Raw genomic sequence first — 56,503 nt, 5'->3', positions numbered from 1 at the left:
TGCTGACGTGGTTGAGGGAGGTTTGTGTGTGTGTGTGTGTGTGTACACGTATATACACATGTATATACAGTTCTTCTCAGAGTCTTTTAAACTGAACCTATCAAGGCTGTCCGTGCAGGTGACTGAGAACAATAAGGAGACGGGAGTGATGTAAATAATCCCCACGACATCCTGGAGGAAGGGGCAGCATAATCTCACTCCTGTAACCGCTTTTTTTGGCCGGTGTGTCCGGCGCAGGCAAGGCTGAGCGGTCACCAGCCCGCCCTTGGCCGCTCGTCCCTCGCCGGCCTCCCTGGGGCACAGCGCTGCAGGCCGCACCGCGTCCAGGGAAAATCACGGGCCTTCCCCTGCGATGAGAAGGCTTGTCTCTTCGCGGTGGCGGTGCAGAGAAATGTGCTGAAGTGATAAGAGACGGATGGGCAGAGACGGAGGCCTGAATTGCGGTGGAGGGTGGCCAGGACCGGTGCAGCGTGAGGGCGTGTGCATCCACCCCAGCCGTTCGGCGCCTCCAGGGCCGCAGGCAAAACATTCCTTGTTTCCACTCAACCTCTGAAATGTGATTTGACACATACCCCAGAAAACTGGCCGTCTGGCTCACACACAGAGGCAGTTAGATATCACTTCCAGTAAGCAATCTTCCCTCAAACCCCATCTGCACAGGAGCAGTGTCTAGCAGCCCCTGTCACGGTTTGTAATTCTGCTTCTGTACCCTAATGAAAAGACAGATTGTTCTCCAAAGAGCATTAAGAAAATATAGAAATATTTAAGTGTGTTGACAATGTTAGAATTATTGTACTGGCTTTTGTGGGAAATTGTTTAGCATGTTTTCAGCAAATAACACACTGCACATTGTTCATGGATATGTCAGAGCCTAATCAGATCTGTGTCTGTGTGGTAGATGTGTTTAGCCACCAGTCTTAAGTTCCCTCACTAATTATGAGTTGGTATTTTACTCAAGATCAGGTGGTCTGTGTAAGCCACAGTTCCTGATCTTATTTACAGCATGAATAATAGTATGAACACATGCTTCAAAATACTAATTTGGCTATGTTTGCTTTCCCTGAGCACTTAGCTGAGCAATGGTAGTGATGATTGCAGGCACCGTGGATTTTAGAGACTCCTGGAAGTGAATCCTGAATTAGAAACCTTTATTTTGATTTTAATGAGGTATGGTCAATACAATTCCGTCTTTGGGGATGTTTATCTCTGGAAGTACCTTCCTTATCAAGAAAGTAAAAGGCAAGCCAAATCAACAGCATCAAGGGAAAGCTTTGATACCCATCTCCTGACTTTTTACGCTCTGTATTTCATAGGCTTCACAAATATTACTTCTGATTTACACTCCTTTGTACAAGAAGTAGGGCCAAGGATGTAGTTGCCCAGCAAGAGAAAGTTATCCCATGAGAAACATTCATTGCAGGAGTTGACTTAAAACACACGTCCTTGGATTTCTACACATCATGGACAATTTATTAGGCTGAAAACAGAACACTGATGTCAAGGTTTACAGCATAAGTTTAGTTTAAAACTAACGCTGTCCTTTTTCAATCTACCCTCTAGCTGAAAATTTAGGCTATTATGAATGTGCCTATCAGTGATAGACCCAGAAACTGCTCATGTATACCCAAATGTTAACAAAGTTGCTTTTCTGAATGCTGTGGAAAGGCTAAGATAGGTCTTACGTATCAGGCAGTCACTGGGAAGTAGCTGATACTAATTTACTCCACAGCAGTTGTTTTCTTGTGCCCAAATTCCAAAAGTCAGGCCAAGGCCAAGCAGTCAAATTTTCAGGCTGGAGAAGCTGAAAAGCAATTAGAAATGCAGTATCCTTATTTGTAGTGGTGTTCCTCCCGTAACACATGTTCCATTGAAAGAAAAATGTATTTTCATAACTATTTCCAAACTTCAATTTTATCTTGCAGATAATGCCATCTTTGCACACAAAATGGCTCAGAAGGTAACTTTTTGTTTCAGTCCAGGGCACTTCACAAAATAAAGGAAACACAGCTATAGAGTGCTGCTTTTAGTGTGTAATTAGCTTTCTGACACTCCTAGCTGGATTATTTCAGTGTTACCAATTCCTAGCTATGTCCTTCTTCCAAATCTCAAAATGGTATCTAAGCCACCGCCCCAAAAAAACACAAGCCAATCCAGCTTTGAGCCTAAGGTTAGAAGTCAAAATGAACAATGTAGAATGTTGCCAAAATATCAAGACTTCTAAAATAAAACTAGAAACTTCCAGGTTGTTTTTTTTTTTTTTTTTAATATTTCAAACCACGTATTTTGGTCTCTAAAGAAAAAAAAACCCATAAACATTATTTTATAATGCATATAACTCTTGGTTATGATTTCCAATGCAAAAGCTGATCTCCCAACGCAGAGAAAACCTACATGACAGGAGTGCACCAGGTACTTGTGTTCCAGATAAGTTCTTTAAAAAAGAAAATACAGCATCTTAAGAAAGGGATTTCAGAACAAAAGATCTGAAGTTCCGACTGAGCTAGAAATGAACTATTTTAGCAGGATATTAAACAAACCTCAATAAGCTGGTCTTGAAAGGAAGTAGCTGGAGAGTCACATGTTTAAATTTCTTGATTGCAAGCTATTAGGTACAGGGGAAAACGTAAACATCCTCTTCCTCCTATACAGTCCTCATTCCAGCACCATTTGCCCACTCTCCCCACAAGATAAAGCCATAATCCCATGTGGAGAATGAGCCCTTGTAAGACAAGGCACTTAACTGAAGTTTGTTTGTAGCACCAGGTGTTTGCCTGGCCACCTCAACTTTGGAATATGACTGCCCACAGTAAGCATGTTTGCCAATGACCTGGATTCAATTTTTGATGTACTGACAGGAATATAGAAGTGTACTCTTAAGTATCAGAGAAAAGTTCTGAATTTTTATGTGTGGGTAATGAACTCCTTTGCTGTAAATAGAAATTTGTGTTTCTGGGTGTCTCAATCCATATAAAAGATGCGGAAATCTGGTACTTCTGTTGGGCTACCATCCGGTTTTCCTTTTGTAGTTAGCCATCAGTTTCACATACGTAATGGAATTTTGCCCCTGAATTTCGTACCAAAGCAAGCAGAAGAAAAAAAAAATTACGTATACAAAATAAATTTTCTGTAGAAAAACACATCATGTGAACAAATACATTAGGTAAAATTTGTTGGGTTCTTATTTGCCAAGATTAACAGGCTCTTCTTCTTATAAAAAATGTAACTTCCATCTGAATCCTTTATACATAGTAAGAAAAGTGTATATGCTCACAAAAATTAATACAAAGCATGACCTGCAGGAGGGTTGTCTTAGGTGAACATTCTGTTTTGACAAGCATTCATTCGCTCAAATGTTGGTTAACTTTGGGGAAAAGCTTTGAGGCACTTTGGTCATCACTTCACAAACTCCTTCCGCTGATACGCCTTCACCGCAGCAACGTGCTGGCAGACAATCCTGATCTTCTCGGGTTCATTTCTTTCCTAAAAGATAATCAAAAGAGATTTTTTGTGACAGAGATAAAGTGATATCAACCTGACCTATCAAAGGACTGTGGGACAGAAGTGGCTAGAGAAGCCCTGCAGAGGCAGCCAGCTGCATCTGAGCATGTTGGCTTGGTTCACCTATAGCCCAAGGGACTGCTAGGCTGCAGTCCATCCCATCCTAAATAGTACACTGGGGAGATACTGCAGGTTTCCGCTAGCACAACTCATTTATCAACCCAGCCTATGAGAATTCAGAAACGTGAGAGGAATTGCTCCCTCAGAGTCTTCCCTACTGGCTATAGCAGGATCCTGAGTGACTAACTCAGATGTAACCTTCTGCAGATGCAGACTGTCCAGTGAGAACACCCGCTCCCTGCCCCACCTACGAAGGAGTACATAGTGATGTAGAAGCAATTAGCTGGTGAAACCACCATTCACAGCAACAAGGATAGAATGTCCTCTCCGCTTCTAGGAGGTCCCAGATAACTTAAAAGTTACAACAGTTTAAAGCACCGTACTCATGAAAAAACACCATAACATGTATTTTCCGACTCTCTTTCGCTACCTCATTCATTGCAACTTACCTGCCTGGTCCATCCACACACATCTTTTGAAAATTAAATGGAAGGGACATGTGAATTTGGAACCATTAAGAGCCTAGTATGGAAACGTGCTTATATTTTAGAGACAGGTTTCTCACGAAAGCTTGAGAAATGTTGCTACTTTTACTATTGAGGAAAACCAAATATTTAGTAACAGCTTGAAGTTCACAATTTCTCTCTGAAGAGGTTATCAGCAGGAAGAGAGCCATGTTCTTTAAAGGTCTACTTCCATTCAATGGGAAAGATGCTGTCTGACCTCAGCTTAACTAAAAGTCAGCAGGAATTTTTTTGTTTAGACTGAATAACAATAAAAGATGCCTGCCCAAGACCCTGGCTGTGACAGTACATTATGGAAAATGCATTAACATTCCAGCAGCGTTAATCATTTTAACAGGAAGACAGACAGACAGACACCAAGAGGGACCCTCCTTGTTGGAGCTCATGTGTTGGGAAAGCACTCCAAGCGTTCTCAAAAGACCGTTTTGAACAGTTGCCTTTTGCAGCACACCTACCAAGATACAAAGCATTTCAGATTAGCTGCAAACCCAGAATCTCTCACAGAAAATTCCCTCCCTTTTGTTACCAGGGGAGACGAGCCTAGTGCCCCTATCAGCCATGCCGTTACTGCCACAGCCACTGGCCAGTGGGCAGCTCCTCTGCTAGGACAACCTCAGAGCATCTAGAGTATTTTGCATGTGAGTCATCTACTTCATCCAGATGTCTAGAGAGCAGGAGAGAGCCTGGCCTTCTGCTTCCACCTCCTGCCTGTGCACTGACCCACTCAAAACTACGCCTAGGTCCTGACAGCACCGCTGGGAACAGGCACTCAGCACCGCCAGCACTCATCCAGCTCCTGACGTCCCTGAGGTGTCCACAAATACATTCATCAGTGTGCTTTACTGAAGCAGTGGTCATATAATATCAGCCCAACAGCTGAAGTGTTGACTTACAAATTGTTTCTCCATCTTGTGAGATCCCTGTGGCTCTTACATGTATGTAGAATCATAGAATCATTTAGGTTGGAAAAGACCTTTAAAATCATTGAGTCCAACTGTTAACCTAACACTGCCAAGTCCACTACTACACTATGTCCCTGAGTGCCACATCTACACATCTTTTAAATACCTCCAGACATGGTGACTCCACCACTTCCCTGGGCCGCCTGTTCCAATGCTTGACAACCCTTTTGGTGAAGAAATTTTTCCTAATATCCAATCCAAATCTCCCCTGGCGCAACTTGAGGCCACTTACTCTCGTCCTGTCGCTTGTTACTTGGGAAAAGAGACATGAAGATAAGCCTCCCACAGGCTCTTGTTTTCAAAAAAAATTTTGAAATGAAACTGATTTTTTCAGTATTTCCCAGGTAAAACCCAACATTTGAACACTTCTTCACTGAAAGCTCAGTATGACACCTACCCATATATACATACGTATATTAGATTTTTAAACAAATAATGAGACCAGGCCAGTAAAAAAGAACGTATGTAAATGTTACATAGCACTAAGGTTCTTAAAGTGCATGAACTTTAGAGAGAATATAGGAAAAGGATTTTAAATGAGGATAAATGTAGGGACTAATCTACATGTTTTTCACTATACCTCTTTGTTTGGAGCAAGGGAAGGGAGATCAGTCTCCAAGCAAATGTTCTCCTGTGGAATCTGATTAATTAACTTCTCTCACCAGTGCAGCCAGAAAAATAAACAAGACAGAATAGCCCATGAGAAGGTCAGTCTCACTACAGCAATCAATATAGCAACATGCAAATTAAGTACCAGCTCTGCCAGAATGGCATTCAGACTGTTTAAGCCTTTGGAGATAATCCTATATTTCCAATGAACTGCAAACACAGGCTGAACAGAGTATTTATGCCCTTTAAGACCTCACACAGTACCAATAGCTTATAGCTTTTAGAAACCTTGGGAGAGGAATGAAGAGGAAATAACTTGGGTCCTGAGAACACCTCTGCTTTGGATGCTTACTTCTCTCTGCTGGCTGCACGACCACCTTGGGCTCCTACAAGCCGTGCATGGGGGGAAAGCGATGCTGGATGCCAGAAAGCAGACTCACAAAGCTGCTGAAAAGACACGGGTCAGTTCCACACACTGGTGAAAGAACAGCACAGCCACAACCCAGCTGGCAGCTTGGGAGCACAGTGCTCAGACACATCCCAGCATCCCTTCTGCCAGCTTAAGTGAATGGATGGGGAGAGCTTATCATTGCCTCCTTTCACCTGGGCAGATTTAGCACTCTCGGTGACTCTCCGGTCAGCTCAGCTCTTCCCAGGGTTAAATGTCCGAGTACTGGAAGCAAAAGACTTTGTGCCTCTATCAGGCCAGAGGGAGATGATGGAGCAGCCAGAGTCTGGGGCAAGGGCAGAGCTGGGCAATGTTTGGATGGATGGTGAACCCCCTGACAAAGGGCTAGCTTTGGAGAGGCTGCATTTTTGAAGGGCCAAAGTTACTTATGTGTTTGGGAAACTTTCTTTCATTTAGAAACACCAAACCATTTCACAATGAGTTTCATACTGAGCTTTCAGTGAAGAAGTGTTCAAATGTTGGGTTTTACCTGGGAAATACTGAAAAAATCAGTTTCATTTCAAAATTTTTTTTGAAAACAAGAGCCTGTGGGAGGCTTATCTTCAAACTGCTACATGAGGTCTCTTTCTCATGTATTTTTCCAAAATCCACAGTGTCTCATTTTCATTCCAAAGGAAAGCAAGTTTACGGGGGCGTTGACACTTCTCATGGCGTGCAAGTCACTCCACAGCCAGCCACAGCCAACCCCCATCCCTGCTAGTATCACTTTTCCCTCTGCATTGATTCAGGTACTGGAAAATGATAGTTGGAAAAGAAGGCAAAAGGCCAAGGCTCATGCAATCCAATTATAACCCTGCCGAAAAGGCTTCCAGGAACTCTGCAAGGACTAACCTGATCATGCCTTGTAACGGCTGGAGGAAAAGAAAAATAATAGCCAGCTTGTGCCCCTTCCAGAGTGACAGACTGTTTCCCAGCAAAGTTATGGAGCAGTATGTCCTGAACACCTACAATGTACGTAAGAAACCCAGGGGGCTGGGATCAGGCTGCAGAGTTGAGCAACCCAAACACTCTGTATCAGGTTTTCTTATAGCAGGACAGGGCGACTCCAAGATCACAGTAAGCAGACACTGAAAAATGCAAAGCTTGTGTTTGTTAACCCTGCCCTCCATATGGTGAAACGGCTGCTGAGGTTCCCTCAGCCCACTGGTAGGTAGGCAAGTACCACAAAATTAACTTCTTATCAGTCACCAGAGGACTGGTAATGGGCACATTTTTTAAATTAGCACCTGCCTGGTCTGTATTGGGACTTGCAAATACAGGAAAAAATCTTTGCTGTAATTGCTCAGCTACCTGTCTTCCAGGTTCACAGCCCCTTTTTTCTGTCCTGTTGTCTTCTGCCATGCTTATATTTTAATGTACACATAAACCTAATTGTTTTTAAGTGAGTGGAAAGGATATACATTTTTTCCCCATTAGGTAAATAAAATTTGGAATATACACATCTGCTTAAAATAGTCCATAGGGAGAAAAAAAAAAACCAAACCAACTCATGAAATCTTGCTTTCTTACCCTAATTCAAAAAACCCCACCATATTGAGTAATGCTGAGGCAGTAGCTCTTTTGCTCCACTACCGTCACCATTCCCTGCAAAGCTACAGTACTTTTCTTGGTCTCTGCTTCAGTAATTTTCCACCTGACATACTTATTCAGGAGCACTTCGTGGTTACTTCTGTTACTAGGTCTGTACCAAGTAGCACCCTTGTGTTTTCCACTCAGCTCTCTTGACATTACCGAGTCTTGAGATGTATATTCAAGACAAAGATGCATTACCATCATCTCTGTGTAAGCGGAGGGAATGGGTGCAGTTCTTGTATGTGAGCAGAGTCATCTAACAGATCACTTCCAAAAAATAAATTATTTCTAATCCTGGGTCCTGTACCCACTGTTAAAAAAACCCAGGAGCGATGCCTACCTTCCTCCTTCAGAAAGCAATCGCTTGTCTGCCAGCTGAGCAAGGATGCACGTTTCTGCTCAATGCAAACACATGCCTTAGACAAGCAGTGACACTGAGTGAGTTTAGTTTTTATCTTAAATACTAGTTTGTTTACTTTTAGAAAGCAATAGCCTTCCATTAGCAATAAAGAGCAGCTGTGGAGCTGAGCAGAGTTCAGCTTGGCACTCAGAGCACAGTGGAGATAGGAGCACAAGTCAGTTGGGAAGACAGCCACGTGCTGTCCTCCTTCAGAGGAAGGCTTTGCACCCGCTCGCTGTGTGCAGCCACAGCAGCTGTGGAAAAGCAAGGCAGACCTGTTCTTTTTCCTTCTGGTTGTGCTTCTACTTGCATCACTTTTGGTGGTGGTGCACATCCACCAAACACATACTAAGATGATGGCACTCAGCAGTTACCATGGAGGGCACTGCTTGAGATGCATCCTTTTGCTATTGGAAGTGTGCCGGAAAGGACCTCACCTGGTTTGCAATCACTGACTACAGGGCAGGCAGTCTGGGGAAAGGATACCATCCTACAACGATTTCCCACACCAAACATACACAGAGCTCCCTTTCCATGAGTCCAGATCCCTGTTTTTTTGTGGATTTAACAGCATAAGACTCGTCAGAAGTCACGTGCAAAGGTAGTTTAAAGTCCCCTTTCACACTGACTCTCTCCTGATGCTATCTGGAGCAGGCCCTTATATCCAGAGGGCATAGAATGAGCCAGGGGTTGCTCTGACTCACCCTGGACTGGGCAGAGACCAAAAGCAGCAGGCTGGGATAAACAGCCCTTTTTTCCAGCCCCACCTTTGTATCTGTTATGCCAGTTCCAAAGGGTATAAGCAGAACAGCTGGCAGTGGACTATACCCAAAACACCCTCTCCTGATCACTCAAACTGGCTTATTGCCAGATGGTGCACAGCAAAGCAGTAGTACTCCAGAAAATTTCATCTTTGATTTCTTCCAAATATTTCTTTTCCAGTGATCACTGCTGGCCATGTGTTATTTCATTTTTGTTGCTATCTGCATCCACCTGAAGTTTAAGAGAGTCTTTTGCAACTGTTGTATTAAATTTAACTCATTTTTATTGTCAGTGCCATGGGCACCTATGCGAATACAGCTATGACCCTTCCCCATGTACATAAACTGCATGCAGCATGCTTATTTATATTAATAAGAAGATAAGTTGCTTTGTCCCATCCTCCCTCCTCCATTGCAAGTTCCATATGTCAAGGGCTGAAACCTGAAATTGAGTCAAGGAGTTTTTAAGAGTAACAGGATGGGGGGCACATCTGCTCCTGGGCTTCATGGGCAAATCACTAGCCAAGATCCCTGGAGATGAAAGCAGGCCCTCATTCATTTTTCTCCCCTTGTTTCAATGAGAACCTTTCCTCTGCTATGCCATGTAGCATGAGAGAGAAAATGATGCCTTGAGAGCAATTATCACAAGTCTAAATACTGGGTGGTCCTTGCAGCAGAGCATAACCCAGTTATCACAGAGAGGATGGTGTGGGTTACTAACAGAAAAAGGTGAAGAACCATAAAAAGAACTCTCCTTTGGGAGAAAGGAAGCCTCCTGCATCCTTAGCAGAAGCACAGCTGGAAAGGAACATTTTTCTAGTTCATGTTTGGCAGAGACACCATGCTCCTAGATGTAAGTGCTCAAAAGTATTGTTATATTTTCAGCTCAAGCCATTGAACACTTGGATAAACTCAAACTTCAAAACAACCCCTAGTGTTCTTTAGAGAATGCCTGTGGAGCTGTGATGCAGGAAACAGGTGTTGAACCTAGTTAAAGTCCAATGTATGAAGGAGACACTGTGTGAAAGGTTTCTGGCTCACACTGGCAAGTCCAGTTGTTTTGCTGTGGCCTGCTGCAGCACAAGGAGTCTCTGCTGCTCCTTGCATTGCTGACACATGGATGCACGCCACAGAGTGAAGTCCAGCCCACCCCACACAAAGAGCCAGCTAAGACTTCACAAAATGTGATGAACTTCAAACTGTGGGGATCTAATGCCTTCACTAGCTCAATTTTCTCAGGAGAGTGGCAGAAGCTCTCAGCAATGAAGAAACAGAGCAGAAAATGGCATCCTCTAAAACGCAACATAGATGGACATGCAGTAACATATGAATAATAAAAATCAAGAAAATGTGACATCAGCTATGAAAATACTCCTGGTAAAGAGCTAAAGTAGCTTCTCTAGGTTTTGTACAATGTCTTCATTGCAGGAAAACAGCATTTCAAACATCTATCAACACACCCCCCTTGTGGGGATTTGCAATTTTCATTTCAGTCCTGCACAAATGTTTAACCAGGAAAATAGTTTGGGGATTTAATCCCAACTTCATATTTATTCATGCAGAGGAATATAAGCAGCCAGAAATTACAACGAGTTACAGACACCTTAATAGAGTTTGCATATAGTTAAATCAGGTGAACTCTGGTTATGCAGAAATTAGAGCAGATGACCTCGCCAATGGCCACCAGCTTACCTTTGTATTTCTCAAATAGTGGGAGGAGAGATTCTAGGTCCTGTGATAAACCAGCTATGTGCTTTGTAAAGACTGCTAGGCGCTAAGCCGAGCCACTGCAAACAAAACCACACGCAACTGTACTATTGTTCATCTCAAAATGCAAATCATGAAAATGACAGTCTGGGACAGAGGGGATCAGTCTACTGTGTTACTGACAGCTTCTGAATAACCCAGTTATTCAGCCCTTTGAGAAGAAAATGGAGAGATAGATTCAAAGAGTGCTGGAGGGGAGCTAGTCCAGGTAACTCTGCTAGCGAGCAGAGGAAGAAAGACCCCATTCTTCCTAATTTGGCTGAACTGAGCCTCATCTTCTAAGAGCTGGGAAACCTTTGAAAAAGGTGTCTTGGCAACTTGATAGGTCTCTGGCAGCCTGGTGCTGGGTGGTGTCCTTCCGAGAGGAAAGGCAGCTGTCAGTGCCAGGAAACAGTTCTCGTTGAACCAACCTACCAGATCGGTCCCACGAATCACTGCCTTCTCAGCTGAGCCCTTTGTCACTCTGGGATATTCAAGAGCACAGGATCATGTGCGAACAGCAGATGGACAGAACAATTTCCCAAGCTCCCTGTCTTCAGCTCTGGTAAAACTTCACTGTGGGTTTCCAGCTACGAGACCCCCATCCAGCGCCATGTGGGACAGAGTATAAACGGGAAGGAGACTTCTCCCCATCCCTGGGAGATGGCGGCAAGACAGCTTCTACCAACAGGGCTCCCGCTGAACCTCAACTCTGTCTGCCACTGATGGCAACAGGGTCAGCACTTACCCTCCTCAAGAGATGCCCCAGAGTTCACCCTGCCCTGCCACAATCTGCATCCACTAAGGCAGTAGGGATGAAGCAAGGCCACTGGATGTAGCTGCACCTCTCCAAAAAAAAAAAAAAAAGGGCAACCTAAGGACTCTGAAAGGAAGCTCTGAGCATCCTGATACCGCAGCAGCCGCCATGTGCTGGTAATGACACAACCTCTTTGGATAAGTGCTCCCACGTATGCACAGAGATTGTCAATGGATGTGCTGCACTCACTAGGAGTACAGAAGGGATGATTTCAGAGAGCGCTGATATCTGTTCGTGCATTATTATATGCCACATTAGCCTGCTGCACATGCACTTGGCATTGCCTCGACTCAGTATAGAGGTCCTGTGTAGTACAGAGCTGAGTTTCCACCCTGAATTTCCCAGGCAGGAATAATTACTCCTAAAGAGAAGCGAAGTTATCTAGGGATGCTTTGGTTGGAGCTTCCCACATAGCACTCCATTTAGCTTCTTCCCACAGTGCTCCTCCATTTGTTCACTTCCTCCCACTTTGTTGTGTGTCCAGAAACGATCTGAGCACAAAAATGCTCTCGCTGTATTTATAACAATAAGCCAGTGCCAATCAGGACTTCAAAGCTGCCCTCTCCAGGCAGTGCACTTCACAAAGACAGATCTTCCTGCTAGATAATCCCAGGTCCTTTCCATTTCATGGGTTCACCAGTGGTCATGTGCTGAAATGATCTAGGAGGTCCAAAGCAGCAGGTCCAATTCCACGCAGGAGACACAGCATCTGACATACACGCATTCCCACGGAAATCAGTTAACACAGTCATGCTGTCTCCTAGTCCACATCCACAACTCAGTTTTTGACAACGATCAACAAAATTCGGCTGGCAGACAGACAGAGCTTTTGGGGATACAAAGTTCCTACAAGTTCTGTGAGAGTTTGTGGCTGTGTAGATGACACCGGCCCTCTCCATTCCCCCTCAGGACTACCAAGAGGAAGCAGACACCCAGCTTCTGAGTCTGACGCTGGCAGCTATCCAAACATGACCTACCCAACTCTGGAATAATCTCAGCATGTGCTATTTCTTGCCTAAATGGCAATCCAACAAGTGCTGGGAGACAACATGGAAGAGAGCTGGGGAATTACAGGGAGGCCACAGGGCACAGAAGAAAGTCGAGGTACTGTGGCAAGCAGAGCCCCGAGGGCACATGGAAGAGCTGGTGGTACCACGGCAGGGATCAGGGGGGACACATAGGGAGCTGGAAATGCAGCACCAGTAGTGCTGGGCCACAATGAGAGCATCACAGGACATGGATAGGAGACTGGGATTGCTGTGGTGAGGAGGTCATAAATCCCTGGGGGAAAAAAACTTTATTGATTTTCCTGCTTGCAAGATAACTTGTCTATCAACGTGGGCACTGACAAGGAGACAAGTATCCGTTTGCATGCTTTGGTGGCGGAGCATATAGCCCTGGCACAGCCAAAATAGTGGACATAAAATCTGAAAGTGCATTAAAGAAGTTAAACCCAGTGTCCACACCCTGTTGCAGAAATGCAAAATACACATGGGAAGGAGCAAGGCACTTCACCTGGACCATGGTGTTGCGCTGCCCATCTGCTCTGTTCCAAATCGGATGAACCCCAAAACACGCAGTGACGGAGACAGGACGCCTTTGGGGGGCGGGAGGAGGCAGGGACATATCAGCTGTTATTCCCTGGCAGCAAGCGTGGCCCAGGTGCAGTAAGTGCCAGCAGCCGTGGAGACCTTGCAGCAGATGGAGAGGACACCCGCCACAGCGCCACAGGGCACAGCTCTGCTGCTGTTTAGCATACAGGCTTTGTCGATAGGGACTAAGCAGGGTGGGGACCACAAACAGCTCTCTCACCGCTGCCTGCAGGCTTTAACAGCCAGCCCCAGACACAGCCCATGTGCTGACCCAGCCTGCCTGCCCAGCAATACCTCTGGGGCATCACAGGTTCGATCACACTGCTAATGTTGTGACTTTTCTACATCTCACCCCCTGCACTTCCAAAACAAGGGGATGTGGCCCTGCTTCTGCCCATGTCAGTACTGCTTCGTGGTCCTTTGGGCAGCTATACTCACTCCTGTGCTGGGAAGCTGAAGGTTTGCTCAGCCACGCTGTGGCAGGCTGGGCTCATCTGTATGCAGCCACTGACCGTGGACACCATGCAGCTGCCTCACCTGCCCTTGAAGGCACTGTATGTAGACATATTACCTTGCCCCGGCATTGCAGACAAAATCCATATATTTTGATGTTGACTGTCATTTTGGTAGGACATCAGATAGGTCGCCAAGCGCCACTGCAGAAGTAGCTTGCTCTTCAGAGCACCGCCCTCTAAAAACAGGCCAGATCTTCCTGCTCTGTGCGAATGCCACTTCTCTACACTTTTTTTCAGCTTTGCCTTAAGTTCCTCGATGCCACCTGCACACTCACTACACGACAAGCGCCCCATGCGCCAGAGGCTCTGTGCACCAAAGCCCTCTGCGGCAGCCAAGCCAAATGCCGGCACTGCTCATCATGCTGTTTTCTAGGGCAGAGAGGGGCTACACCTTGCTCCTACAGACTCCTTGTCCCAGTGCCTCATTGTTGCTGGTTTTTCAGGGGAACCACACGACCATTTTAATCAGCAGACTGTCGAGGTAGTGGCACTGATCTCCCGTGTTTGCATTAAGCACCATTGGCAGCATCTCTCTGTGCACAGTGCCGAGCATTTGGGGAGATGGCTATCAGTTCCTGCCCCAGGCCTGGGTTCATCAGGGCCATGATCCTCACTGTGTTTTCTGTTTTGTCATTCACAGCAGCTCAAAGAGGGGCATAAAAATTTGCCAGGCCCTGGCACGGGTATTTTGGACTCACTGCACGGTGAGGCCACCATGCAGTGCAGTGAGGGTTATCATGCCCGTGCCCCAACTGATTCACACCAATAGAAAAACCAACCCCACCAGGGCAAATGAACAGATGGATAACCACCCGCTGAAGAGGAAAATGTTGAGACAACTAGGTGCTACAGCAATTCATATCCTTTCTTTGATCTCAGCTGTATCTTTGTACTGCGTATAGAAAGCTGAAAGAACAACAAACCTTTCTACTAAGCCAGTGACTCTCTCAAATTCATTTTCCTGCTCTGTAACAGGAACAGAGGCTCGAACCAGCCTGCATTAAAGAAAAAACAAACAAAAGTAGAAGTTCATTAGTGATGAAAGTTGCATTTCCAGCCAATTATTTATTTGCTTTGCCTCTAAAGAGCCTATCTATGCATTGCATAGGAGCCTGTTGGAAGCACCTCCAGTAAAAGTCTTTGGTCAATTTGTTTAAACTCTTATTGCAATAAACAGCAAGATTAAACAGCATATCACCCACTTGGCCTCATCACCATCTCCTCACTTGTTCCTATGTCAAAATCTGGAGAAACTCATGACCCTTGCAGTTTGTCCCAGAGTTCAGCAGACTCAAGCCCTGTGAGTCCATGACTAAAAACAAGCTTCAGAAGAAAGGCCCCAGGAGGATGGTCCACCTACAGGCCTCCAAAAACTATTCGAGCACAGATAGAGCCCTTAGACAGACTCTTAGCTGTCAGTCCTGACCTCAGAGGGGATTTCCAGGATCTCAAGAGTTCAAGTGACTTAAGCTGAACCTTTTAGTTCTACTATACCCACCCAACTCTTGCAAGTCACTCAGCCTTCAGGCAAAATCACTTCAGTCTTGTTCCGAGAGTCCTGAAAACAGCTTGGCACGGGTGGCAAAAGGGCAATGACACCAGCCAGCCGAGGAGTGCAATTTTAGCATCTTTACAGCTCCTGCTATTGATTCAAGGTGCTCCCTGAACAAGGGAGGGGCAAAGTACCTCTGTGTGATTTCATACCTGCTGACGGCATACGCTGGTCCGCTATTTTGTCTCTATCAACAGACAAATTCACTTTAGAAGCTCTCTAGATCTACAAGCTCTGCACCTCAGCCTATGGAAAGTACCTTCACATTAATACCATCATCCTGCATCCCTCTCATTATTTATGCCTGGTGTTAAGCTATGCACTCACTGTTAGCCCGTGCACGTGTGGGGGTCCCTAGTGCACACAGTGCATCTGCACACATTATTTTAAGCCCAGAAAGAACCAAGCAACACAGGGCTTTTTTATCTGGCAGAAGTTGTACCAGCCAGAGCTGCATTGATAAGAGTACTGACTAACAAGTGAGGCACTCTAAAGGCACTAATTATGCCAAAGAAATCACAAACGTTGTTTTTTCAATCACATGAGATATATCCTGCAAAATAAAGAGATATTAGGAGTCACACAAAATGCAATCAGATCTGCTGTTTGTAGCATCCCAGGGAAAGATGATAGCTAACTATATCAGACGGAGCTTGGGACCTACTGCTTTCCATGCTGCTGCAGACTACCTGTGCCATTCCATCTCTGTGAGACAGAGGTCACCAGGGCTGTTAGTGTCCCCCAAAATTAATGGCATGACTGAAAAGAAAACTTGGGTCTCCACTAACTCTGTGCTTTCTCTCTCATTTCCCCTCAGGTTTCCCCGAAAGCTAAACATGGCATCCAGCTAAATTTGCAGTGGGTACTTCCCCCAGTACATCCCTGGCCACTCCAGTGTCCTCTGCTACATAGGAAGGGACATGGCTAATCCAGACAACCTGAGAGGCTGCAACAGGGTTCAGCACACACACCGATAGCGCTAAGGCCAGACTTTGTGTGGAGGGAGGGTTTCATGGTGTGCAGCCACACGGCTCCCCCACAAGCCATCCTGCCTTCCCAAGCCTTTCTGGACCAGGCGTTAGCCCTGCAGGCAGAAATGCAAGCCCTCTGTTAAATTCCCCTTTCAAGGTAAAGACACAGGACGACTGCTGAGGGACCAATGATGTTTTCCAGCTCAGAAACCACACTTCCTCCCCTCACATGTTAGCTACCACCAGTCCTGAGCAAGTGCCTCAAGAAGTCGGGTTTCCTGTGCAAAGCAAAGACTTTATTTCCAGGGCCTGACACCGCCCCCAGCACTGACTGCAGGGGGCTGGGGCACAGCTCGCGCAACAAATCAACAGCACTGGGGAAAGGGTGCTACTTCTGACCCTTTTTTGGTGTTCGGGATGCCAAGACAGGGTAGGAATGACACTGCATTTTCCTTTTCTGGAACGCCAGGCCACCTACGCCATGACTTAGCTCAGGCGCCACAGGTCTAAGGAGAGGACAAAGTCAGTCTGTTTTGCTGCAGGCACCCTGCCAGGCTCGTCCTACCCACGGCTGCTGCAATGTCAGGTTTCTCTCGACCAGGGGAAGCAACCTTGTGCCTCCCTCCCCAGCCCCAACCACACTCCTGCCCAGCTGGGACCTGGAGGACATGAGTGTGCCTACAGGTTTTTGCAGCACTGCAGCAGCAAAAGGGATTCAGGACCTCAGGCCAGATGTCATCTGACTGCAAGGTTAAGCCTGAACCACAGCAACGTTATCCCTTGCAGAGAGGGATTTTGAGCAGATTAAACACTTCATATTCCCCTTCTTGCAACACCAGTGTTTTCACCCAAAGCTAAGAGTTTTGTAGAGAACAACAATAAGGCAAAAACTGCAAGTATTTAGACACTGCCTGACTTTTTACTGGGAGCATCTCCATACATAATTGCATTCCCATGCAATACTGGGAGCCTTCCTGTCACACATGCAGCGGGACGCAAGTGTAAGGCTGCAGGTATCACCTGTTTAGCATCTCCAATGACAACGTGATTATTAATCATTCATGTAAATCACATTAATATTCTTAAGACTATTGCACACCTGTTCCCTAGCACCATCTGGAGGCAAACTCCATCCTTCACCCAATTTAGCAGATCCAGGACAACAAATGGCTCTAACTGCTCTGGGTCCAACATTCAGCAAAGATTCAGGTGTTTGCTGCTCAGAAGATGCCTTGTAATAGAGACAAATTATTCAAGTTCGGTTGTTTGCTGCAGGTCAAAAACTGTTCAGGAACATGTATTTAAACTTAATAAGCTAACTCTAAGCAAAAAGCAGAACACAGTTGTTCTGCTAAAGACAGCAAAAAAAAACCAATGTGCTTTTTTTTGAATGTGGTTTTAAGACAATGTGGTTTTATGAAATTGAGGAAGATGGGCACTGCTTACATTACAAGCTTTTGATACCCCTCCTTCCCCCCCCACCCCCAGCCCCCTCATCATCTGGGACCCCATACCTTCTCCACCTGCATCCTCCTTAAGACAGGAAAAAAACCCAAACCCTTGCCTTGCAGTCCTACATCCCAGAAGGCAGACATTAGAAAAATTCAGAACAGAGCATTACAAACCGTTTTGCAAAGGGGCAACCAGTAAGATGCCCTAACCAGGAAGACAGGAAAGAGTCTAATCTGAAAAATCACACAGGCACCCAAGACATAGAAGACACCCAAATCTTAAAGCCAAATGCTCTCACCATCAGCTGGTACGATGCATGATTTTGTACCTGAGGTGATCATGGATGAAATTAGTACTTGTGTATTTTCTTCACTGAGCAAGTAAAACTCCCTCTAGGGAGACAAAGCCTCCCCTGGCCTAGTGGCCCTCAGAGTAATTGAGTGTAATCTATAACTCACCTCGTTCATTGCTGGTTTATAGTCAGCAAAATTTTGATCAGTATTTCAACAAGCCCACATCCACACAGGTGCTGTGAGGGAGCATGAGATTCAGTTCTTAGGACACTGGGCAGCATAACAGAACCCACAGCAGACAGGCATCGCCAAGATCTCACAAAATGGGGCTTGTCTCCCTTTCACATCCTGCATCTCCTGATACTGAGCAGTCAGAAGAGTAAGTCCTTGAACTAAGACCAAACCCAGGCTTTGTCCTTTGAATAGGATTCAAAAAATAAAATGTAAGAAATCAAAGCAAATCCTTCTCAAAATAGCCAAGATCTGAGGAACTGTTAAGTTCCTTCATACAAGGGAAAAGGAAAGAAGGGCTATAATTATTTCCTTCCAACTGTATTTTGAACGAAATCAGGTGCTGCTTCTGCACCACTCACAGAGCCCAGTCAACACAACATACAGAGAATATCCTTCCAGCTGTTTTTTTTAATGGCTCAGAAAGGGATATGCAGTCTGAAAGTCCTAACAGGGGCTTTCATACCATGAGCGGGCCCACAACTGTGTGGCTTTCAGTCAGCAGAAATTACAGAGTAAGGGGGACATTAAGCACCTCACATTAGCCATCTCCTAGACCAGGAGCAGCTGAGCAAGAAGACTGAGAAACTAAACTTATGGTGCTGCTCTTTACAAAGTATTCGTTCAGAGACATAAGAGATGCAAATAAACAAGCTGTCTTTATCACATCCAAGAAATGACAATGGTGCATACCAAAGGTCTTTGAGAAATTCCCTATATTCATCCTATGCATCTATATAACATTCTGCTCACTTCTTGAACTTTCCAACAGTAAAACTCCACTTTAAGACAAGATGCACATTGGTTTTATACATTACACATAAATAACAGTTTCTGCAATATCATATATTTCAGTTTCTGAATCTATATCCGAAGAAAGTTCCGAAGCTTGGGGAATACTTTCAGTGCATTCTGTGTAGTTGCTTCCACAACCTCTTCAACTGGGATTCCTTTAATTTTGGCAATATATTCTGCAGCAATGTAAATATTTTTTGGTTCGTTTCTCACCTGAAAACAAACAAAAAAAACCCAGACCAAATTACAGATCCCTACAGATCACGGATGTTTCAGATTCAGTACTTCCTGACACAACTTCAGTGACATTGTGGCATGTATGCCAGAGAAATTACATGTATCTGTTCTTGGATTTTTGTCCTTTGTCCTGCCCATTCCCAGCCTCAGAAACACCAACTTTTTAATCTCAAAATTTTCACTGGGCAACCTCTTTCGTCCCTTGTACCCATGCTTACACTGCTTCACCCTCCCATGCCAGTAACTAACCTCCAAAAGGTATGGGTTTAGATATACATACATAGAAGTGTCATGTCCCACGCCCCATCATTTACCTGTTTTTCAGGCCCCAGAGCAGGAGAGTCCGTTTCCAAGCACATACTTTCCAGAGGTAACAGCTTCACAAGCTTCTGCTTCTTGAAGAAAATAAGACAGCTATTAAACGGTCTATGTACTTAGACCTGTGGGAAAAAAAGTATGAAGGGAAGATAACCTCTGCATTTAAAAGCAATGTAAAAGACTTTGGTGCCACTGTCTGCATTTTATCAACTATTTCAGAATGGAAGCAAGAATACCGGGAGCTGCTCAAGAAGTCCCTTCAAATTAGGATTAACCTGTTTTCTAAATATCTGGACTACTATTATCTACACACTGAATCCATTGTTATCATGTAGTTATTGCACAAAACACCCTATGTTTAGAGCTGCCAATGCAATTTTAATTTGCTGTTTTTCTGTGTATGTAATATTTGTGTACCTTTTTCCCATCCCTGCTTTTACCCCTCAACCCCACTTGAATCACACCTTTTCCTTTCTTTTCCTGAGAAAGAAAGTGATGATGGTGCAGGATGGAAACAGACTGCTACCCCAAAATAAGAAGTTAGCATACCTTGCAGCAGTCCAGAGTAGAAATTAAGAGAGCAGTCTCACCAAATCAAGGTGATGAGATTGAACCTGACCAATGCCGCCTTTGAGCAATCTAGCTGCTTCTGTGCTGGGCGCACCTTGTGATAATCACGATTTTTCAAAGGTCTGTAACTTATTAACAATTGTGAGCAGATTTCCTTTTGAACAGAAAGTGCCATAGCACCGAGATAAAACTAGTCCTTTTGCATGTGTCATGTCCTTACTCTAAAACAGTACAGCAACAGAAGCTTCCAAAGAAGAGCTCACTAGAAACCACATTAAAATGAGAAAAGAAAAACGCCTATTTTCTTAACTGTTGTTTGTCAGGAATAGCTGAACCATTTTAGCCAAAATTTCCCCTCAAAAGTCTAGACAAGGCAAAAGCCCCAGGTAGAAATTTAGCCAAAGTAAAAATGTGCAACACTATAAGCATCTGAAACTTCTGCTGAGAAGCGTCAGGTGACAGCAACCACACGTGAGTACCGACAGCCCCACTTCAAACTGTACAGACTTAGAAACCAAGCATATTCTTGAGCTGCACAGTGAAAACAGTCACGTTTGCCATCATGATAAGCTGACAGCTATCCCCAAGCATCGAGAAGGAGCAAACCCCTTTAAGTGTTACCTGTTCACTCCTTATAATGGAAGGAGGAATGGAGAAGAAGTAGCCAGCTTTCACCCCTTCCATTGCTACAGATGGCTTCCCATCAAACGCATGGAGCAACACCTTTGTAGCACCTCAAAGAAGCAAACCAAATCACTAGCCGTGTTCACAGGAGGTCTGTGATGTCAGCTGCCAACGGGGCCTCAGCCCCATAAAGAACAAATACAGAATCTCTGCACTATTCCTCCCAAGTTTCATGCACCCAAACCGATATGAGAACATGGCACAACTGAAGAAATTCTGTTGACAAAAGCCATGACAGAGAAAATGCATTAAAAACATACCTTGTTCCTTTAAGAGATTAATGGTCGGTCTTCCAGCTGAGCGGGAATGAACATTTCTGCACAGCATGGAGAGGCCCAGCGTTAGGAAATTCAGTAAACCACTTTTTTTTGTAAACACAAATAAACTAACAGCAGCTTGGGAAGCAAATAATTAATCTGTATTATACCTTTCCCTGGGAAAAAAAACTAGACATGTATATATGAATCATTTTAGCTACAGTGAAGATACAGCAACAACATAGCAGAGAGAGGACACAGAAGACCACTGTATGCAAGTGCAAACATAGGGAAAATTCTATAACTAAACCTCAAACTGGAGACTGACAGGACACTAATGCCAGTTTAATCCATGTAAGAAAAGTGCCGTGGGCTCTCAGTAACTATAAATCCTGGGAAATATTTCCACATGTTACTGAGATCTGGCAAATTCTCCTACTAGTATAAACAAAACCTACAAAGGCAAATCCAGTCTTCTTGCTAACTCAATCTGCTTGATCAAAACCTCTCTTTGTCCTTCCTTCTGTTCATCTGTGCTGGCAAATCTGGGAGTGAAATCTAGTCCAACCTGCAGTACAAGAAGAGAAGTGAAAAAATTTTACAGACCTAATGCTTGACTAAACCACAATACTGTATATAAAGGCAAAAAATGCTTCAAAACTGCAAGGCATTTCAAAATACACGTACTAGAGACTGCAACTAAAATGAGCTCAACTGTAGCTTAACTCAGACAGGAACCCATTCTCAACCATAAGCTTTTCAACTATGAAAGCATTTGTGGGCAGACAGTTACCAAGAAGTGTATTTAACATTTTAATCCATAAGTGGTTTTCTGGGGTTTTAGAGTCTATTGAGTATTATTTCAGATTAATTCTCAAATCTGGATCTCCAACACAAGTAAAATTTCTGACCTGAAACTGTAGCTTTAGTCCTATCTCTAGCAAAAATTACCCATTAATTCTATACTTCTTTGATTTAAACACGTTCAGGCAAAATTTAAAGTTTGTCAAAGCAGCCCCATTCACAGTTACACCAACCAAAGTCCTTGATATACAAGTACAATACGGCAAGTTTAGCTACAAAACTCTGCCAATGACTGCTTTCTCTGCAGCCAGGGCAGAACCAGCCATAAGTCCCTCTGGTACCACCACGCACAAGAGGCAGACTCTACCCTAAAGCTTTTAAGCCTCAACTAGTTTATAAACAAATGCAAGACAGAAGACAACGCATGGATACAGACAGATGAGGAATCACAAGAAGCAAGGATTGTACAAGTTGGTGAGGTGTACTGAAATCACAGTTTAGCCTAACTTTGTCAGGGAAGAAGGCACGAAGAATCTGAATGAGGATAATGATGTGACTCGGCACTTCACTGTGTCAGAGAACAGGTCAAAAGACATTAAGGTATAAGACGATATAGCATAATCATGCAATTCTTCCTACTAAATCCCCCAGTATAAATGCCATCTATTTCCTAATAATGACAATGAAGGAAAAGAGGGAATCAGGCAAATCTATGAAGGAAAGCTCCTAAGAGAATTACAAATTTGACTTAGCGCTTATTCAGACTGACAGCAATAGTTATTGCATACACAAAACCAACTATTCACTAACTTTTTGTAATTCTGCTGACAGATGCTGCCAAAGCCATAGATGTTTAAACAAGTAATGGAATTCTACTTACTTCTCCGATCCCCACCAATTTATCTTTGTAGAGTTCTATAAGCGGCAATGCAGCATCCAGATCCTGCAAGAACAAATTAAAAATGCAACCCTCACTGCCCTTTCAAGATGGAAGCGGTATGAACTCAACATTATGATTAAACTGGAGTTTCCTTCATTGTTTTAAACTCTGTACCTCAAAACTTTCTATTACTGTGAGTTGTGTGGTCAGACAAATTTTAGAAACCAGCAGGATTTTCCTTCTTTACTTAACGACCCTTCACTTCAACTTACATTTCCACAGAAGCAGAACACGTAATTAAAACAAGACCCATAAAAAGTCTATCAACATTAAACAGCTCCAGTCAGCTCTCCAAGTTTTTCAGGCTAAGGGCACAAAAGGTCGCCTTCCACTTCCCACACTAACAAAGGGACATCTGCAAACACACACGGGCGCTGTTCGCTGTAAGCAAAGCACACCTGGGATTTTTAAAACCGTTTCACTGCAGTAATGTGGCCAGATGACTTCAGTGAACAATTCTGCTTTAGGACTAACACAGACAAATGGATGTGCTACAAGACCCTGGGATTTGGTCCGCTGGGTCTTCTGTATTACAGAAGCACAGAAAAATCACTGGGCAGATCTGAACTTAAATCAGGCAGACCAGCGCATCCCGTCGTCTGCCCTGAGCAGTCCCAGCAGTACTTTACAGCCGCGCTGATCTAACTTCCCTGTGTTTTACCTTCAAAGTAACACTGCGCTGCTCCCCTGGCGAAACCTCTTGAACCGGGTGAACTCCCAGGCACGGCAAGACGAACCCTGGGAACCTAGGCACGGAACAGGCATCAGCAGCGTGAGACACCACAGGGAAAGCAAATTTAAAGTCAAAAAGAACGGCCGGCCTGGCCAAGGAAGAGGGCAGAGCGTCCCCCGTCAGCTCCCACGCTGCCAGTCGCTCCCGCCAAGGCGCGGACCCCGCGGCCGGGACACGGGTGGGCGCCGGCCTCTCCTTCCCCCCCCGCCCCCAGCCCCCAGCCCCCAGCCCAGCCTCGCACCTCTCCGACAGCGCCACGACGCTCCGGAACTCCCCCGCCTGCTCCGACACCACGACCAGCGCCGACACCGCCGCCTACGACAAACAGAAACCCCCGTCCCGCTGAGGCCGAGCCGGGGCGGGCGGTGGGGCCCGGGAGGAGAGGGGAGAGGGTCGCTGCCCGCCGCCTCACCTGCTCCGCCGCCCTCACCACGGCCGCCACGTCCTGCAAAAGACACGCACCGCCTTAGCGCCAGGGCCGCGCCGCCGCCACTCCCCGCCCGCCCCTCCGCGCCTCACCGCCTGGAAGCAGGGCGCGGCGAGGTGGCAGTGGCAGTCCACCGCTCCCGCCACCGCCGCCGCCGCCGCCATGCCGCGCCCGGGGCTGAAGGGAAAAGGCGGGGAGGCTGCGGGTTCTGCTTCCGGGCCGGCATTTTCCCTGCGTCCGAGGCGGGAAATGGCGGCTGGCCCAGCACCGCTGGTGTTGCCGCCGCCGGCGCCGCCGGGGGAGGTGGGCGCGGGGCCGTCGCTCAGCCCGGCTGCCGCCGCCGCCGCCGCCCGGCGGGACCCGCGAGTGCGGTGCTGCTCGCGGCGCGGCCTGGGCGAGGTGATGGCGCTCTGCGCGCCCTTCGTGCGGGCCCTGGCGCAGTGGCAGCAGGGCGGACCCGCCGCCGCCGCCGCCGCCGCGGGAGACGCGCTCTGGGTGAGGCTGAGGGAGGGGAACGGGGCGCGGGAAGGCCCGGCGCCACTGGGCCTCGTCTCTGAGCGCTTGTGCCCGCTCCTGCCAGGAGCACAAAGCTGAGGCGCCCCACCGTGTCGGCCCTCACGGTGGCGGGTTTATGTAGCTGCTTCCCCCAAGCCACAGGCCCGGGCAGGGCGGTGAGGCAGGAGGGGCCTTTCCAGCCGCAGATGTTGCGTACCTGTGCCTGAAGGATGGCTTGTCAGGCTCTCCCGTGTCTTGCAGAACTTCCAGACAGCGGTGCGGGAGAACGTTACCATTAATGGGCAGCCCTGGGAGGAGACTTCGCATGACTGTGACCTGCAGGGTAGTATGTGTTGGTTTCTATTAATTTCCTGCTGCATGGGTTTGGGTTTGGTTTTGCATGTGGTGTTTTTAATTGGGCAGTTTTTCTCTCAGCTGTCTGTGGTGGTGAGGATGCTCACGGAGCAGGTAAGGTCAGACTGCAGCTCAGCTGTGCCCGTGTAAAGATCTGAAGCGCCGCACTGCGGGAGCACAATTCTCGCGGAGCAGTTCATAAGTGAAAAGAAGGGTAACCAAGATGCGTAGGGACCTGTATCCATGACAAAAAGGAAGGGCCCTCAGGAGGGCTCTCATGAGTCAAGCCTCCTGCACTGCTGAAAAAGGAAGGTGAAAGTGCTTTGTTTGAAGGACCTTTTCTTGTTTGACACTTCTGCCAAGATCCTTACAGATCTTGAAGCACAAGTTCCAGCTATCACTAGTACGATGACTGCAGAACTTAAAGGATCTGCTCTTGACTACCAGAGAAAAGTAGCTTGGAGACTCTTCAAGTGTTTGATATTAACATGGGGAAAATAAAGGCTTAACTAAGCTGTCTTGCTGGAAAGTCTACAGCAAGCTTTTAGAAAGGTGATATTTCAAAGCAAGTTTTTTCATTTGGGAGGTTAGGAAAGAGTATATTCTATTTCATCGGCTTCCCTTATCAGAATAAAGGGAGTATGCAAAATTTAATGGAATAGGGTGAGGTGATCTGTTTTTAAAGCTAGAACACAGCAATAGGATCCAAGTCTGGAGGCTTCCTGCCCTCTCTGGGCAATCAGTTTCTGTGTTTGACTGCCCTGACGGTGAAAAATTCCTTCCCTGTGGCCTGTTGGAATTTGCTTTACTGTAACATATCTGTTGCCTCTTGCTGCACACCTCTGAGAAGAGCCTGCCTCTGTCTGCTCTAGAACCACCCTTTAGGTAGCAGAGGGTAGCAGCTAAAGTACCCCATAGCCTTCTGTTCTCCAGGATGAACAAACCCAGCTCTCTCAGATGCTTCTCGTACATCATGTGCTCCAGATGCCAGCCCTCTTTGTGGTGTTCTGTTGGAATTGCTCCGGTACTCAATGACACAGGCTCCCAGAGCATCCAAACTAGGGTGTTATGGTCTGGGTAGGTGAGAATCATGGCTGGATCATTGAGCTCAGAGGGTAGTGTTTAGTGGTTCATGCTTTTACCTCAGGGCTGATTACAAGCAGAGTTCCTCAGGTGTCTGTTCTGGGACCTGTTCTTGGTAATGTCTTTGTTGGTGGCCTGGAGAAGGAGATAGGGAGGAGGAGATGGAAGGTGCCTTCACCCAATTTGCAGCTGACATCAACCAGGGTGGGGTGCAGTGAATAGACTCAAGGGCAAGCCCATTCAGTGGAACCTAAACAGGTTGGAAAAATGCATTGGGGAATCTCGTGAAATTCAGCAAGGACAACAAGCAAGGCCTTAGACCTGGGAAGGGATAACCCCCTGCAGACATGTGGGATGAAAAGGACCTGAGGGTCCTGGCCGGCTAACCATGAGCCAGCCTAGTATATGATGTTAACAGGAGCGTAGTCAGTAGATCCAAGGAAGTGATTATTTGCTTTTACTGGGTGCTTGCTAGAGCACATCTGGAGTAGTACACTCAATTTTGGGCCACCTGTTCTAGGAAAGTTGTTGAGTGAGCTCATCAGAGGCTTCCAGGATGGCCAGAGGACTGGAGCACTTGCCCTGTGAGTTGAGACTGAGGGAACTGGCTTGTTTAGCCCAGAGAAGAGAAGCCAGCCTTCCACTACCTGCAAGGAAGTTACTGAGAATGTGGAGTCAGGCAATTTGTTGAGGTGTGTAGTGGGAGAATCAGAGGCAAAGGTCAAATTGAAAGGGGAAGTTCTGACCCTTGTTGACTATTAGGATAACTGAGCATTGGAAAAGGTTGCCCAGGGAGCTTGTGTGGCCTCTAGCACTGGAGGCTTCCAAGAACCAACTGGACAAGTGTCCCGAGTAATCTGGCTTGAACTGGATGTTGACCCTGCTGTGAGCAGGAGGCTTGAGTCACGAGAGCCCTCCTGAGGCCCTTTCCAGCCTGAGTGATCTTGTGTTGGGGACACTGGCCGAGAGACCCTAGTAGTATGTCTGTTGCTACTATTTAATATGCAAATGAAGTAAATGTTTAAAATTATTGCTATATAATCACATAATTATATGTAATATATACAGTATTATATATGTTACGTGTTGTATTTTGAAGAATAGTAATGGAGATTCTCCATAGTCTGGTGTCCAAAGAAAATTTCAGTGTGATTTGTTTGCTGGCCTGTGTTAACGTTAGATGTTCTTTGCCCGAAACTTGATGCTTTTTACAGTTGCATGAAGGCAAAAATACAGATATATTGAACTGGCTATGGAGAAAGAGCTCTTTGAACTGTTTTTTGGTGAGGAAGCTTCTGCAGTTGTAGTTCTAGAATGATAAAACTCCCTCTCCTTTAACTACAAAGTCAAAAATGCACTGGTCTTGCAATGCAGAATGCTGAACTGATTCAGCCTCGCTTAACTAATTCCAGTGTGTTCAAAAATTCATAAGAGGATTTTCTTAACAGGAGAACCTTGTCTGGTTGGATGTTGTTTGCAGTAAGTTAGCCCTTGCCTGTACAAGTCTAACTTTATGCCAGCTGAGGTGCTGTTGTCTTCCTACAGCTGGCACAAAGCACGTGTAAGGACTGTATGGTGCTTTTTAATTCAACATAAATTTACTTGTGTGCCTTTCTCTGATCTAGTTTGAATCACCAAGTGTTCCGGCATTTTGGGCCTTTGCTGTTTACATTGACCAGTGGCTCAGGTCTTTCCTCTCTATACTTAAATGATTTCATGGTGATCCTAAAACGAATGACAAACCCACAAACTCTTAAAACCTTGATTTTGCCTTTCTGAGGTTTACAATCGCCTGATTCTGCACAGATTGACCAAGAGGGGGTGCTCAATATCCATTCTTTACCACTAGATTGAAAACTGTATAGCTTGCAAGCTGTGCTCAAGATGTTAGTGGGGACAGTGACTTTAAATGCTAAGGAGTTTGCAAAATTAAATTAAAAAAAAAAATAAAAAAGCAAGGCTGTTGCCAACGTTTCAAATCTCCACCAGGAGAGAAAAATTACTGGACTATGCAGATGGAAAAATACAGAAATATACACTACCTTTCAGTTAGACACAGTTAGGATGTTAAGATTGAGTGGTTAATTCTGTTTTCTTCTATAACTCTTGATTTTTGTAGTTTGTAATGATGGTGTGTAATGTCAGGACAGGGCAAGCATTTACTAAATTTTGAAATCAGCTTTAAAATACTTTTAAATACACTTTTAAAATACCAGCTTTTAAAATTGTTTAATTTAATTGCAATCTTGAAGAAGCTGAGTAGATGTAGTAGGGTAGCACTAGTCAAAACACTTCAGTCAAGAGCTGAAAAGAGGTTCTAGGTATTTAGTCTAATCTTACGATTGGAAAAGCAAGCTGTGAAAGCTAACTCCTACCAGATACAGTTTCTTGGGCCTCACATGTTGAAAGCAGACACGTTTTGGTTTTTTGGAAACTCGTATGACTAGTAATTACAGATGTCCTCAGGATGCAGAGTATTTCCAGGAGCCGTATTTCATTAGGGTAGCGTTGCAAATTGTCAAAGATTCATAGATGGATTTTAAAATAAAACTATGTATCTGTGCTTTATATGATATAAAATCAGTTAGGCTTCAGATTACTGTTTAGACAGTTGGTGTTTGTTTAATGCCTGAAAATTACACAGATAAACCATTTTTCTCGCTGCATCTTTCATTGCCTTTCTTCAGTTGAAAAATGAATTCTCTCAGAAGATAACCATTTCTTTGCAAGATTTTCTGTATCAATTCAGAGTTCGTAAAGAAAAACATCTTTGATTTTCCCCCCAGACAGTTCTCTGTCCACCCACACGCCCGCATCCCCCAGCTCATTTACTTCAAAAGTAACCATCCAACATCAAGTTGTGCTCCAATTTCTGTATCGCGTTAGCAATGAGATTCAAGACGTGCATTTATCTCTTCATTGATAATCATGTATGATTTCTTATTTCAGATCTAAAGCTTTTTTTTTTCCTTATAACTTTGTCTCAAATAAAAAAAATAAGTAGGAGAATCCCTACAGTACTTTTGTGTGTTTGTTGCTTTTTAGGTTCCAGCATTAAAATTCTGGAGGATCAGTTTGATGAACTAATAGTGGCGACATCAACAAAGCGCAAGCAGTGGCCTAAAAAGATACTGGTGCATGCTATCCAAACCATGAAAGCAGAGCAAGAGATGTTGGTGAGTAACCTGAGATTTTCAGAAAACCTTTGCATGTGGTAGCTGCTAACCGTGTGTAACTTGAAGAAATAAATCATCCAATGTTGACCTTTAAGCTCCTTCCCGTAGTTCCTTTTGATTCTTTGTCCTATAATGAAATTGGCTTTTTTTGCATTGATTTATTCTTCAGTAAAATAAGGGTTACTAGAAGGTGTTGTGACTATGTGACTTGGGCCAGTGGCACAGTTCAGCCAGTTACTTAAGCAGGGTGTTTGACACGATGACTCATGATTTACAAGCCAGTATCTGCCTATTTATCTTGTCAAATCCGGGTTTCTGAAATCCTTGGCTGAAGGCTGGTTGAAGTACTAAGTGTTCTGATACGTACAGATAGATATTATCATGTGCAGTGTATGACTTTTTAAAAGATGCCGGTGTTTTCCTAAGTGCTTTTGTTGAGCTCATGATGACATTGAGCATGTACTTTCAGTAAAGAAAAGAGAAAAAAAAAATGTGGATTAATGAATAGCTGCAGTAATTTCTCTGGTTTTTTGACACTTAAGTGTAACGTAATTACTGGCATTCAGCAACCCGTTCGTGTCCTTGGTTGCTGAATGTCCTTCCTGCAGTTACGTTAGGCCTGCCCTTTGCTTACCTGCTGATTAGTTAGGAGTTAATTTCCCTTGGAAAAAAAAAAAAAGGACAAGAGACAGTGGGCACAAGTGGAAATACAGGAGATTCCATTTAACCATTAAAAAACCCAAACAAAACCCCAAACCTGTGAGGGTAGTCAAACACTGGCACAGGTTGCCCAGTGAGACTGTGGAGTCTCCACCCTTGGAGGTATTCAAAAAACTGACTGGATGAGGCCCTGAGCAACCTGCTCTAGTTGGCCCTGCTTCCAATAGACTGTCTTTAGAATTCCTTCCTTCCCTTTCCAACCTCAGCTATTCCATGGCTCTACACTAAAGAAGACGGATTTTTTTAGGAAGTTATTTGAGAGCCTACATTGCATTTCTGAGGACTAAAATTGACAAAAGTAACTTTCTAGGTTAGCCAGGCATAGATGATTTACAGTAAGTAAAAGTGCATGGGTATATATTTGTGTTAAATCTGAAATATTTTCTAACATACATTGCATTTTGTAATCTCTCTCTTTTGTCAATATATCAAGTATGTTGAACACACTAAAAAATCAAGCAAAATTAAAATATGCTGTTGTATAACACAAAGGTTTAACAAGACCTTTTAGTCTTTCTGCAAAAGGAAAACACTACCCTTTTCTGTTGCTGACCTCTTCAAATTTTACACCACCACGACTAGATGATGATTTTAATTACAAGTGTCTGCAAAATACAGAAATTCTTTAGTTTGTCTCTGTAAATGAAGTGCCTTTTTTTTTTTTTTTTCCACTCTTAGCTACTTCTGTAAAGTTACTAGTGGTTTCTCTGCTTTTGGTTGAGGAATTTTAATGTTCTGTTTGACCCTAGCTACTCCTGCGGTGCGTGTTTTCTGAGGCATAAAGAGCAGCTATGAAGATGCAGTAATTAACTGCCGTTTATCAGGAGAGAACCACTCATATAGCTTGGTGATCTCCCTGTAATTGCCAAAGCAAGAGATTGTCCTGTAGGTTTTCGGTCAATAACGTTCTGTTATGTTTGAGGATAACACAAGCAATGTTTGATCTGCTTGGAGCTGTTGCTGTAAACTTGCTAAGAACTGTGTGATCTGTGAAAAATTTGCTCTGGTAAAACTACAAGGAGGAATAATTAACTTTCCTCCGACTTGTTTTTGGTTGAAGAAGGTTGAGAGACAGCTCCTGAAGTGGAGAAAAATACGAACTTGCAGATGATATAGCTTACGTTCCCATGTCTTTGCCTTGTTTCCTTCTTGCCTGGTAGTTACATCTAATTCCACCATTAATATAACTGAATATTAGTGGTGTTCATTATTAGTTAACTTCAAGTCACAATTAACTGATGTCAAGTCACAAGACTCACAGTAGGACCAAAGAGCCAGAGAGCCTGGTCTGTGAAGGAGAGTGTTCTTACTCATGCATAAGTAATAGCAGGGCTAGCATGCAGTCCTTTAAATAGTTTTCTTTTTCTTAGCTTTTTGTCTTAATGTACCCTTTGTTGGAGTTTGCTCCTCTGTGAAAGCGTACTGTTTTTGTGAATGGCTCCTTAGAAGCCTTTTTCCTCAGTTGTGCAGCAGGTGGCAATGCTTTTTCCAAAATGCCTGGACTTCAATTTAGTTCTCATGCTTCAGTAATTAGAATTCTGCAAACTAAAGCAGATTTTGGAGATGTGGGCGCAGTGAACGTAACTGTGTTAACCAGAATGCTATTTCCAGTAACTGAGTATCTGTAATAAACAGTTACCTCTAATACCTCCTTTGTCTACATAATTTCACCACCATCTCCTTGTATTAGCATTTCTCTGTTGTTCTGATTTCTGTGTGTATATCAGATATTTATTAAATTAAGAGGGTATTTCCGAATTTTTCTTTTTTTTAATATGCAGAAGCTCTACCAGCCTGTTGTAACACCAGAAGAGATAAGATCACAGCCTTCTCAAGGTAAGGATCATCCTGGGGAGGGCAGCTGTCCTGAGGAAGCTCTGCCGGCCTTACTGGCTAGCTGTAAATGTTTAAGAAGCTTTCTTTAAACTTGTTTAAAATGATTGACTGTTTAAATAATTAACTAAAATAGCTAGAAATTTGTCATAGTTGAATGTATTGCTGCATCAGTTGCCGTACCCATTTCTCTTCTGAGTGCTGTCTGCTGTAGGGCACTTAAAGGCAAAAGCTGGCTGCTGCGTGGCTATGGAGTAGACTTGTCACAGAGCCACCCTCAGCAGGTTTTCTTACTTCTTTCCTTCACCGCTGGCGGGGGCCAGATGGGGAACTAGATGGATCGCTGACATTATACTTTGACTTTTCTTGTGTTCCTTTTACACGAATACTAGAAATGCTTCGGTCTCTCTTCCTAATCGGTCAGTTTCTTCAGGGAATTGAAAGCAATTGTGTAGTACTCGGTGATGGCAGTGCTGACTCTCCTGACTTGCACACTAGGCATCAGATTTTATCCTGCCTGTGTCATTTTGTAAGGGTTGATGAAGAAACAAAAACCTGCCAACAATGGCATGAGTTTGCTACGTGCTTTTGAAAGATGCCTTATACAAACTCCTTGGAGCAAGGTGGCGTGTGTTGCAGTTGGTGGTTGGGATGTGCTTTTTCGAGGCTGGCCTTGAGAAACTGTAAGTTTTGTCCTGCCTGTTCTTAAGTATTGAAAAATGTCAGAGTTTCCCAATGCTGTTCGAAGTTGAAAAGCACGGTTGCAGAACCCTTGCTGTGGGTTACTGCACGTGGTGTAAAGCTGGTGTAACAAGTAGTGGTGTTACACGAAGTTTGAGAAGCTGAGCTTAATCTTCCAGTTCTCACCCTGCTGATCTAACTTCACTCTAAGCGTCGTTTCCTCTTTGTAAACAGGAGACGTTGCTTCCAGAAATGCCAGCCTGTGCAGCAAAGCAGCTAACAGGAGCAGTGAAGAGCGTCACTTCATATCTAGGTTTCTTTTGGTTTCCAGTGTCCAGATCTATGCTTTTCTGATGTGAACCAACTGCTTCTTGTAAGCTTGCACTTTGGTATAGCCTTTTTAGGTTTGGTGACAGCAAAGTCCTAGCCAAGATAGCGTAGCGTTTGTGCTGAATTTTGGTATTATGTAGTCTTTGGGAAGTTTATGTATCCCAGTTTAGCAAGTACAGTGGCCAGAAACCAAAAATGTTTAGATTACTCAATACCTTTCGTTTCCTTTTTTCATTTCCCTATGTTTTGGAAAGCCTTGAACACTGAGGAATATAATGTTGTCCATGTCAAGCTGAACTCCTGCAAGCAAATTTCGTTTAGCTGTGTGTTAGTCCTTATAACTGGAATAATCCAAGTAGTTCTTTTTACTTTTACTTTGCTTCTTCCTTGCCATTTCGTAGGGTCCCCAGTGTTCTAATCCCAATACTGTACTGTATGAATGCTTCATTATGGACATGTCCTTCTTTTGGAGAATGTACATTCGTAGGCGTCTGAGGTGTGTTTAAAGAGGCTGCTGTTGGACTGCTTTTCCTTCCAAACTCTGAATGATGATGCATTTTAGCATCTGTGTTCGTACAAGGGTCATCTCTTCCCGACCCGTGTCTGACCAGCACGCTGCGCGTGCAGGCAGAGGGTTAGCAAAGCACCGTTCCCTGCTGCTCGCTTCGTTTCAGCAGGGGCTCGCTATTGCCCTGAGCTGAAATACAGCGATGGATTTAAATTGCCTGCAGTATCACTAACGAGACTGACTTCGAAGCCGAATGCCGTGTTTAACCCTGGAAGGGTTTAGGGGGGTGTGCACCGTCTGGCGTTGTGTCCTGCTGCAGGCACTGGTGAAACCCTACAGAAAAACAGTGGTGGTGGAGGTGAGGCTGCTTAGTTCCCAGGAGCATGCTTGCTTACCTGCTGATTTTAAGTTTTTGTGGATGGCATAGCATTGCAGACAGAGTAGGGGTGGAGAACATGCACACCAGTTTTGTAACAACTTGAAGAGTTTAACTCTTGAGTAAAGAATTATTGTGTGTAAATTGTCAAAAACATAGATTGTGTTGATGGTCTTGCTGTATTGCTACTGCAATCAAATATATGCCATTTTCCCCCAGTATTCTGCATCTGCCTGCTTCAGTGTTCTGAAAGCTCCTTTTTCTTTCTTTACTTATTAACCTAGCAGAATTAATTCAGTTCATGTCGTTTACACTTGGTTCTTTTTATTCTTGATGTTAACGCTTGGTAAGTTAAGCTGGGAGGAAAATGTGGCCTTTATTGTAAAAGCTGACTTCTTAGAGCTGTGAGATTATTTTTTTCCCCACCTTAAAATGGGTTTCCTTCATCTCATTTTCTCCACAGTTGTGTTTATTCTTTCATGCATTGTTATCAAATGTAATATGAGCTCGAAAGGTTTGAAAACAGATTATTTTTTTTCTTTCTAACTGTTCTCTTTATGTCAAATACTGTCTTTGTGTCTCATGTTTTGTATAAGCTGTAGGTTTTCTAGTGAAGAACTTTGTGAATTGCTGTAGTTGAGACCACTAGACACTACTACCTTTTGAGTGATAAAGAGTAATAGTAGTAAGACACAGCATACAAGCTGTCATCCTCGATGCTATGATGAAAGGGATGTTGTAGGTTTAAGTTTTATATGGGGTCTCTGCTGCTTTTCTGTCCGATTTCGAAGAAGCTGGTAGCAAGTCCTGTGGGGAAGGAGTTAGGTTTCAGAAGTTTATTTGGGCTTTTATGTTTTTCTGTAGATGCTTACATCGCAGATCTGAAGCAGATGACAGAACTGGTGTCCAAACAGATCAGTGGAGCAATGAAGGTGAGATCTCTGGGTGCTCCAAGAGGGTCTATTTTTATTTTCTTGATCTGATAGTATGTCACAAAAGAGGGGTTCTAACTCACCTTGGTTATAGTTTTGTACAAAAAAGCCCACGTGTGTGGCTTCGAAGCAAGTACATCTTTAACTCTGGACTGCTGAAGTTGTATCTGTAGAGCGTTCCCCCTCACATGGTGGTGGGGAAGATTACCCTGTGGCTACAGGAAATACTTTTTACGGAGGTTTTAGAACCTGTGGCATCTGAAAAATAAAACATCTTTTGAAGACCTGTACAACTTCATACAGCACGTGGTGTTTATTACTTCAGTACCAGCTCAGACAGGATCGAGGTGTTCCTGTGGTACTCGGCGTACAGATGGTACGAAGGAGCGTTTAAACTTGGCCCACTCGGCGCCTGGCTTTGACTGCGCACCCTGGTCGCTGTTAGGCTGGTGGCTCTGAGTTCCCAGCCTTCGCCTGCCGTCCTAAGGATCATCTCTGCAGACACTAAAGCTTTTGTGCCTCTCAGAATCTAGTTACTGTATTTCATTCATTGTAACCGCTGTTCTTCCCACGTAACCTGAGATACTTGGGTTTGTTTTTGCAGTCTCTCCCAGCACTAATAGAACGAGCAGAAGGTTTTTCCCAAGCGTTAACTTGGCAACCAACGCTGGAACTCTGCAAGCTGCGGCAAGAAGTCTTTGCTGGCTGCAAGGCAAAGGAGGAAAATAACGTCCAAAATTTCATATCACCAGGAGAAGTTACACCAACAGACACTGATACCAGTAAAAATCCTTGTGTTTTGCTGAAAAGAAAAAAACCCATAGATTCACCAGAACGAAGACGCTACCCACTTCGACGGAGGAAGATTATTCTCAGCACATGAGTTTCTCATTTAGTGTTTTCAGATTGGAAACTCAGTTGTACTCTTGTTCAGTTTTCTTAAAACATCGTCTCCCCTGTAATTCAGTGCTATACATGGGAGTTTCCTTATTTATTGTATTTAAATATTTCTGGTTTTACCGTCACACACGCTTGATGGTATAAGAAAGCCTATGCATACCAGTAGCATCTGATATCCAGCAAGTATATTTGTTGATTAACTCATTTTTTGCTCTTTCATTACGGCATTTAGCTTGAGTCCTACTGCTTCTCAGAGCCTGCATGCATGCTTTGTGTGTGCGGGCAGTCTGTCAGTAAACCACTGAGTGCTCAGCTGCATTAAGCATGTCTCTAAAAAGGTTGGAGAATGTCGTTCTCCTCTTGCATCTTCATTTGTTACTGAGTTGGTTGGCTATTTTTTTAATAAATAAATTAAAAAGGAATTCACACTGGAGGATATTGAAACAGCAGATTTGATACAATGTTTGTTTTTAGAAAATCCACACACAAATGGGACGTTGGTCCCTGCTGTTCCACCCTCCCTGAATTTAGGTCGGCTGGGCTTATTTATAGTCAAGTTTGTTTAAACTTACACTTTTAGTAATTGTATGTATTTACTCGGATCGTGCCCTTCTGAACAAGGGTACAAGCATCCACATCTTGCCGTCTGCTATTTCATGTCATGTAATCCAATTATGCAGTCTGGGGGTTTCCTGGGACAATATTTCTACACATTGCAGGATCTTGACTTGGGTCATGTATGCGTTTGTGGTGTTTGACTAAGCTTTAAAGCTCAGTAGAGACTACCAGTAAGTGGTATTAACTTGAGCTAACTTACTTCTTTTTTTTTCTTTATACGTTAGTATGTAGGCAATTGCACAGTAGTACTAAACTGAACGTTGTGCCTTAGCCATTCGTAACTCCTTCTGGTTTATGATTGCCTGTGCTTGCAGTAAATACTCATGTCTAGTATGTAACTTATTTCTCATACAGTAAATGGAGGGGTTTTTTAAAAGCTTTATTAATGAAATGTATCGTGGTAAGAAGATAGGTCAAACTTAATGTTGGAGAGACTGAAATTTTTTAAAAAACATGTGACAGAGTTTAGCATCATTTATTTTGTAAAGGTGAACTTCTGTAGTGAGACCTTGTATATTTAATCATACGTAAGTATTTGCTTCCCAACGCCCTTGTATATACAAACTTGTGTTTTTATACAAAGAAAATTAAATCAATTAGGAAGATCAAAGTTTCAGATAATGTTGTCTGTTCTAATCCTGGAATAGATGGTGACTGAACAGCGAGCGTACTTCAGAAGACATCTGTGTTAAATTTTGGCTGGAGTAACTGAAGTAGTTCCACTGACTGCCTTTGAACTTACAACTGTTATTAATCTCGGGGCTACAAAGCGTCTAATGTGAGAGAGGACAGGATGTGAGAGGGGCTGGAGCTGCGAAGCTGTGGAACGTGTGACTGGGTCGGTTTGTCACACAGCGCCTTGCTATTCTAGCTGCTTTGAGTGCGCGTGCTCCGTGCTGCATTGAAAATCCCCACCGTGGCTTTCTTCAGGATCCGCAGATACTCTGCAACCTGCGAGTTCCTAGGCTGAGAGGAGCCCTGCAAGATTTTGCATGGCTGCCATTCCAGTATTTGAACATCTTCTGTGTTAACGAGAAGATTCCTGTGATTCTCTGTGAATAGTGGCAGGCAAGTACGGAAAATAGCTAGGAATAGGCCTGTCTTTCTGAAGAGATCCCATCAAAAATGGCCAGGGTAGGACAAATGCCTTAAGAAATAAGGAGAGAGAGAGCACTGTGGATTAAGGCTTAATAAGTGGTTTCATGAACTCACCTTACAGTGAGCGTTTGTGTTAAGAGGTTGCGGGATAGTTGGTCTGGGAAGGAATGCCCCGAGCTAGAGCAGTCGGGCCTTGTTCAACTGCAGTTGGGTGGAGAAAGCAAACAAATGCATCTGGAAACGCTGGCCAGATAGGTCATGTAAAGAAGGATAAAGAAAACAGTCAAGATTCCAAGTGCAGCATATAAACTGTGAATTTACAGATCTCTGCTGGCTGCTTTTGGCCAAGCAGCAGTGGGAGGTGTTGGAGGACCCCCCCTTTAAATGCAAGTTCTGTGATGAGCTAAACTCAACACTTGAATCATCGGCCGCTTTTCAAATAATTATTAAAAATTCCTACAGCAAGTGATACCTGCAACTAGTCGTGCCTGGGGTCTGTTCTCCCCACTGGCAGAAATACATAAAATGCTTCATTTTTTCATTCCAGTAGCCTTTTGTCCTTCAGTTAACTTTTCATAGAAATCAGCAGTGTTGTGCAAGACGAGTGTCTAATCAGGTTTCTACTGCAGTGTCACAACATCCAAACTTCTTATTTTTAACTTGGGGCGAATTGGTATTGCATCAAGAAATGTCTGGTAGTTTTTCTTTATATAGCCTTTGCATTTTGTAAGATTGACACAGCTCAATGGTGATGGATGCTTGGGAACATTTGCAAACAGAGTTTGAATTTCTTGAATTTTTGAGGTGAGATCGAAGATCTCACTGTTTGTCAGCGCGAGCTGTCAGCGATGTGCTTATCGCCCGTGAGGGTAGGCCATCCCCTACCCAAGAAGAACTTGCAAACTGGAGCAGTATCCGCGCACGCTTCTGCTGTGTGCAGCTTCTGAACGAAGGGGGTTACAAACAGCGTGCGGGGAAGCTCCTCTTCCAGAAATCTTCACGTGGACACCGACGTCTGGAAGCTTGGGCGCGCTGGTGCTCCGAAACCCGTTCTGATACGTTCTTCAGAAGAGCCGCGCTGTGCTGAGCTGCGTTCAGCCACTCCAGTCAGCGTGTGTGTAGGCTGCTCCGGCGCAGACAGAAGTCAGTGATAAACTGCCATTATATATAAAATGTGAACTCAGCGGACTAGGCTGCTTTCTGGGCTGTTTTGTCTCCCGCACAGTAACACTCTGCCTTTACTGCTGCGTTACCTGGAATTACTGTGTAGGCATTTCTACAGAAGTACCAGAGATAGCTTTAATACTAAGCAGAAACTTGTTCCCACAAGCAAATTTTGACTTTTCATTTCCTTTGCCACTTTGAACAAGAGCAGACTGTATTCGGGCTCAAGGGAACTGTCCTGTGACTTGTCCCGTACTTGTGGGATCCTGGAAACCTTACTCTACGCCTGCCGAGAGTTACTCAGTGAAGTAGATACTTGTTCAGTACTGATAAATTCTTGGTAAGCTGTTCAGGCCTTGATGCTGTTAGATAGCCTGCGTGTGCAGTTGCCATTAACAGCAGCCTCGCTCCTAGAACAGCACGGCAGTTTCGTGTGGGGTCAGTTCAAAGTCCCTCTGTGGAAGGGGGCTTTTTTCTCTGCAGATCACTCTGAAGGGCTGTTGAGGTACTTTGTCCGCATGGTTATGAAAATCCCAGCTTTTAGTCCCATTTATTTCAACTGTGTTTAAGCTACAAAGGCAGCAAGGAGCCTGGTGCTCTCTTTAAGCAACTGTCCCAGCTAAGTCTCTACTCATGCCCATATTTCTACTCCTTTTCTTTAGCTGCTTGATGTGTAGCTAACGCAGGATTGGACTGTTTCAGAGGAGCGGTTGAGAGCAATTCACCCTCTAATCACCGCCAGTCGGCTAGTGGGCCTTTTCCAGAGATGGTCTGGATCCCCTCAGCTGGGGAATGGCACTGAACCCACACCTGGTGAGCATCCTGGTGTTGGTGTGCTGGATGACGGAGGAAGGGAGAAGCAAGACTGCTTTTAAAGAAACTGGGGGGCGGTGGCTGGGAACATCCTGTAAGATGCTTGAGAGACCCAGCGCAGTCTGGGAGCACAGCTGAGTTCACGGTGCTTTGGTGAGGGGGCCCTCGGGGTTGTGGGTCCCCGTGCCCATTAGGTTGGGGAAGGCTCATAGGTACTTAGTCCTCTGGAGTCAGAAGAGCTCTGAGAAAGTGCAAAAGCCAAGGTATGGGTAGCCTAGAAGGTGGAGCTACAAGCTGCTTTGAGGTGGAACAGCTGAGAAAAAGCGTCTCCTGCTGGGGAAGTCCTGCTCAGGTTTTTCAGTGATGCTGATGGTTCTGGAGCCTCCCAGGAAACCTGTGGCAGAGCACAGGCTTCGGTTGGGCTCTTGGACTCCTAGGCAGTGTGGTTCTCTCACCTTCAGCATGAACTGTTAGCCAGATCTTCCTGAAAGGACAGTCTATATTTACTCAGTTTGCAAACTTTGTAACCTCATCTTCTTATAAGCTGGATGACTCAAACTTCTGGGGAAAACAGAAAAATAAGGAAGTATCTGATTTATTAAGATACCCGGGGCTTTATGACTGATGGCCCCGCAGTTTGGGGGCACTTAACCCTCCTTGCATGGCCGTGCGTTTGCCCCTGTGAGTCAAGCACAGCCAGGAGCGCACCCCAGTTACCGTCTGCGGGCGGGTCGACTGTAGAGCAAGGATGTTGTTGAAGTACCTGTGGGTGCAAAGACTGTCCCTTCCTTCAGAGTCGAGGGCCAAGATAACGGTTCCATTAAAATGTAAGGAAAGTGTTTGGAGGGCTAAAAGAAACGTTCTTCAGTCTGTTAAAATACTCTCGACGGAATAATCGAACAGAGCAACTTTTGTCGGCAGCAAGTGTGTGTTCAGCAGCCCTTGCCTGTCTTCGCCTTTACAAGAAGCCTGTGGCATTTCCTTATTATTTAAAGGAACAGGGCGAGTAGCGAAAGTGAAAATCACTTTATCCCAGCGCCGATGCCGTGTCCTCACGCCCACGAACCCCCGCCGCCCCGGCTGTCACTTCGCTGCCGCTCTCGCCGCCCCGGAGAGCTAATGTCGCAGGAGCGCGGCGGGCAGGAGCGGACGGGGGTGAGCGGCCCCAGCGCCGGGCGGGCTCTGGGTGGGGGGGCGGCCCCCGGGGGCGGCCTGGCCTCCCCGCCCGGCCGCCGGGAGGCAAAGAGAAACTGGGGGGGCGGTTATTTCTGCAGGCGAAAGCGCGGAGGGGGGCCGGGCCCAGCCGGCCCGCGGGACTGGGGCTCTCCGGGGGATTTTCAGGCGGCTCTCGCCTGGCAGCGCTGTACCGCGGGGTGCGGCCTTTCCCCCGGCTCCTGGGGGCCGAGCAGACCCCGCGGTCCCGGGGGACAGGCACCCTGGCCGGCGCGGGTGCCGCCGGGCGCCACGTGACGGCCATGCGGGCGGCGGGGCGGCCGGGAGCGGGGCGCCGCGGCGGGGCTCCTGCGGCGGGGCGGCCGCTCCGCCCCGGGGCCGGGGGGTTGCCAGGTGCCGGGGCGGCTCGGGGCGGTGCGTCCCCTGCCCCGCCCTGCCCTGCCCTGCCCTCCCCTCCCGCCCCCGCGGGCCGGGGGAGCCCAGCGGCGCCGAGCGCGGCGCCCCGGGGCGGCTCCGCAGCCGGTGGGATGTCGTGCGCCGTCCCGCCGCCGGCGGCGGCGGCGGCGGGGGGCAGCGCGCTGCCTCGGAGCGCGGCGGCCGAGGGCGGCCGGCAGGTAGGGGCAGGGCGGAGGGGCTCGGCGCTGTAGGCGGGCGGGCACATGGGGCTGAGTCACGCCGGGCAGCGTCGTGTCGGGGGTGCCCGCTCCCCCCGGCCGTCGGCCCTTCTCTTCCCGGGGGATGGGGGGCGGCGGTGCCGGCTTTTCCAGGCGGGAGAGCGGGCGAACGGCCGGCGGTGCGCGGAAAGCTGCCTGCCGCCGGCACACGGCGCGGTCGGCGGCTCTTCCCCCGCCGCGGGCAGCCGGGACGGCGGAGCGCCGGGAGGGGAGCAGGGCTGTGCCGCCGGCCGCGGGTGCGGGCGCAGCGGGGTCCCGGCTTTCCTCCCCGCCGCTCGCACCTCCGGCTCCTCGTCCGCGCTGAGGCGAGGCGGGTGTAAGGCGCTGCCCGTCGGGCAGAGCGGGAGCGCGGGTCCCCGCCGTGCGTGACGGGGGTGCCCAGGTTCCCCCATCAGCGGTAGAGCTCCGCGGCATCCCGCCGGGCATCTCCGCCGGCTTCCACCTCTCCGCCTGGGGCCCCAGCTCTGCAGCGGGGCAGGGGGATGCGCTGCCCTTTGCAGGCACCGTGCGGTCTGTGGGAGGCCGAGGGTAGGTGCTGTGAAATTGGGAGTAGGTGCTCTTTCTCAGAAACAGATACACGCCTGACTTCGGGCGAATCCATGTGCACCTTAAAAACTAGCGAGTGTTTCTGGTTTATGTCTTCCAGAGCCACGAAGAAGACGACAGGAAGGTAAGGAGAAGGGAAAAAAATCGAGTTGCTGCACAGAGGAGCCGGAAGAAGCAAACTCAGAAAGCAGATAAACTTCATGAGGTGAATGGGTACTTGATGCTTTGCAGGCATGGCTTGGGTGCTGAGTGCGGGACTTTACAATAAATGGGAATTCTCAAGCAGGCGTGGGTCTGGCTTCACACTAATCCAGCTTGGAAAGCTGTGGGTGTGCTGCGGGGTGCCTGGTCGGGAACCCCCAGACACTGATGCACATGTTGGATAGTGCAGCTTGGCCACTGGTGACACTTCCAGGGAGAGAGTGATGTGGTCCTGCTCTCACCTCACCCTCCCTCTCTTGCTATTCCTGTGACCACCCAGGGAACCAGACCACAAGGCTCTGATGGGCTAAAATAAATGCATTTTCTTCTGGATTAGTGTTAAGCTTGTCACGTTCACAGTGGATGAATGCCCTCTGCCTTATGAGGGAGAAGGTGGTGTAGGAGGAGGAGACCATGCTGCTTAGTGGCTGTGCTGGCTTAAGTCAATTCTCAAACTACAGCGTGAGACAGAAATACTCAGTTGAAAAGGGTTCTTAGGAACTTCAAAACCTCCAAGCGTGAGAGCTGGGTTCAGTTAGCTGTTATACTTGTGTGCTCTGATAAATAACAGTGGGTGTTTCCAAAAAAACCATGAAAGTAACTGATTCTTCCAGAAACTCCTAATACTACTTTTCAATATCACAGTGTGGTGTAGTTTTCTCATGTCCCCAGTGCAAACGCTGGAGAGGAATCCCCTTTCTCTGGTTTTGGATGTTACCTCACACAACAGTGCTTTTGTTGTAAGCAGGGCTCTTGGGGTGTTAGTTCTGCTGCTGCAGTTGTGGCTGAGTCAGTTGTTCAGCTCTGGACGTTCAGCACAGGCTCTTCTCTTTCTCAGTGTGGAAGGATCTGCCGACAGTCAGCAGAGGCCAAGGGGGACAGTGTGGGGAGTTTTAGGCTTGGTTTTTCCCAGATCTCCTCTGAGTCAGCGCCTGAGAAAGCCAGGTGCTGGGTACTTCTGGAAAGGGGTAACCCCTGGCTTTTGTGGAATCGTTTCTGGGCCCTGTGCCTTCCTGCAGCCTCTCTGATGTTCCTCCTGAACTTGAGGATCTTCCTCATGCTGAGAATCTTCATTCTTGGGCACGTGGGTTTTGCCAGGTGCAGGCAAATCTGGTTGAATAGGAATTCATTCTTAGCCAGAACAGTTTGATAGTCTCATACCTGAAAACGGGACAGAGCAATGGAAGGGTAACACTTACTCCAAAACTCAACCCCATGGGCTTTAGGGCAACAAGAGGTGAGCAGAGCCAGCGTCAGGGATGGACAACTTGGCTGGAGTTGACTACCATAATGTGTTAGGAGGACCGTGACTGTTTTACTCTGGGTGTGAGAGGTGGTAGAATGGTGTGAGGGAAGGCAAGGGGCTCCAAACTCCTACAGCAAAGGGCAGCAGAGGCAGTCCCAGGCTGCCCAGAGGAGCATTTTATGAAGCTCTCCCTGCTGCCTGGTAGACAGGCCTTTTAAGGCATCTGTAGGCTTTGAAGTTTGCTCTAAAGCTTTCCCAGGGAGGTGAGATTGAGTGGGTGAGTGTTTAGGCCAGCAGTGAGGTGCAGACACCTGCAGGTTTTCCGTGGGCTGGCTCTGAACCTCTAGCCTTCTCCTCTTTGGGACGAGGAGGCTTGACAGCAGGGACACTTGAGACACACACTTACTACCAAAAAATGTGACACGCGAGTCTCACATCCGTCACAGATGTATGCCACAGAGCATCTCAAAACTCCCCTGCAGTTAACAGCAGCTCATTCATTGCTAAAGAAGTCTTAGCTCAAAAGCAGCCCAGGTCAGGGATAGCCAAGGCAGTGGTCAGGCCTTCTGGCGGCAAAAGTGGGGCTGGGAACAAGCTGGCATGACACTCCCCTCCTCCTGCTCTTGAGTTCCTGGGCATCTGAGCAGGTGGCTACAAGCCCTGGGCAGCCTGGAGGAGAGTGGCTGGCACCAGACGCGTTGTGCTGGGTGTGCCCCTCAGCTGGCACCTGGGAAAGTGGCCTTTCCCTGCACTGGCCTGGGGCAGGGGCTGACCTTTCCTCACCGGCAATGCCAGGCACACGGTTTTCCTGGCGCCTACCTGCAGTCGGTGCTTTCATTTCCTCTGCTCTGAAAACGCAGGGCTGCTCTGGTCCGCCCTTCCCAGCAGAGGCAGTCCGGGGCTGGAAGAGGCCACCACGGGGATGCTGCCACCCACGCCTGCAGCCCTGGGCTGCTGGGGACCCCCGAGGACCAGTGGTGCCTCCTGGTCTACAGGGCCATGAAAGGAATCATAGTGTGGTCAGGGCACAGGTCGTAAAGCACTTGCCCTGTTCCAGCACCCAGGCTGTGTCTGTCTTTCCTTATTGTTTTGCACTTTGTAATAAGAAACCACGCAGGTTTTTTACAGTTACGTGAATATACACAAAGTGGAAGCACTGAAAGGAATGTTTTGACTATGAGTAAGCTATTTTTTTTTTTCTTTCCTTCCAGGAATATGAGTCTCTTGAGCAAGAAAATACCTCCCTGAAAAGAGAAATCGGAAAGTTAACAGATGAAATGAAACACTTGAGTGAAGTGTTGAAGGATCATGAAAAGATCTGTCCACTATTGCACTGCACCATGAACTTTGTGACCATACCAAGGCCTGATGCACTCGCCAGCTGCCTGCCAAGATGAGACCTCTCCTGGATGGCATTTAAATGTGTTGTGTGAAAGTGCCATTAACAGGGGAGATTTGAAGAACTACCTACTTACGGTGCAGGTCTTCCATTGAAGTGGGCTGGACTTGACCATGCAGCTCTTCTCCATGTTGAAGTGTTACAGTTTTCTGAATCTCAGGAAAACACCAGTATGGAAAAAAGACAACTCGAACTGCGACTTCTTACTTGGTAGAATCTTCAAGCCATGGTTTTGCATTCAGAAATGTCAGAGTGTGGTGCAGCCCACCATAGAGCGCTGGAATGTAGACAGGGAAAAACACCGACCTTGGTCTGGGATGCATTTCTCCCACATGACCGCTGCCAGTAACCCTTTGTCACCTGTCATCCATGTATATCACATGCTGGCTGCTGGGTTTTTTGGTGTTTTTTTTTTTTTTCCCTCTATAAACAGGTTTGGTTAATAAAAGCGATGTCCCATCTTTATGATGTTCTTCACCTTCTTCAATAATCAATGTCTTTATAATATCTCTACTTCTTCCTCACTGATCAAATCCAAAGCCTAATGCTAGTCTTCCTGTCAGTTGTTTTATTATTTGTTTATTGCCTCTTCATTAGTTCGTCTTTTGAAATGTGTGTAACAAATCAGTTTTCTCAGTCTTTATTTCTTTAATATCGTCAATCATCAGCACTGCCAACATTAGTTCTTGGAGTGTTTTATATCCTAATATATGGCTTGGCTAATTTCTAATGATGATTGTCTGCTCTGTGTGGAAGAAAAGCAAAAAGGAGTTTGCTGGTTTGACACGTTGTTTTAAAAAGCAGATTTAAAAATTTACTGGAAATTAACAAATATCTTTATCCTTCATCTTGCATATTGCTTCTGGTAAGTGATGTCCATGGATAGATGAGTTTAGGTAAGCATTTTGTTGCCTGTCAGCGCTGAAGATGTGAAGGTGTTTGATAACTGCTTGCAAGAAAAACACTATATTTTCTTTAACTTTTTTTTTATTTTTACAAAAAGGAAGAATTATGACAATGTTAGTGAGAAATACACAGAAAAATGTGTTTACTTTCTCTGAAGGTTCTTATTAATGTCAAGCTCTAGAAATGTGAGTGCTGTAGCCTGGGATCCAGCAAAGAGTGGTTTTCTCGCAGTGTTTCCCAGTCAGAGAGCACCTTTGGGTAATAAAAAGCTCCACCCCTTTGCCAGCTCTCTCACTTCAGCATTTGGATTTTTTTAATTTCAACTCATGGGATTAATTTCTCCCCTCACCAGGATCATTGTATTTATCAGCAGAATATAAGTTAAAATGTCTAAAAGATGTTTTTCCTTTTTTAACTTCTTCAGTAGAATGATGCATCGCTGATCACTGCCAAGACAGAATTGGGAAAGCCATGTAATCAACTCTGCCTTCTAAAAGACCCTCTCATGCCATTGTCTTAGGCTAGACACTCAAGATAACAGGCATGAGCTGTTGGCTTCTTTAGAATGTTTCATTAGGTTGTCCCCAAGAGAATTCAGCATTTGCAGAAGCTATCTGCAGCCTAAATGCGGTCTTCAAAGTTTCTTACAGACTGTAAGAACTGAGTCATTCTGCAAAGAAAAACTGGTGCAGTCCCTGCCAAGGAAAATGAAAGTTTCAGGACACTTTACATTATGCTTTTAGGATAATGTCCTTGACATGATTCTGTGTGTCACCCCTAAGAAAGGAAGCTATCTTAAGCATCTTCGACCACCCACCCGCATTCCTTCAGTCCCTGGATGCCACTGTAATCTGGACTGAGGAGAGGTTAATGGAGAAGGAGAAGCATAGTGGAAAAGAACAACATTCATTCTGTGAAAATTCCTTATAGTTTAGGATGGAGGGAGAGAGGATGTCTCACATCTCTTAACTAGGTATGTGCAGCCAAGCTGAGGCTGGGAATGGAAAGTAGCTAGTTGAGGTCAGGGCTGGTGCAAAAGCATGGTCTCTCCTATGGAGCCCTGCAGACCCTCAAAAATGGAAGGAAAGGTCAACCACCTTGTCCGAGACAGACTATCCCAGCAGAATCCTCATAAGGATTTTGTCCCACAGGTGCTTTCTTCTAAAAGAAGAGGTCTAGTTCCCTGTGTGAAATCCTTACACATTTACTCTTCCTTGCATCTGTCTAGAAGTCAGCTCCAGCTTATCATTTGGTAGTCCAAGACATGTTGTACACGCTCCGTCAGTAAGCATTACGCTTGCTCTGCAATGCAAGCTTTAGTCCGCTGTTTCTGCACTGGAGTTTATTGCTTTGTTAACTAGAATGCCTATGCAGAGTGTACAGGGGAAGACACCTGAATTCACAGCAACATTGTGTGCTGGCAACAGCAACCTCAGTCCAAGGTTATGCTGCTATTCCTTGGAAGGGCTGGGAGCCCTGCAGAGGCGCTCACTGCTACCAGTTCCTTCCCACAACCGCAGGGTGTAGCTCCAGCCTGTGCATCATGTCCATCAGTACCAGTGGGCTTTGAGCCCTCCAGGGCCTGGGCTGCTCCTTCCTCCTGCATCTGTTGCATCACTGTTTTTCCCAGCACTATTTCTGAAGGACCTTATGCACCATTCTTCTGTTTAATGGATTAACCAAGGCATCTTTCACAAACAGCATATTGTGTGACTAATGTTCAAAGGCAGCTGGGAACCCCAAGTAGAAGAACTGAGCAAAATGAGTGTCCCAAGCCAGATAAACCCAACATTCTGATATATTTATAGAGTTAATGCCATAGCTGAATCATGAGTTGAAAGGGACAATGAACTGTTAAAGCTCAGGATATGTATCCCTAAACAAATGATATGCATACAGGCTGATTACACTCTTTGTAGGAGCTGTTCATAAGGATATTGATTTACAGAGAGTTTCAAAACCGAAAGTATGTTCTGGAGCCTGGGATAATTGTTATATGAATAGGGAACCAGAAAAGAGAACAGAAAGGAAAAAGCCCGTTTTGTTAAGGAAGCAACAGAAAGTTCTTTCTCGAATCCAAACCTCTCCTTTCGCAGCAGGGTGTTACACCATCACAAAAAATGCTTCATACCTATATATGGCTAAAATACTACCTGATGTATTCTAGCTTCAGAAAAATTCCAGTGAGTTTGACTTGTTCCCCGTGAATGTGGTCTGTATTGCATTCACATGACTTTCAGATGCAGGTATATAGGGAAGATCTTTTCTGTGTTCAGATGGTGGTTCACGTGAGGAGTACTGTGAATTGCAGTCTTGTTTGTGGATGCGTAATGTAGAGGAGCGTTGCCAAGAAAGCTGGATTTTGCCTCTTAGGTTCACAATGAAGGTTACAGTTTGTCTAGATTTGGTTAGCACGAATTTCCTTTTTGTATCTTTTGTGACTCTAATGAAGCAGCAAAATGCTCGGTGCAAACTTACCCACAGATAAAAGTATTCATTCCGGGAGCAGACTGGGTCCAATTCAGCCATTTGTCTATTCATTTCTTTCAGTTGTTTTTGGGTCAGATTTAAATTGATCATATTTTGAAAAGATAATTTTAACATCCAAAGATTAAAAAAAAATCATCAGAAAGGCAAAAGTCGAGCTTCCCAAAACTGCTAGTGTGAGTGTAACAGATAGCAACTATTATACTTCAAGAGAGCTGGTTAGAAAGTCTTGCTCATTCCTACTGGTGTTATAAATTCATCTTTGTGAACATCTACAAGCATCTTCATGTACTCATCCAGAGTCTTGCTAAAAATACATCTTTTAAAAAACATATTTGAAACAACCTATTCTACAGACTTCCTGTTCCCTTCTACTTCCCTGGTACCTTTCACTGTCATCTGCTGCTCCTGTAATACCTGCTGATCTCATCTGCATTTTCTATTTGCAGTAGCCTTTGTATTCTCTCACCATTTTATTTGAAATGCCATTATTTTTCCTTCTTTCTGTTTCCTTCTGTCCCTATGTAGCTAGGTGACAACATCATTTAATGTGACCAGTATTAGAGGAACAAGGCTAGTCTGTAGGCGAGTATAGAAACTAAACTGGTGCACCCTGTATGTGATTAAAGGCTTTTATGTGTGGCTAGTTTTGTCCGTTGAGTATTAAGGAAGGTGTCTGTGCAGTCTTTTAAAATGTACTTAAAAGTGACATAACCTTTACTCTGGCCTATAAAACACATACTGTTTCCTGTCCATAGATGAACGCTTTGCTGCATGGCATTTGGGGTTTCCATCTGTGAATCAGTTTAGAATTTCTGCCTCAGTGAAAGTGATAGATTAAAAAAAAAAAAAATAATTTAAAAAATCCCTTTTCTCTTCTTCCCATCAGTGCAGTGATATAATTCCTGTCACAGGAAGGAAGCATGTCTTATAAGCAGGAGAAGTGGTGGGTTTATTTACTGTTAGAAAGACTACTGTTATTCTCTTTGTAGGAGGGTAGGAGTTTTCTGTTGGTAAACCCTGGGTTACTGTCAAGTGGTCACTGGAGAAACTTTTTACATGTACATACAGCATATGGTGTGGGCACACATCCATAAAAGAGTGAAAGAATTTGGCTTGATTCTTTGCAGAAAACCGTGGGGTTTACATTGATTTCACTGGAAGTAGAAACAGTCCTACAGCTGCCTCAGAGGACATGTGGCACTATGCTTACTAGCTTGGGTAATATTTAACTTAAGAACAGCTACAGGCTAACTTGAAGTGGGTAATTTTTAACAAGGAAACTGTAGTAACAATCATCCCTGGGACTTCATGCCCCTTTTCTAGTAGTCATTCAGGTTTTTTTCCTAGATAGTTCCTATGGAAAAAATCCATAATAATAGAGTAGGAATTTTTTCTCCAACTGTAGAATTTTTAAACCATGACATCAAATGTAAGGGCTTGACTATCCTGGAAATAGCTGGCACGGATTTTGGAAATAATCTGTTCTCTACTCCTTATGTTTGGTCTGCTGTAAGGGAATCATTGTAGTTCTCTTTAGAAGTGGATAAGCTAAACCACAAAGGGCTGTCTTGGTAACAGAATGAAAACAATCATTCGAGGAGTTAGTACCGAATGACTACTGTGCTTCAATTTCACAGCTTATCTCATCCTGAAGCAGCTGCTTCATGTAGCCAAATAGAAAATGATATCTCTAATAGGTGTGTTTGTTTTAAATCTGCATTAGAAGCATTTTTATTGTATGTGTTTAGTGAGTTCTATAAACTGCCAATATAGCTTGCTGCACTCCTCCGGGTACTGTCCAATTAAGTGAACGACAGATTGTTCCCTTCAGAACTCAGTTCTGGATAGATTTCTCCAATTATCTGGAAGAACTTTCTCCTTTAACTCTCTCATAATGAACTTGTTGTCATGTTTTCATTATTCTAAATTATGAAAATGTCAAAACTCTTGAAATTCTAAGCAAAGGCGGTAAGTAATCTCTCTTGGAATAAGCAAACTATCAAGGTTTGTCTTCCCATTGTAAAGTAAATTTTGAGGATACTAATTTGTTAACTGTCTTGGCTAAAATAATTGAGGATAAGGAATAAGCAACAAGACCCTCTTAAATGTTTGTTGCAATGCTATACGAGATACGGTTACTTCAGCTGGAGATGATGTGAAACAGTACAAAAAACGAGAAATAATGAGAGGGAAAGGAAATTGCCTGAAGGAAAATGGCAATAGTTTGTTTGGAAAGGGAGCTACCAGGCTAAAGAATGGTTTATAAGTGGAGGTTCTCAAGGACTGATTGCAGACCACTCTTGTTTAGTACCTTTGGTAAGGACTTTGGTTACAAAGGAACCGTTAGTACAGAAGAAGATTTAAACATCGTGCAAAAGAAACTGCACGACCTTGCAGAAGAGAATAGAAATGCCGTGATAATTTACTGTAGAATCATAGAACAGCCCGGGTTGAAAGGGACCTCAAAAGATCATCTGATCCAGCCTTTTGTGGGAAAGCAAACCTAGATGAGATTATCTACCACCCTGTCATGATGCGAAGTGTACAGTCACAAACTTGAAGAACAATTGACAAGAATTTCTGTCACAAGGTGGAGACTCATCAGTTGGGAATGACGATGAAATGAACAAGCAAAGGCATGTTAGTCAGTAACTGATGCTGAGGCACCAATGCAGTGGGACAAAAAGGAAGTTAAACAGGAACCCAGATGTGTAGTAATGGGGTTACTTCTTTATTTGCATATTTGTGTTCTGAAAGAGAGGAAGATCAATGTAATTATGCAAGGGCTTGGCAAACCCTCACCAGGAATTCTGCATACATTTCTGCTCAACCATAATAAAGAAAGATGAGCCAAAACTAGTACAGGTACATGGAAGGGCTACTAGGAAGAATAAGGGAATGAGGAATCTATTTTTTCGAGACTTCATTTTAGACAAATAAAGTCTGAGAAGCAGTAAGATCACTGTCTATGTAATTACAGCCGAGTAAAGACCAGTAAGGCAAAGAGCTATCGTATATAAGAAGTAATTTTAGTAGAAGAATAAATAGGTATAATTTGTACATATTTTTGAGCTATATGTGTGAAGAAGTTTCTATCTGTCAGAAGAAAGATGTTCAAGAATAGCCTTCCTACAGAAATGGTGTATGTGAGCAATTTTGTAGGTAGGCATGTATGCATGCAACCTGCTTAGTTTTAGGATGAAGCTTGATTATTTGATGTGAGACCAATTGAGTATATTGGTGATCCAAAATGTTTCCTCATGGGCGATGTCCTTATTCTCTTCGGAGAAAGCTCACAATTGATCTCTAAAAGCAAGAAGATCTTAAGACAAACAAAACGAGTCAAATCAACCCCCAAGGTTCCCAAATCTCACATCATTATCCAGAAGCTCATTTTGACAGAAGAGCTAAAACACAGGTGTAAGGTTTTGTCAGAGGCAGAGTCTCTTATCAAACTGAAATCTTTGATAACATCCAGGTAAGGAAAGAGCAGAAAAGAAAGGGGATTTTTTTTTTTTTTTCCTAAATGCCTACCGCTGAACCATGGTATGTTCCCAGAAAAATCAGAAAACTGTTCACAGAGAAAGAGCAACAAAATCTAACAGGAATTTGGGGAATTTCCCAAACTGTTTAGATCTTTACTTTAAAAGCGGAGTTGCTCCAGTTTTGCAAATATGCATTTTACAGAGGATTGCAGGCAATTTTTGTTTCTCTTACATCCAGTTCATTGATTAAATATATAAACAGGATGTCTTTAAGAGCAGAAAGTTTTAAAACAGGATTTGATACTAAGCAAGAGATCTGCTAGTTCCCTTTTAGCTATTTGAGTTTCATCTTTGCTTATCAGAGCTGTTTTAGGGTACAGTAATTTCCAAGTGCACTATTGGGTTGCGAGGTAAATAATCTCTAGAGATGAATATTTTTTTTCTTTCTTTTTTACTGTAAATGACAATAGCACATAGGCTAGAAATTTCCCTTGTAAATTCTGGTCATCCCATTTGTTTGCTAAGTTCCAGTATGGACTCAGGACCTATTCTGTCAGTGCGCTGAGAGGTTATGCACCCTTGCTCATGCCTTTCTAGGGGTAGGTGATCCATCAGCTGTGTTTAAGGACATGATTAATGGCCAAGAGGCATCAAATTTGAGAGGGACTTTTTGATCCTATAGGTGAGGACATTAATAACAACTTATGTATTTTTCATATGAAGAACAGAAGTCCCTTTTTCCAGGTAGATAAAATGCTGAGGGATCCTCCTCGGTTTGAACCTTTGTCCTGCCAGTAGTTCCACACTTCTCCTGTCTAGAGTTTCAGTTAACTCAGGGAGTCTTGAACCGGCAGTGAGGTCAGCCCACGCAGAGCAGCTCGCAGCAGGGACAGGGTCTAATTCTGGATACAATTCAAGCAGAAGAGTATAAACGGGGATATGGGTGATTGAGAGCTGTAATATAAAGTTACACAACTACTCAGGCTTTTTATGAGCAATTCTACATGACGTTCAAGTGTGAACACATCTGGTTTTTTACCATCATGTTAAGAAACTCTGTGACCAAAACATTTTCTCCATAAATTATTAATCAGCTTTTTTATAACATGTCGACTGATATTTTACTGAAATTCAAAATATTCTACTTAATTCATATGGAAACCAATTCCTACAGTTTTGACTAACTGGTTTTCCATAATTTTTTTTTTTCCCATTAATTTTCTTTACATTTCCAACTACAAATTCAGGAAACAATGTACAATTGTAGATAATTACTTTGAATTCAAGTTGTAGCTTTTATAATGGATGGGAAAAGTGAAATTATTTTACTTTTTAAATACCAGCTACATACATTCAAATGAAAAAATGCATTACGTGTTTTCAATTTCACCTTTATTGCAATATTTAACATCAGATGCATATGGAGACACTCTGAGCTGTTGTTTGCTCTCACAAACTTGAAGAATATATTACAAATGATAACACAAGGATATGAAACTGTTGAATGATTTCTTAATAAAAGTCCCATTACAGAGTCCGTGTACTTGTTTTATACCTAAGCACTAGTGTGTCAAGAGCAGTAATTCAGTTACTGAGCACATATTAAAAATAACAGTGAGTGAGGAGGCAACAGTCTATCCCAAGTTGATACGCAGTCTTTACTCTTTGCTTAGAAACATTCAAATTTCCCTAATATTAATATAATAACTTTTTTTATTTTTTTGCATTATGCTAAATATTTTCAAGATGCTGTTCAGTGAAGCAATGCTTTTCAATCAGGTCTATCACGCTTTGCAAGGTACATTGCTGTTGGTCCTTTATCAGGTAAAAGGTATCTCTTTCCAGCACCATCTGCACATTTTACCCACTAAGAACATGAGTTCAAGGCAGGTGATTTGTTGCAATGAGTAGCCAATTCAGGGAAATGTTCCAGTACTTTCCTGGTCTTTCCATGCGCTGATACACTTGAAGAAAACTCCTCTGCTATTACTCATGCTCTGTCATGCAATAATGGTGGCTGTGGGAGCATCAGGCTGCATCATGTGGCCTGAAATGGTCAGTGATGCTTTCCAAAGCCACTTTGCTTTTTATCAGCCATATGCTCTGCCTATGACAGCTGATCCCCTGCACACTTTGATTTTAGTTTTTCTTACCATCCCTTCACAATACGTAGTATCTGTTCATTCTTGGCTCAGGTTGGGATATTCGAACTGTAGTAATTCAGTGTGATTTTGTTTTCACTTTACTGAAATATATTCTTAACTACAACAGAATTATGTCAGCGTTACACACATGTACAGCGCATATTTCCTCAGTTTAACTTTGCTCTTACTTGGAGCCCCTTCACCACTGAGTTCAGCGAGACTGTCATCAGCCACACGGCACCCAAAAGGCAGACCATGGAACACGGCCTCTCATGTACACCGATTACAGCACGTTAAAAAAATGTGTCCAGACCTGCAGCACATTCAAGAAACTCAGTGCATCCACGTGGTGGTCGGTATTGGCAGAAGCTATTGCACCGTTAAAGGAGCGTAGCCTGAAAGGTTATACGTTAATGTGAGAAATGAAAAACATAATTTTCTGCTTCGGGTTCCTTTTTGTTGTTTAGCAGCTAGATTCCTGCATTATGTCTGTTCTCTCTAGAATGGTTTTATAGTATGCTGTGTTTGCCAGCACAATATTAAATGGTCCCCAGGCACTGTTTTAACTCACTTATCACGTGTTCTACACTATACCTCACTTTGTAATTACTGCCTCCCATTGCCAGCAATTCATGCCCTCCAGAAGGCCTTGTTTAAGACTGAGTAATAAAATACTGAGAGATTAATATTCAGTTGATGACAGATCATTTAATGCAGCTCTTACCAAAACTCTCCAGCATCTAGGAAATTGGCAGAACACGGTTGATGGCTGCTTTCTGATGTCATTCAATTAGCAACCAAGGGCTAGTTCTCTGAGGTTATTCTCCAGAGTTCAGTGGAGCAGATTTCTTTTTAATCTTCAGTCCTCTCAGGGAATTGTATGAGGTGAGTTTAATTCATGTGTATTTGGCATGAAAGTGGATCTTCTTAGATTGCAGCACTGTAGTTAGTAAATTTAAACATTTTCATTTAATTGTGTGCTGATACTCCCAGAGAGAGCACAAGAGCTTTGCGTGCATGGATCTATATTCAGGTTCTGAAGTTGCATGTTCCAGTCTAGATTTTCTCAAAATCTTATGGGAAACTGTGAACAGCTGCATATGTTGCCAAGCACTTGGATGATTTGCCTTACTTATTTAAAAATCATAGTCCCAGCAACTTAACTAATACAATAAAACATCACACCTGTTTCTTTCCCTATACCCTGCCTTTATGCCATCTTGGCAATACAAAGGGATTTTGAAATGGGTGTGGATGACATTTATCTAATGTACAAGCTGATTGCAGTAGAGGTGTTCATGTGGGTACATTCCATCTGAGTAAGAGCACTGGTAAATTGGCTCTGGTAAATTTAGCAGTTTTTACTGTATGGATGTTGCTCTGCTCCTCTGCTACTGATTACCAGAACTAACAGAAGCGGGCATACCCCTGCTTAACCTACTTCAGTTCTCACTCAGATGCCTTGGTTCCTTGAAAGGCCACTGATACTTTAAGGTAAGACACTGCAGTACGCTTATTTGTGTCGTATTACTGATGGAATCAAAGAGTGAGAAGTTTGGGTTTTAAACTTGTGAGAAGTGCTGGAGTGAAAACTGCTCCTCCCCACCCCCCAGGTCAGTGGGATTTGTCATCAGTAGCTCCTACCCAGAGTAGTGGGAGAGGAAGGGAAAGAGAAGAGACTTCAGATGTCCAGATGGAAAAAATGAGCTTTGGTTGTCTCTGAAGTCCACCTAGGTGAGAATTTCATGCCGTATTATCACTGTTCAAGTATATTTTCAGAGTGTATGGATGTACTGTGTAAAAGCACTAATACCAATTCTCTGTGAGGGCAGGTGCACATACAGTTTTCTAGGTGGCAGTGCCATCTAAAGTGGGTCTTACCTGCTCACCCCCAGCTGCTCCTTCTCCCATATTGCTGCCCTCCCCGTGGTGCCAGCACAATGCTTATGGGCTGTGTAACAAACCCAGTCAGTGAACTGTAGTTGGTTGAATAGTAACCTTGTGTGAAAAAAGGAGCCTTTTTTTTGCCTGTCAGTTGGCTGATCCTGTTCACAGAATGGCTTGACAAACAGCAGGACTGGCACAGCTGGAAGAGCGGAGCTTGCTGTGACAGACAGAAGTAAAGGCAGGTGAACGCCTTGAATTGGTATGTCGCGCTTGCTACTGAACACTTTGTGTCATGAACCCCTTCATCCTCATTTGGCATCCAAAATTTGTATACATAAACAGGACAGATTATCTGTCATTTGATAGCTGCATACATATCTCAGCTGGCTTGTTAACATGCTTTAGTAATAGCTGAACTCTTGGACATTAATAGGTGGTTGCAATGCTATCACTCGTTTCCTGAATTGACCACTTTCATGCAGATGAAGATGACAAGCTGGTTACTCAGAACTGTGTTCTTAATGGTCGTAATTTCCCTGGAACTTTATTGATTCAGTTGTAATAACCTGAAAAGATTCCTCTCCCTCTCTGCTGTCCTTTGAGAATAAACAAGGTAGAGAAATCATTGGAAGAATTAATGACTGATTTTGAAGTTTTTCTGTGATTGGAATGATGACTTTTAAAATTTTGTATATGGAGATATTCTTTCTGGTAGTATCTTCTTAGGTATTTTGTGGACCTTTGGGTGTCACACCTGTCATTATTTAAAGAAATCCATGCCTTCAGGAGAAGGCATTAAGTGATAAATAATGTCCAACTCTGTCTTGATACTTGCTAAAGCAGTTTGATACTCAGTAAGGGATTACTCTTCATGATTGCTTTTAGCATTTCAAAACCTTAAACTAGCCTTTGCAGTAGTGTGACCACAATATACACAACACATTTGAATGCCATGAATCAGGCAGGATAGGCAGTCCATCCATACATCAATTCACTCTTTAGGAAGGTTTGCCATCACCAATAAAAGGGAATAAGGTCATTTGGAACCGAGTGCTTCTTGTAGTTTCTTCATACAGTTGGAAGTTACAGAAGGAGTTGCATAATGTACAGTAGTGGAAAAATAATGTCTTACACAGCATCTCATGTACAGAATAGTAGTTCCCAAGCAATGGGGTAGGACTCCCAGGTGACATGTAACTACGACACGCAGGAATGTGCTCCACAGGACTCCTCTGGGAGCTGCAAAACATTAACGATTTTCTCAAGTGAGGTTTAGCTCCAAAAAAGGCCACTCAGAATACTAAGCATTCTTACTGAATTGCATTTACTTTTCCCCTACATACCCCATATTTCAGTTCTTTCTGATTTTTCCAGTGATAATCATGCAAAAAAAATTAAACCAATTTGCTATCATCAATTCCT

The 56,503-nt window shown here is 44.6% G+C and overlaps 3 protein-coding genes across 3 annotated transcripts; 2 read left to right on the top strand and 1 right to left on the bottom strand.

Moving 5' to 3' along the window:
• Positions 1 to 18,672: 18,672 nt before the first annotated feature.
• TATDN3 (TatD DNase domain containing 3) lies at positions 18,673 to 24,028 on the bottom strand. Its single transcript, XM_086460619.1, has 10 exons — positions 23,942 to 24,028; positions 23,835 to 23,867; positions 23,664 to 23,737; positions 23,351 to 23,435; positions 22,630 to 22,692; positions 21,404 to 21,513; positions 20,949 to 21,004; positions 20,626 to 20,738; positions 19,431 to 19,511; positions 18,673 to 19,092 (listed from the first exon to the last, which is right to left on the bottom strand). The coding sequence occupies exons 1-10, from the start codon at positions 24,011 to 24,013 to the stop codon at positions 18,949 to 18,951; spliced, it is 831 nt and encodes a 276-aa protein (XP_086316745.1). The 5' UTR covers positions 24,014 to 24,028; the 3' UTR covers positions 18,673 to 18,948.
• On the top strand, positions 24,012 to 36,379 carry NSL1 (NSL1 component of MIS12 kinetochore complex). Its single transcript, XM_086460618.1, has 6 exons — positions 24,012 to 24,344; positions 24,606 to 24,690; positions 28,827 to 28,957; positions 31,459 to 31,513; positions 34,270 to 34,337; positions 34,942 to 36,379. Exons 1-6 carry the CDS (start codon positions 24,012 to 24,014, stop codon positions 35,218 to 35,220), a joined length of 951 nt encoding a protein of 316 aa, XP_086316744.1. The 3' UTR covers positions 35,221 to 36,379.
• A 3,592-nt stretch (positions 36,380 to 39,971) lies between these two features.
• On the top strand, positions 39,972 to 44,167 carry BATF3 (basic leucine zipper ATF-like transcription factor 3). Its single transcript, XM_086460362.1, has 3 exons — positions 39,972 to 40,085; positions 41,424 to 41,528; positions 43,982 to 44,167. The coding sequence occupies exons 1-3, from the start codon at positions 39,972 to 39,974 to the stop codon at positions 44,165 to 44,167; spliced, it is 405 nt and encodes a 134-aa protein (XP_086316488.1).
• Positions 44,168 to 56,503: the final 12,336 nt, after the last annotated feature.

The sequence above is a fragment of the Leptosomus discolor genome, chromosome 2 (genome assembly GCF_034619465.1).
Source record: "Leptosomus discolor isolate bLepDis1 chromosome 2, bLepDis1.hap2, whole genome shotgun sequence".
NCBI classification, from domain to species: domain Eukaryota; kingdom Metazoa; phylum Chordata; class Aves; order Leptosomiformes; family Leptosomidae; genus Leptosomus; species Leptosomus discolor.
Note: the sequence above shows the minus strand (reverse complement) of the source record. Positions and strands in the feature narration are given on the sequence as shown.

Coding starts and splice junctions, on each gene's coding strand:
- NSL1 (XM_086460618.1), top strand. CDS start 24,012: ATGCCGCGCCCGGGGCTGAAGGGAAAAGGCGGGGAGGCTGCGGGTTCT. Junction 31,514..34,269: donor AAGATCACAGCCTTCTCAAG/GTAAGGATCATC, acceptor GTTTTTCTGTAG/ATGCTTACATCGCAGATCTG. Junction 34,338..34,941: donor AGATCAGTGGAGCAATGAAG/GTGAGATCTCTG, acceptor TTGTTTTTGCAG/TCTCTCCCAGCACTAATAGA.
- TATDN3 (XM_086460619.1), bottom strand. CDS start 24,013: ATGGCGGCGGCGGCGGCGGTGGCGGGAGCGGTGGACTGCCACTGCCAC. Junction 21,005..21,403: donor AGAAGACTGGATTTGCCTTT/GTAGGTTTTGTT, acceptor CATGCTGTGCAG/AAATGTTCATTCCCGCTCAG. Junction 19,512..20,625: donor CCATTATAAGGAGTGAACAG/GTAACACTTAAA, acceptor ATTTTCTTCAAG/AAGCAGAAGCTTGTGAAGCT.
- BATF3 (XM_086460362.1), top strand. CDS start 39,972: ATGCCGTGTCCTCACGCCCACGAACCCCCGCCGCCCCGGCTGTCACTT. Junction 40,086..41,423: donor GCGGGCAGGAGCGGACGGGG/GTGAGCGGCCCC, acceptor TATGTCTTCCAG/AGCCACGAAGAAGACGACAG. Junction 41,529..43,981: donor AAGCAGATAAACTTCATGAG/GTGAATGGGTAC, acceptor CTTTCCTTCCAG/GAATATGAGTCTCTTGAGCA.